The sequence below is a fragment of the Petromyzon marinus genome, chromosome 5 (genome assembly GCF_048934315.1).
Source record: "Petromyzon marinus isolate PM22_M1 ecotype Great Lakes invasive population chromosome 5, UKy_Petmar_22M1.pri1.0, whole genome shotgun sequence".
Classification (NCBI taxonomy): Eukaryota; Metazoa; Chordata; class Hyperoartia; order Petromyzontiformes; family Petromyzontidae; genus Petromyzon; species Petromyzon marinus.
The window spans coordinates 18,432,538-18,499,202 of NC_133671.1; the positions used below are offsets into that span (position 1 = coordinate 18,432,538).

General features: G+C 50.5%; 1 protein-coding gene across 1 annotated transcript; it reads left to right on the top strand.

The window, feature by feature from the left end:
• The first annotated feature begins 4,090 nt into the window (after positions 1-4,090).
• Positions 4,091-60,631, top strand: SLC2A11 (solute carrier family 2 member 11). Its single transcript, XM_032947229.2, has 12 exons — positions 4,091-4,931; positions 33,327-33,425; positions 35,810-35,970; positions 39,739-39,863; positions 40,910-41,039; positions 42,133-42,281; positions 45,381-45,568; positions 47,416-47,526; positions 48,064-48,165; positions 49,173-49,248; positions 50,594-50,721; positions 51,868-60,631. The coding sequence occupies exons 1-12, from the start codon at positions 4,830-4,832 to the stop codon at positions 52,054-52,056; spliced, it is 1,560 nt and encodes a 519-aa protein (XP_032803120.1). The 5' UTR covers positions 4,091-4,829; the 3' UTR covers positions 52,057-60,631.
• The last annotated feature ends 6,034 nt before the right edge of the window (positions 60,632-66,665 follow it).

A 66,665-nucleotide genomic window follows, 5' to 3' on the forward strand; every position in this document is an offset into this window, starting at 1 on the left:
CTACTGGGTGTTTAAGGTTAGCGATTTGTTGTGTTATATGGCTATATAGCAAATTAAAAAATACAATTACTTTACTATGCTAGTTAAAAATGTGTTTTTTATATTTGTGTTTTTTTTTATGTAGGGCCCTTTGATAACATATTCTACAGGCCCCGCACTAGCTTAATCCGGCACTGCCAATAAGGGGCATAACGGTGTAAGCCAATTACTTTTTCAGAGCGTTAACTGCCCTTCGCACATCGATTGCGTGCAACGTAATAGATCACAGCACAGTTTCGGTATGCACTTAGGCCTATTTAAACTTGCGCTGTACAATACTAATGTTTCGATTTAAAGCTTTCGTGACTGCAAGGATTCATCTTCTTTGGTTCTTTCGGTAAAGTCACGTAGAATGAGAATAAAATAATAAATTGATCAAATAAAATAACACAATAAAATTATCACGACGTTTCGGCCACAACACAAGAGGCCTTCATCAGGTGAAGGGACGAGACTGTCTGGAGGACAGCGCTGGAGCGAAAACAGCCAAGCTCAGACCGCGACCTTTAAGCTGTGTGAGAAGAAACAGAGTGCCTTGACAAAGGAATTAGCATATAATTTAGCATTGAAATAGCTGAGTGATTAGCTTGTGACTGGTCACAGAAATGGCTATGTTAAAGTCACAGCATACACATCCACAGAGGCACCCCTTGACAAAGGAATTAGCATAGGTTAATGGTATGGTTTACAACATGGAGTATAACAGCGCATCGCAGCTGTCTCTCTCCCCCTCCTCCGGTCCGACCATGGATGAACTCGTCCGTTTGAACGGGGCTCGTAGCTATCCGTGGTGGTAAAGTTGAGGGTAAGAATCCACCCATTTTTTCGCCATATAGCATTGTGATATATAACGACTTATTGTTGGTAGTTTAACTGATTGGAGAATATATAGAGTTTATTGATAACATTGAGGTAATTTATATTTTAGTTTTTTATTGGTTTACTATATAGTATTCATTATATAGTGTAGTGTATACCCAGTTACTGTTAATAGCTCAGATGTGTAGGCTTTGACTTTAACATAGCCATTTCTGTGACCAGTCACAAGCTAATCACTCAGCTATTTCAATGCTAAATTCTCCTGTTTGATTTGTACTAGGTGCCTCTGTAGATGTGTAGGCTTTGACTTTAACATAACTATTTCTATAACCAGTCACAAGCTAATCCCTCAGTTATTTCAATGCTAAATTCTCCTGTTTGATTTATACTAGGTGCCTCTGTGGATGTGTATGCTTTGACTTTAACATAGCCATTTCTGTGACCAGTCACAAGCTAATCACTCAGCTATTTCAATGCTACATTCTATGCTAATTCCTTTGTCAAGGGGTGCCTCTGTGGATGTGTATGCTTTGACTTTAACATAGCCATTTCTGTGACCAGTCACAAGCTAATCACTCAGCTATTTCAATGCTAAATTCTATGCTAATTCTTTTTTCAAGGCGCTCTGTTTCTTCTCACACAGCTTAAAGATCGCGGTCTGAGCTTGACTGTTTTCGCTCCAGCGCTGTCCTCCAGACAGTCTCGTCCCTTCACCTGATGAAGGCCGCTTGTGTTGTGGCCGAAACGTCGTGAGAATTTAATTGTGTTATTTTATCAATTTATTATTTTATTCTCATTCTACGTAACTTTACCGAAAGAACCAAAGAAAATACTAATGTTGGCATTTCTAACTTAATCTTTCCTGTATAATCCACGTATTTAAATGAACAAGACTTCGAGCCCTTTGTCAATCCAATGCTGGATGAAGGCTTCCCCACGCCACGTGTTGGCTCGTGTGGGATTTTGTCTGACCATACTTCACCACGCCGGTCAGTGCGGGAGGGCGAAGGTGGGGGAACAGGGAGTATTCACGGCATTTGAATGCGATACACTTCTGCACGATGAGCCACTTCGTTGAGCTATAATTTGTGTGATTTGCACTCCGATCGTGTGTTTGCATTGTTATTGTGACGTTTTGACCCGCCCTTACTTAGATATCTGTAAAAAAAAAAGAGCTTCATTGCTTATTGGATACCCCCAGTATACCTACTATAATCACCCAGGAATGTCCTTAACGCTCGTGACGTCACTCCACGTCCACCAACCCCCCTGATTAATATTCATGAGCAGGTGACGTCCTCCACATGGACCCCCCCTCCATTAATAATCATGGACAGGTGACGTCACTCCACATGGAGCGTCCCTCCCCCCTCATTAATAAACATGAGCAGGTGACGTTGCTCAATATGGAGTATTCCCCCCCCCTCACTAATAATCATGCGCAAGTGACGTCACTCCACATCGAACAGCCCCTCACATTAATAAGCATTATTAGATGACGTCCCCTAAATGGACACCCCCCCCATTCATAATAATTAGCATCTGACGTCACTCCACATGGTGGGGGGGGGGACGAGGCGCCTCCTCCCCCCTCCTCGGCGTCAACTGACAACCCTCACTACAAAGGCAGAACCCTCACGTCACGTGATCTCCGTGACGCTATTGTTGAGACATCAAAGTAAAAAGGATGTGATGAACAATGGATTATAATCTTCAAATGGCATAGGTCTGTGTCACCGCGCCCTTACAAATTGCACACGAATTAATGCTGTGAATATCACGTCGCGGTCTGTGCTTTTCGCTTGCAAGTTTCAGATTTACCGCAATACACCCGTCCTTGGACGGCCAAAAAGGCTAGTAAATAAATATTCAGATTCTGAGACATCATTTGCCACTGATGTGAGCCGTGGCGGGGATCGATTGACAGCTCAGCGCGCCGCACCGCTGCACCACCGCTCCCCACGCCTTGCAGAAATATATTTTTTAAAAACACTTGAGTGTATATCATCATCATCATGAATCATGATCAATCCACTGCTGGATGAAGGCCTCTCCCAAACCGCCGCCGCCACCTGTTACGGTTCCAGCGATGTAACGATCCATGCAATCACCGGATCTCTCGCTGATCGCTCCCTCCGCCTCGGCGGTGCACGTTCTATCACCGGGCGCCTCTCTCTCCGTGTGCCATGTCGGGGTGTTCTGCATTTACACCGCGTAACAATCACAAGCTCATTCCGCGCACGCACCTCCAGTGCCACGCCTGCACCAACATCTTCCCTCTCGATTTAAAGCTTTCGTGACTGCAGGGGTTCATCTTCTTGCTTCTTTCGGTAAAGTCACCACGTAGAAGGGAAACAATGAAAAATAAAACATTTATTTTTTATTTTATTATGTTTTATTTTTATTATTTTATTTCCATTCTACGTGACTTTACCGAAAGAGCCAAGAAGATCTTCCCTCTCTTCTCCGCGTCCTTCTCTCGGTTGCGCAGACTAAGCAGCCCACCGGGACTGCATTCAAATCACACAAACTCCCAAATTGCTTCGGGAACCGAGTTTGGGGCCGTCCATAAATGACGTCACGCACCTGGGGGTGGGGGGGGGTCAGACATTTGTGACGATGTGATGACGAGGGGGGAGGGTTTGAGAAATGTGACGTCACATCAAAATGCGCAACTTTAAATAAATATAGACAACACGTTCTACTTAATGATATAGACTTTTCAATGTTTTCTCCTACAACATCAGAGTGCAGCGCCACATTAAATACGCACTACAATGACAATAATTTAAAGCGATTTGAAGCATGTTTTATTTTCAAAATGGAAATATGGTTTTGGGGGGGGGAGGGCAGAGTTTTGTGACGTCATATTTGAGGGGGGGGTCTTTTTGTGACGCCGTGTGACGAGGGGGGGGGGGTCAAAAATCGTCCAAAATCGCGTGACGTCATTTATGGACGGGCCCTTTCTTTTTTCTTCGTCTTCAAAGTGTGGGGCTTTTTCTTGACTTAAAGCTTTCGTGACTGCAGGAATTCATATTCTTTGGATCTTTCGGTAAAGTCACGTGGATTTGATGGGGTTTTTTTGTTAATTTTGAACCGATCTCCGTGACTTTACCGAAAGACCCAAAGAATATGGGGCTTTTTCCATCCTCCCTTCCTCATCCCTCCCTCCCCTCCCTCTTTACTCCTCCCCCGCAAACACCGCCTCCCAACACCCGCACCGCCACGCTCCCTCCCCCTTCGTTTTGGGGGCGGAGGCAAGCCGACACAATGGAGTCAACAACAAGGGGGGGGAGGCGGAGTGACATACAATGCACACGCGCGCGCGGACGACGGAGAGGCAGACGCACGCAGGCAGATAGACGCGCGCATACACACGGACAAACTCACGTAGACAGTGTATGTGTGCGCGTATATATTCACACGCGCGCGCGCGCATGGTAGGGGTGACACGTGTACACAGGCGGACAGCGACACGGACCACGGCTGTTCCGCAACACACACGGCAGGCACATGGTGGTCTCGTGCTGCCTGGAGAGGGCCCAGCAGCAAACGATGCCGGAACGCACGCGAGTAGTGCCGACCGCTGCCACTTGCGCCACGTGAACGCAGCGACGCCACCAGCACCAGCAGCAGCAACAACAGCAGCAGCAGCCACTGTTACAACAGCCAGCAAAGCAACAGCAGCCACAACCACCACCAACTACAGCTAGCGTCAGCAAGCAGCGCCCTCCGTCCCGTGCCGCCGCCGCCGCCGCAGTCTCCAACTCGCCACATGTGCAGCGAAAGTGCTGCGGGCAATGAGCCAGCCAGCCGCAACAGTTTTATTACGGCCTTTTAGCGAGCGTGCATAAGTTGTGCGTGGCGACTGCTCACAAATAACAACAATTCACAATTGACGACGGCGGCGGCGGCAGGCGACGAGCGTGACATTAGCGCGCGCTATTAAAGCCCCTTTCGTCTTGCTCGTCATGGAACAGGAGAAGAGGGCAACGCCACTGGAGCAAGACGGCCAGGTCGCAGCCAAGGAACGAGGTGGCGGCGGCGGCGCTCCAGCGCACGTGGCGACCGCGGTAAGAGGCGGCGCGAACGTCCTCCACGTGGCGCCGAAGACTCATTTGTACACGCGGTGGAGATGCGCAAATTGAATCGGCCACAAATTGTATCGGCCACATTGTATCATTGTCGGCCAAAAATTGTATCGGCCACAAATTGTATCGGCCACAAATCGTATCGGCCGCATCGTGCACTTTTACGCGTAAATGTGTTGGCCGTGTGTGAATTTGTTTGGCCGCGTCTTGGTTAACGCCTTGGTTGCCTTGTTAATGACCCGCGTTAATGACACGGGTGTGTAACAGTGTTGCTCCTCTGCAGGTGTGTGACAGTGGTGGCCCCTTTCCACAGTTGTGGCTGTGTAGTGCACACAGGTTGTACCGCGGTGTGGTCTTACACAGGTGTATAGTAGCGTGGTTCACACACCAACGTGGCCATGCACAGGTGTACAACAGCAATTCTCACACAGGTGTATAACAACGTTCTTGCACGTGCACGACAGCGTTTTCACACCGGTGTATGACAGCGTGGTCTTACACACTTACGCAGGTGCTCGACAGCCTGCTTGGCTCGCGTTGCACAATACAATTTATTCTGTAACGAGAGTGACAGCTGTCACCACTCGATTCGAGAAGCGATTATTTGTCTTTTTAGTCTCCCCCCCCCACGCCAATCTATTTTGTATTTTCTACTTTCGTTCCACCGATTTCCAGACCGTTTTTAGATCTTAGTTTACGAAAATATTACACGTGGCGTTGATATATCGGCATGCTTGGGTGTATGTATTGGTGCTTTTGTTTCCTTAGTTACACGCGCCGCACTGCTTTGTTTGCTGGTGAATGTCCCTCTCGAATTGTGGTTAATGACACCGTTGCGCTTCGATGTGGCCAGGAGATGACAGCATATTGCGATGATTTATTGAATTTAAGCAGAGTTTATTGTTTTGTGGTGTTTTTCCTCCGGGGTATTCGGGTTTCCTTCCACAAGCCACTCATGAGTGGAGCTGATCAAACATCCCCATGTAGCAGGAGCCTCGTAAAAAAAAACAGTGCCCTTAAACAAAAAAAACTCACACACTAGGCGGTAACACTCAAAAAGCTCCACACAGATAGATTCTATAATCCGTGGCTCTTACTGCCATCCCGTGGTTGTGTTTACGTTCATGTACCGATCACTAGATTTCCATACTTGTAGTGTCAGACGCCTGTAAAGTATCTATACAACTTGCGGGTAGGTACGGTATATAATTAGAACGCTTGCATGCGCGTTCTATTTTAAACCCGACGTGTAATGTGTCTGGTCCCAAGCGAGAGAGTGTTTTGAGCATATGGTTCGGTTATGGATTGGCTCTCGGAAGCCGAGTTCAAGGAAGCGGAGTTAAAGAGTTGAGGCTTTTGGGCTCAAGGTTGTTGTTCTTGTTAAAGCGATGACCAAATTGCCCTGGATGCATCCGATCTCGACAGCATTTTTTTTGCAAGCTAAGCAGGAAGTTTCAGTGTAGTGGCCGTTGGTTTGCGATACTGCTCCTTGTGGGATTGCCCTGCAATGTGGCCAAGAGATCCATTCGTGAATTCAGCAACGGATTCCTGAATCGGTCTGCGTGGAGATTTGAGTGCGCGTGGAGTTTAATTTCGAAGTGCTCCAAAGATTCCATTTTAGGATACTTTGGGGAAAATACGAGATCTTCAAACTCGGCAACTCTCTCCTTGGCTAAATAAATAAATAAATTTCGCTCATACACGTAATACAATATTTTAACGTGGGTGTGTGTTCGACATTGCATGGTCAAACTTTAGCATAGATTTGTGAAAAGCAATGTCTGTGTTGGGGGGCGGGGGGGGGGGGGCAAGGGTTGGTGACAAACGCATTCGGCCGCGTGGGTTTCAGGAACTGAACTTCAATTTCAGAAGAGAAAAAAACTTTGACTTGCGGTCGAGTAGAAAGGTGCACAGTGAAAATCGCGTTGGATCATAGAGTTTTCACCGCCAAGTCAATTCCACATGGCGGTAAGAATTGTTCTCAACGCGTATACTGTAGTAGCCTTAAGGCTAAGAACGGGACAAACCGATCTCTTATTTCCACCGTTAAAAAAAATAATTTGTGACTGCGTTTGGCAGGAGTGCGCAGGCTTAAATAATAAATAACGAAATGCTTTTTTTCATAAATCGCCCCTTAGGTGAAATATATGTGTATATAAATGGGCGATGTTTCAGCCAAATGGCCCTTCTTCATAGCAGTGCTGTCTGCTATGAAAAAAAAATATTTCCTGAAACTTTGAAATAACAAAAAAAACATCCATCAAATAACACACGCTGCCATTTAACAGGAGACATTTTGGTCAGTGACCCATAAAACCCCGCAATGAAAAAAGGGACATTGCGCGGAACGTCGCCTATTAAACATTTTCCATTTTAAGGGTGATGTTATTGACGAATATAAAAAAATATATATAGTAGCTTTAAGATTCCAAAAACCCCTTTTTTTACTGCCAAAGGTGTTAGCGTCATGTTGCATTTTTCATAGCCACGTGAGTGTTTCCGTATTAACTGGGTGTGTTTTTTACCGTGTGTGATTTCAGACGGTTGCCAAAACTATTTATAGGTGGCATGTACCTCCATATGCAAAAGACAAAGATCCCCTGTATGGCCGATTAACAGACTTGGGGCAAGTGCTGTTAGCGAGCACCTATGAAGCCGACACTGCACACGAGAGGGTGGGTGGTCAGCACCACACCCGGCCGCCTTTGTCTCCCTAGTGGCGATGTGTACACATTGCATCAGGTACTCATTTGAGGCCGAGTCAACCTAGGGGAGGCTCAGTGCGCTAACCACTGCGTCACTGCACCCACTCGCGCGCACACACACACCTTCCGGAAAAGGGTAGAATAAATAAGGCCCTGTTTTGCCTGGCAAATCAAATACTGTGAGGAAATGGTCGCAGGGAAACTTTTTTTACTCGTGTGAAGAAAAAAAACTCTATTTTATCATTGCAGCCACGTCGGCAGCACAATCAGTGTAATTCTCTTTGAGAAGATCTTATCAATCGGCTTACAGCTTGCACACTCGAATGGTGCGTACGAGATATTGGTAAACGTCATCAAATAAAACCTCAGGGCAGGCAACGTGTGGTGTAAGCGTTATGCAGACAACGCGGCAAATACCGCCGCAATATTTTACAGCCCCTTTGTCAAGCCACACGGCGTCCGTCACGGAGGTGGTTTGTCCATACTTCACCACGCTGGCCCGGTGAGGGTCCGTGAAGGAGAGCAGTGGTGCCCAGGACTCGTTCAGACTTCCCTCGCCGCCATAACTAGCACTTGCCAGGGATTGAACCCAGGTCACCGGTTTCACAGCGCCCCGCTGCCCTTTGCATTCCAAGGTTGAGCGACAGGTGCCCGGTGCTGGTGGCGATGCCGCACACCCGCAGTGCAGCTCTCTGTCGGCGAGCGTTGCTGGATCCGCCTCCCTACCTGTGGGCGACGAGGTCACCATCTCTGGCTTGCCAGAATCTGGATGTACAGAAAGTTAATTCCATTCTGTCCTTTTCCATCTGTACAGGGAGGGGGGGAATCGAGTGTTGCCCCCTCGCATGTGTGGGCTTTTTCTCTCCGTGTCTCCGGTTTCCTCCCAACATGCATAAACACTCTCATTAATAGAGTTGGACAAACATCCCAATATAGGACCGCAGATCTTTGGGGAAATTGTTGGCGCCGGTTCTGGCTCCCTTCCCGCTTGTTTGCGGTTTTCCCGTGCCTCCTAATCGTTCTCCCCCCCCCTCCCTCTCTGAGAGCACACGATCGCATCACAGATTCTAAGATGTCAATGCCACTTGTGACCACTCGTACTTTAAAACGGCCGGAACAGCTGACAAAAGCCTCAACCGCTCTCTGTAGAAACCCCATGATAGTGGTTTACTTTTAAGCAGCAGCAGCAACAACCACAACGAACATTCTAAACCTCTTGTTCCCTTTTGTAAACGTCCCCTTCCTTGACACTCATTCATCGCACGGTATACACTAGAGGTTTTTACATACACCTGCGAAAAAAACGTAGAATTGCAGTGGGGGAAAACGTAAGAAACATGGAAAAATATTATCCTCTTCACGAAAATTATTGCACACCTGCTGGGTATGTCTGAAGGGGGCAATGCCCCCCATTGTTTAGTTTGTTTTAACAACTCCCCCCCCCCGCCACGATTTATCTGCTGCTGGATGAAGGCCTCTCCCCGAGTCCGTCGCCATCCCTCGCATCTCTCGCGATGCGGCAATCCATCCGGCGTTGCCCTCCCATTGTCCGCTGAATGTATCCAAATCTCGCGGTTATTTGCTGCGCGGCCAGCTGTGTCCCTCGCTAATCCCGGCCGCATGCGGAAGTTCATCCCACGATTCCTTCGCCCCCGACACTCGGAAGAAGGGACGTACAAACGTCTCTCACGTCTACACCCACCCGGCGTTGTGGGCCAACCCCCCCCCCCCCCCCCCCCGGAGACTACTGTCGTCGAGAGGAGTTTCAAGAACGTCCCCCGTGCCCGGATTGAAGTCCCCCCGTGGCCCCGTTTTTAAATCGAGCGCGAACCATCAAAGCGCATCCCCCCCCACCCTCGATCAATGCAGAACAAACCAGGCACGAGGCCACAACGTTCCGATCAAGCGCTTAATTTATCGCCAACCCCCCTCCCACCCTTCCTCCCGCCAGCACAGAAGGATCTCCTCCGTTTTTTAAATTCGCCCCGAAAATCACGGCTCGTGCCGAATCGCTTTCCTCAGAACATCGCACGGTGGATACGGCCATCCGTTACCCCATCCGTTACCCCGTCCGTTACCCAGGTAAGGCCCCCTGAGCCATATATATAGCTCTTTTTCAGAAGTGACCCGGTCACAAATTATAGCTCAACAAAGCGGCTGATGGTGTGAAAATTTCTTAAGCCAAATACTTTCAAACGCACGATGTTGATTCTAAATGTGGAGCGGAAAAAAACGGGAGGACCTGGAGAAAAATCCACGTGGCCACGGGGAGAGAGACGCGCAAACTCCAAACATACAGCAGGCGTCAGGGTCGGGATCTAACCCACGACTTCCTGCATACCAGGCGAGGGAGTTAACATCTCTCCACCGTGCCACCCTTCGAGTTTATCATCTGCCCCCCCCCCGCCCGGGTTGATCGTTTTTGGTGTTGTATCGCTTTACTTCGAGCGCTAAGCGGTCTCGCGCAGTGAAGCCACAAAAACACCCGTCTCTATATGGGCAGCGTGACCGACATCGCAAGGACTGAACAAAAAGGCCGCTGCGAGAGAGAATCCGTGTCGAGTTTTGACTCCGCTTCGGCACAAATTTGACCCAGTAAGGCACCTTCCGAGAGATGGTGATCTTGAGCGTGCCCATTAACTCGTGATTTATGTCTGGACCTATTTCGTTTGAATTATTAAAAAAAAAGCCTTGTGGATATTTTTGTGCAGTCAAATGTATCTTGTGTTGAAGGCACTCGCCCACCCACACACGGTGCGCGTCTGCGTACACACCTAGATAGATGCCGCATGTATGCGTGTGGTTAGGCACCTAATTGTGATTAGAACTCTTTGTAAATCCACTGCTGGATGAAGGCCTCCCAAACGCTTTGCAGATCGTGGGGTGTTGTTTGACCATGCTTGCAGCCGCGATAACACCTCTGTCCTTATACATTCTTACTCCGGCTTATCTTCTGAGATTCAACAAGGTCGTTGTACGCATTCTTGATGGGTTTGTCATTGGAACTATATATGGATAATATGTACCTTGTGCATCGACCACACCAAGGACAAAGACGAGACAAAGAACCCCCCCCCCCCAATTGCCCTGTCAGATTGTTGGGGCAAGCGCTGTTAGCGAGCATCTATGAAGGCCGGGACCGTACACGAGGGGGTGGGTGGCCAACATCACACCAGGCCGTCTCTGCCTCCCCAGTGGCGATGTTTATGCACCGCACCAGGTACTCATTTGAGGCTGAGTTGACCTAGGGGGGGGGCCCAGGACCGGTTCAGATAATCGTCACCGGTGTTGACCGTGAGTGGGGATCAAAACTCGGGCCACCGGGTTCGTAATGCAGCGTGCTAACCGCTATGCCACCACTCCACACACACTCACTGAAACATCACACAGGTGCGGTGCATGCATGGCACATACTGTAGCAGAAGCAGAAATATTTCCTTATGGATATCCCCCTTGTCCACGGTGCTTGTTAATGCGGACGGAACTCTGAACAGGTGCAGGCACAGCGAGGGCACGTGCAGCCTGACGGCTTACCGCCTACCGCCACAAGTGGTGGGAGTGGTGGGAGTTGTGGTGGTGTAACTTGGAAGTAGCCCCGAGGCTCAGACGTTGCCCAGGCCCTCCGATACTCGCAGCCCAAGGGCCAGGTGGCACAACCCCCACTCTGGAATTCAGGGGTGCCCCCTAACCAACGAATGAATCTCAGCTCAGTTCTGCTGAGCTGAGATTCATTTAAATCTACGCTACTCCCGGCTACTGCTGCCCGAGCACGGAGCCTGCTGTTTTGTGCTCTGCTGCCTCCTTCAAAGGTTCGCGTCGTCTGCATGTGTCTCGCCTTGCTGAAGGGAGCCGAACCGATACTCGACAACAATAAAAACAAATGCCACGGTTTGTGTACAAGATGTTGCTGCGTGTGTCTCCCGTGTCTCTTGGCCGAGTCGAAATGTAATTTGGGTGCCCCGTGTACCCACGCCACCCACATTGGCTGTGCGCCCAGTTCCACCGAAGTCGTAACCAGAATTCACTGCAGAAATTGTTCTTCCTCGCACCTCGTCCGAGTCAATCTTTCTCTTCAAGAGCAACGGATTATTGTGCAGCTTGTTACAAGTGGAACTTATTATTATTACGATTAAGAAGTTGTTACTGGCTTATGATAGAGCAGGAGGAAATGTCAGCAGCTACTGAATAAAAGTGAAGATCTGAACATACTTAGGTCATGCACTCCGCATGGCAAATTAAAGATTAAAAAACGGGCTTTGCCAGAAACCAAGTGGTTTGCGCAAGAGATTTCCGCCTCAAGAGACATTTCATCATTTCATAACATCACACACCCAAGTGAAGACTAACGACCTTTTGATGCCAAAAACACTTTTCCCAGGATATCATCATCATCATCATTGGCCACTGTTAATCCACCGCTGGATAAAGGCCCCTCCCCGATCCAAAGCCCATTTCGAACCCGCGATGTCACAATCCATCCAGCACTCAAGCGATTTGCGTCGCTCCGTTTGAGCTCGCAGGCCTTGCCTGCCACCCTGTCACTCTTCTAGACCGTCGGCCGTCATTCCTTCCGGCGACACATCCTGCCCCCAAGCCCCCCCGTGCACTTTTTCCGACTCCGCACTTCTGTCCTTAACCCTGCAAAAATTGTTCTCTGATTCCACGTGCTGTGTTCTTCCTTGTCTCTCAGTGTAGTTCCAAGCGTGCATCTATCGCTCCATGCTATTTTTGTGCACTGTTTTCAATTGTTGATCCATTGGTCATGTTTATAAAACGACATGTCGTAGAACGTGAGCCACATGCCCAGGATAGGTCGAGGCGATGGTCGATGAAGACTCTAAATCAGGAGGCCTGGAGAGAGGCAGAATGGGAGTGGTGTAGAATTCCAAGATTTCACAGAGCCTCTGATCCAAGAGGACCTCGATGAGAACCAAGAAAAACCTCATCTGGCTTCTTAATCCTTGGTCTTCAAACAAAACCTTTCAAATAATTTGTATATTCTTGGTTCTTTCGGTAAAGTCACGTGGAAGGGAAACAATGAAATAATACAAATATGAAACAATAAATTTCTCACGACGTTTCGACTGCAACACAAGCAATCATCATCAGGTGTGAAAACCACAGCAAGAAAATTGTATTGTTTAATATTTTTATTATTTCATTGTTTCCCTTCTACGTGACTTTACCGAAAGAACCAAGAATATGAATCCCTGCAGTCACGAAAGCTTGAAATAAAAAAAAATTTGGATCTTCTGCATTTCCCTGCTACTCCCTTAAACCCTCTGCCCCCCACCCCCCATCTCTCAATCTCGCTTGGATGATCGTAAAATGTAGCCTTGGCCAAGCCACCACTGAGCAAACATCGGCGTAAGCATTGGCGACAAGAGTGGCCACGTCGTCAGTGTATTTTATGTTTGGCCTTTCGTCAGGCTTCTCACATTTGAGTTCCACCGTCACTGTGAGTTGGCCGTGTAAGCACTTCATGGCTCACGGTCTCATAAAATACACATCCATTTGGCAGCGTGGTGCATTTTCTAGCTCGAATACCCCCCCCCCCTGCTCTCGCATTCAAAATGACGAAAAAACACGGTGGGAAATTACTCCTGTCCATACGAAGGCTCGGATAAAACGCTTCCAGGAAACCAATTATGGACCGCCCTTATTGGAGCAATATGCTCGCCGAATGGGATGAGAATTCACACCCCGTCTGGATTTGATCACCCTTATTCACATGAAGGTGCGAATAACAGGATAGATTTTTCTGCCACTTCAGGGCCTCAGTCTTCTTATCCGTGCGAAGGCTTGGATAAGATAAATTTATCAGAGGCCACTCCGAGTGACTAATATGTGCCAAAGGTTCTGATAATAAGATTAATGTCACCTGCACCTCTGGGTCAGTCCACGGCATGGCGCCATGATGGCGAGATGTTAACTACCTCGCCGGAGGTCGTGGGTTCAATCTCAACCCTGATGGCTGTATATTTGGAGTTTGCCTGTTCTCCCCGTGGGTCGTGTAGCTTTTTCTCCGTGTCCTTTCGGTTTTTCCCTCCGCATTGAGAATCAACATCACGCGTTTAGAGTATTTGGCTGCTATAGATTTCCACATGATCAGCTACTTTGTTGAGCTATCATTTGTGGCATCTGTAAAAGAGATATTAGTTTGTTCAGTGGGCCTTGCCTGGTTAAAATATAAATAGCAGTGGTAATATTAGTATAATGGGAATTATCATTGCGTGGATAATTAGGATAAGAAATGAATGAATTCAGAGGCACAGTGAAGGGATTCCGGATAGGAATAGGGATAAGAGAGAGATGCGTTTTGACTGTACAGCTCTCGTCTGGAGACTGACCATTAGTTACACCATCAAAACATCACTCTAATCAGCGGGGTGTTTACGTTGTGAGGAAACCTACTGCTGGGACTGACTTCAGAGCGAGTGGCTTTTTAAGACCCTTTTAATGATGTGTGCAAGTCAACATACAATACACTCCAAGCCTGCTCTCATTATGCCAGGGCTCTCTGCTACCAGAACGTAAACACTCCGAATTACATTGTCATGCGTGTTATGAGACGGAGAATGCGCACCCATTTAAAAAGCAGAAATTTTGTAGCAGGGAAATAAGAATAATATCGTGACCACCACCATCATCATCATCATCCTTGCTCTATACACTGTTGGATGAACGCCCCCCCCGCCCCCCAAGCCATCGCCGCCATCCGCCATCCTTAACCCTCTCGCGATGCAGCGATCCGCGTGTCTCCTGCGAATCTCATCGCTCCGTCTCCTCGGCGGGCGTCTCTCCGTTGGCCGCCACGTGAATCTCAGTCTCGTCCGCCGTCCTCCCTGCCCAGCGCCTGTGTCCTGCCAAATGTAACTTTTTCTGCAAAGGCAAGCTCTCCAAATTTGTATTCACACCCCGTGTGTGTTGGTTTTGCTCTCCCCCTCGCGGTGCGTTTCTCGTCCGCGCTTCTTCTCGTTGCCCGCTTCCTTGGCTTTTCCTTTTCTTGGCATATCGTAGCGGACGTTTCGCACAGATTTTAAAGCTTGCCCCTCATGGCACATTGCCGCGCGGCTTTTCATTAGCACGCTCAGTTTATATTCTTGGTTCTTTCGGTAAAGTCACGTAGAAGGGAAACAATAAAATAATAAAAATATAAAACAATAACATTTTTGACGACGTTTCGACTGCAACACAAGCAATCGTCATCAGGTGTGAAAACCACAGCAAGACATTTTGAAAAAGTGGCTTTTTTTTGCTGTGGTTTATATTGTTGGTTCTTTCGGTAAAGTCACGTAGAAGGGAAACAAAAGAATAAAAATATCAAACAATAAAATTCTTACGACGTTTCGACTGCAACACAAGCAGCCATCATCAGGTGTGAAAACCACAGAAAAAAACCGCCACTTTGTCAAAATGTTCTTGCTGTGGTTTTCACACCTGATGACGATTGCTTGTGTTGCAGTCGAAACGTCGTGAGAATTTAATTGTTTTATATGTTTATTATTTTATTGTTTCCCTTCTACGTGGTGACTTTACCGAAAGAACCAAGAATATGAATCCCTGCAGTCACGAAAGCTTTAAATCAACGTTCAGTTTAGTTTATTTTTTTTTCTAAAAGCACTGCAACCGTTTCATAACTGACGCGAGCACATGCTGTCAGACAAACAACAACAGCAGCAGACCTCGACGAACAATCTTGGAGCCGGTGCGTGGGGGGGGGGGATCGTCAGCTGTTCGCAGCCACTCCAGTCAACTGCATGCCGAGTGACGCTTGTGTAACGTGGCCTCGCATTCTTTAGGCAAATATCAAACATTTAGCGACGTGTCGCCAACGTGTTTTCCCCTGCCGCTGCGAAAATCTACATTGGCGCGCAAAACTCCCGGGGGGGGGGGGGGGCACACACACACAGAGCGCTTTGAATAAATCTTTCACAAGCTCGCTAGACGTGGGCGCGTGCGATGCGAGCAAAGTTGTGAACGTCGATTGTTTAAGCGCCTGGCCAAGCAGGGCACAGGGGGGTGGTCCAGATGCCTGTAAAAACAAAAAAGCACTTCATAGCTCATCAGATTCCTCCACTCTCAATATTCCGATCCTGAGATGTCTTGCGGACCCCCGTTTAATTCTCTCGAACTTAATCTTTCCTTTAGTGTACCAACGGGTGTGAACACATTAATGGATAAGCAAAGGAACGAAAATGCTCGGTTAATGAAGTGGGGGGTGGTGGGGGGGGGGGGTCACAAGACACCTGGACCGCCCTGTACGGCGAGTGTTCTTACCCAGAGGATTTAAACGTGCCTCGTATAAATTACATTATTGGTGGTGCGTACGTCTCGATATTAATACGGTCTTATGTCGTATGGCATGGTGCAATGTTATACGTGTACAGTAAGCGCCCCCGTTGTACTTGGCGTCTGGAATGCTACTCGACTGCATCGAGAGACAGAAAGTGATGAGATGAAGTGGTGAGAGAGATGGAGAAGGGAAAAGCTTTAGGAAGCATCTGCGGACGATGCGCGTACGATATTTCTTGGGCCATTATCATCATCATCATCCTTGAGATTTGCTCTTCGCGAGCATCTCCGGAACATTTTTCTCACGAATAACGAGCTAATACTGTACAAACTTGAAATCGAGAAGAGAGAATATCGACATATAACAGGGGCTCCGCATAGAGACGTTGTGCTCGTCGTATGGCATAAGCACTCGTTAATTGGCTGAAAACATAGAAGACTGCAGAAGTTTGGCAATTGTTAATGCCGGCTCACTGCCTGGCGGCTTGCCTGTAGTTCCTAAACGATTGTGAGATTGTATAAGGATGCTTTACATTGTATAAAGATGCTTTATTGTATACAATGTAATTTATTCTTGTTTTTTTTTCGTGGTCATTTTTTTATTTCTTTGTCATTTTGGTGACCCCCCTCCGCGTCACTCTTTCAAATGAGTCTCATGCCGAGTCTCGTGTTTTCGCCTGGTCAAACAAAATAAACTTGAAATTTGATCAAACTATGGACGATTACAAAGAGCTGTGGCTGATACTAGTGGAAGATTGTCAGAGTGTTTTTTTAAGATAAGTTAAGTTTATGTTTACGAACTTGGAAGGTGGCCCACGAGTGGGTTGCCAAGTCATTTATGGTCGGAATTTCATCATTTTGATTAAAGAGTCAACACCCAAGCCCTGTGAGTGGGGTTATGTCACAGTAACATTTAAAATAACCCACCGCTTTATTGTGACCCTAAACAAGCGGCATGCATAGACCACGGGACATGGCACCAGTGGTCGTAATCGCAAAGTATACTGTTCGTGGTGATCATACTCTAAAAAACCCATTTGCAGTATGTATGTAAGTTGAACTTCTATCGCACCGTACGTATATACCCAGGAGAGCATCGCTCAGTCTCGGGCCTCATCTTCAGGAGAACCCTGCATTCGGACAGTAGGGTGAATGAAGCGCCGCGTTGCCCCGATATTGGCTCCGTCTCTAAAGCGCGCTTTATTTTTAACTGACACCCGGGCGGCATTTTAGCGCACACGTGGGCGGGTGTTCGAGTCTGCCCACGCGCCTAAATAATAGTAAGCAAACGAAACGTATGTATGTTGAGCTTGTTTCACGCCGTACATAGCCACACGTGAGACCAGTCTTAAAAACGCAAAACTGTTATTTTATCAGGTAAGGCCCACTGAGCTATATAGCTCTTTTTCAGACGCAACCTGGCCACAAACAATAGCTCAACGAAGCAGCTTATCGCGTGGAAATATGTAGCAGCCAAATGCTCTTAAACTCACGTTGATTCTAAATGTGGAGGGAAAAACCGGAGGACTACGGGTAAAAAAAAAATCCACGCGACTCACGGAAGGAGAGACGCGCACGCTCCAAATATACAGCTGGCGTCGGGTTCGGGATCGAACACACGACCTCCTGTATACTAGGCGAGGCAGTTAACATCTCGCCACCATGCAAACTCCAAATTTACATCAGGCGTCAGGGTCGGGATGGAACCCACGACCTCCTGTACAGCAGGCAAGGTAGTTAACATCTCCTAGCCACCGCGGCACCTGCTCACTCCTGGGTCAGCTCGTCACGAGGTAACGGTCAAGGAGGCAGCCCTGCAATGTGCTTGCTCGTTGCCACTGCCAGCGGAAGGCCCTCCCCCAGAGGGGAGCTCGAGTAAGAGAGACCCCTCTGGAGGATATTTCGGTCTCAGCGCATGGTCCACCCTAAACCCCATCCACTGCACAAACCATGGCAGTAGACGCAGATACCTGATGCACAAATGGAACATTTTAAACTCCTCCAGTAGTGTGCGGTTGTGGTCACCGAGAACTCGTCCGGACAAACAAACGAAAACGACGCAATGTCCGATACACAAATACGAAGGAGGCATCGCGTCGATAAGCTCCACTGCCCCTGACGCGGTTATCTCGCCCAACCACCTGAATGTGAAATTGTTAGTTGTTGCTTCGAATCTACATCAGCAACCGTACGAAAGAAGAATAGAAAAAGGAAGAGGAGGAAGAGCTCCTCTTAAACCCTGGGCAGATGTTTTTTTGGAAGAGTTGCAAGGTGTTTCCAGAATGTTGGACACCAGGAAAAGGATCTGCTCTCTCTGGTGACCTCTGTCCCAATGCTGTCAAAAAAACCCCCACTGTTGACTGTACAATACTACACTTCAGGTCGCCACCTCTTGAGGTACAAAATGCCGGGAACGATTCGTCGGAAGAGCAACACCCGAAAACGCAGGAAGACGGGAGAGGAGCCTTTAGTGTTGTTGTTCTTTTTACTATTCAGCTGACAAAGCCATGGCTCTTGTGAGCCTTCGTGTGAAGACTCGCAGCTATCCCAGGGCGGCTACCTGACAAAGAGGACAACCTGCAGGTAGAAGCAGCGGAGGTGGCAACCGTAACGTCGCCCGCTCTCTCCCCAGCCCTCCGTCCACTGGCAAGGTGGATCGGTGTAAACACAACGGCCGCGTGGCAGCGTGGCGCTTCGAGTTCTTCTCGTGTCAGTTGCGGTTCGTTAGACAACGGGCGATTACCCCACGAACAAACACCTGCTCGACGCAGCGTTAACCTTCGACCCTCCCTAAGATGACAGGGCAGCCCCCCGGGGTTGCCACACCTGTCCAGGTTTTAACCGGGACTCTTCCGGGAATTGCCGTCTGCACGCGGGTGGCGGGAATCGGTTTGTACCGATGCCGGCGGCGTGATGCTGAACTTTATTGCAGGATCGCTGCGCACGGTTTTGACGGAGACACCTCGGCTGACTGAGAAAATACGTCTGGATTTGATCTGCAGTAGGGGAGGGGGAAAAAAAAAACCTCATGAGCCTCTTGAGGGGAGAGAGAAGAGGGAGTTTAGGCTACGGTTTACTCTTCTGGGGCAACACGCGCAGGCACAAGTCCGTGTGTGTGTGCGTTGTGAACTTCTTTCGCAACGTACGTAGCCAACCACGCTTAAATCGGAGGTGCCAAACAATTGTTCCCTGACCGGGGGTGGAACCCCGGGCCGCGGCGGTGAGAGCGCCGAAATCCTAGCCACTCGACCGACAAGTGTCCATCAGTAATCACGCGTCCGGATGATGGCTTCTGCAAAAAAGAAAAAAAACGGGCGCTTCCTCCCTGGCCAAGGGTGTGGGCCACATTTAGAATTTACAGAAACGTTATAAAGCACATGGAGAGACGGAAAGAGGGAGGGCAATGATTTCGAGGAACGTAACGTCTTGTTTGTCGCCCCCGCGCGCGCGCTTTGCCGCACCTCCGATTAGCACGGTTGGCCGCGTGCGGTGCGAACGAAGTTCAACAAGCACACACACATTGCGCCGTACTTGAAAGTCATCTGCCCTGGCAAATGGGTGTTTGGGATCACGACGTCAGATCGCGCAAGAAGCTATTCTGGGGGACACCAATATGAACCTCGAATTGTAAATGTTGCGGTGGGTTTACTCTCCCGCACGCCGGAGTGCTGCACTAGTAACGAATTGGCACGTTTTGTTTACGTGACAAAGCCCTTACTAATTGGCCGTTTCGGGTGGTGGCGAGTTTAACGACGCATTTTTATTCGCGCGATCTAAGCCAAAAAAAAAACCTCTACTATGAAATTTGAATTGTCGATAGTAATAGTGTCCAGAAATGACCCGGTGTGCCGAGCTCAATTCCCAACCGCAGCTACAAACGTCCGTGCCGTATGATCTCCGAGCCGGTTCTGAGCCACCTCTTCGCCAACGCCGCACTGACCAGCGTGGTGAAGTATGGTGGTCAGGTGACCCCAATGAAATCACGGTACGGCCGGTGGGGGGGTAGGGGGGCTTCATCCAGCAGCGGATTGACGAAGGGCTGTAGTCTACATGTCTGGTGCGGGCCTTTCGTCGCAGTTTGAGCTTGAAACGCGGGGAGACGGCGTGTGTGCGGGGCTACGGATGGCTGCGATGGCCTTGGGGGTGGTGGTGTGAGCTTAGGCCCAGATTACAGCCAGCTGCTGCGTACCAGCTACTGGCAAGGACTCAGTCTCCACGGGGGGTATTCATCGATGCCCGTTGAACGCTGGGGGGGGGGGGGGGGGGAGGGGTATTTGTTATTTATTTATCGCATTGCCGAGTTGGCGTTTCAACGTCGCATTTATGCATGCGACGGTGAACTTCTTTCGCGCACCGTACGTTGCCAACCATGCTCATCGGAGGGGGATGAAATTGCTGAGGCGTTGTTTTAGTTTCACCCACTGTTGCAAAAAGTCGATCGGATTTCTTTTCTTCCTCTTCGCTCCTCCTCCTTGTTTCTCCTCCTCCTAAGCTTGTTGGCAATCTGAATGTTGGCCCCGCAAATGTCATGCTGCGGTATTTCGACGTGCGTGCGTGTGTGTGTGTGTACGGGCGCCGCAAAGATTGGCAGAAAAGCTCAGGCGCAAGTGAAAGTGGCGACCAGATGCAGATCACCGTCGCGCGTGAGTGTCGGGCCATGGTGTCGTGCTTCGAAGTGCCGCTGGTAAATTGAATTATAATAATTAGAATAATGATAATTAATTATTGTCATTCTTTTTTTTTTTACAATCTCTTTGTCAATCTGCTGTGGGATGAGAGCCCTCTCCCCCCCACCCCCCCCCCCCCCCCTGCAGTGTCCGTCTGAGGTGGTTCTCTGACTTCTTTGACCACACCACGGGTTAGCGATGTTTGGTGAAGCCAGGAGACGGACAGAACCAGCTCCGATTTATAAATTATCGCTTGCCACTGACGTTTGCCATCTTTGGGAATCTGAACTCAACGCGCCTCCCCACATGTTATATTTTTAAGGGCTCTGTAGTTTATATAGTTTATTTCGGAAAGGCTATAGAAATTATCGTTTAAGAAAAAAACTTCAACCGCCTTGTGTTTCTAAAAGTCGTGATATGGTGCCCTTGATTCGTACTGTTAAGTATTCTGCATGCGTGCATGCTCTGACTCCACAGTGGGTGAGTAGATGGAGCCAGGTAGGTAGGAAGATGGATGATGAGGTTGAGTGGGTGGGTAGATCGGTTGGGTGGGTCGGTAGTTTCTCGTATAACCAAGGTGAAAGCACAACGAGGCTATCACTTCACTTGTTTCGAGTTGAGGGAAAGCGACGGTATTCAACCAAGGTATCGTTTTGTCCAGACAGATCGTGCGTGCACAAATATTGCGCGCCACTTCATTAAAAATCAAATACCTCGGTATCCTCGCGCGTCCATTAACACGCAAAAAAGCCACATCGACAGATTGTTACTTCTGCACCGTCAAGATCGCGTGCGGCGCAAGCGAGAGTGTCACACGCTCGTCAGCCACGGAGAAGCCCAGCCTCGTGGCGTGTGGCGGTACTGGGACGTGACGATTGCAGAGCCTAGCCCCCGCTAATCCGTCGGGTCATTGAGAGAGTGTGCAGGTGATGCGACTGCACCGATGTTCAGGTGTTGCCGGCCTATGAAAGTGGACGTGGTGGGTAGAGGGGGGGGGCATTTAATTCCTCGCACCAGTGGCCCTGCCAGCCACGCAACGCCACCACTGCTTCACATCCTTTAGCTTACCCCCCCCCCCCAACACTGTCGGGTTTTTTTTTTTACTATATATACATATACACAACGTGATTCGTCACTTTATAGTGGTAAATTGCATGATTCTGGTCTTCTCGTCAAAGTTCCAAAGACAAGACCGTGATGTTCTGTGGGAGACGGAGCCTTTTCTGCGGCCAGGCTTTCTGCAATTGTCGAATATCCCCTTCCTCGGCCCATTTGGGATTGTGTGTGTGTCCCTGTATCACTTTTTAAATCGTGTCTTCAAACTCGCCTATTTGTACTGCAGGCTATGTCCCTCTAACTTAATATTTAAAGACCAATTGCGTTGTCTGATTACTCTGCAATTATTATTCACTTTTATCATAGTTTTTAAACTTTATTGGAATTTCAAGAGGTGTCATTGATATCATTATTTTCAGCTTTCTATTTCGCTTCGATTTTATCTGTATTTGTGAGTGTATTTTTTTTTCAACGTACAGCACTTTGAGATACTTCAATATGAAAGGCGCTTATAAATTAGAGGTTATTATTATTTTGATTTTCGTTTCATCACATGACTGTTCTGCTACAGAACCTTGGTTTATTTTATTATTCTGACATTGCAATAGCCCTGGTTGACGCTGTTCATTTGAGTGCCTCTTTAAGTAGCACAACTTGGTAGCAGCCGACACGCGTTTTTTTTTTTTAATATCCCCAAACATTCTGTTTTTGAAACCTTCAAATCTGCTCCTTCAAACGAATTTGAAAGGGCTTCCAAGCGTTCAGAAGAATAACCCAGGATCCGTCAAGCCCGTCTTCCCGGCCGGGATATTACATCCGCCGGTTCAAAGCGGCCAAGCAAGAGAGGGGGAAACGCGCCCGGGAGAGAGAGACCACGTGCTCTAAACGAGATGCAGCCGATGAAAGCCGCCTGTGTGCAGGTGCTTTGGTGCATTACTTCATCTTCCAGTCGCCTCGGTCAGTCAACCCAGGGCACACCGGGTCTGTCCCGTGACCTCCTGCCAGCGGAGAGCCTTCGACCCTTCACGCGGCCTCAGAGCGCACCGAGCCTGGCACAAGCGCCGTGGTGACGTCGCCCCCACTTAGTGGCAAATGACGGGTTGTTGTTTGTTGTTGTTGTTGTTCATGACATCGCGGAAATCGTGGAAAATGGTGACGGCTACAGCTCGAGGGGCGAGGCATTCATCCAGCAGTGGATTGATCCCGGCTGATGACGATGATGACGATGGTGGCGGTGATGAGTTTAAAGCGCCGGCTTTTTGTCGCTCGAAGGCCACGCTTAGTCGCTCGCGCCAGCGACCACCACCCCCTCCACGCCTGTGAACCACACGTGATATTTGTTTATTCCGTGCATCTCATGATCACCACACACCCCTTGAATGTAATCGCGCTCATTACCGTCGATCAGCATTTTTAAGGGAACGTGGCTAAGTCAGCGTTAAAACGGGCACACTGGGTGAAACGAGCCGGGCGGTAAACACTTTATATATTTTTTTTTAATGATTATTTATCACCGTTTCCAAAACGTGCGACGCGCTTTGACTCCGGCGATGTTGGGGGTTCCTTATTGGCGCATTGATGCGCGCAGGTTGCACCTCCGTCTGTTCCCACCGTGTAGCGCATTCTGCGATCTCAATGCACGGGATCTCGGTTCACGTTACTATCGATCGTTAATCTCACGATCAGAGTCATCATCGTTCAATGGTCCATCCACTGCTGGATGAAGGCCTCCCCAAGCCATCTGCATCTCTCACGGTCTTGTGATGCAACAAGTCCGTTCGTTGTTCCATATCTGTGATGGATTTACTCTCAACTTTGTTCACGCCTTTAGCTGCCGATCCCTCTTTAGTCTCGACCACCAGATATATCATCCCTTCAAGGAATGTGTCCGACCCAAACCACAGTCCTTGAGTCAAGGTGATGTCTCGTAGGTTAATCCCATTGAGTTGCTTCAAATCGCTTGTGTAATCATTCATCAATGTGCGTATGTGGTGTATGTAATGGGTTCATGTAATCACTACCAGCCACTCGAGACCAATACATTCCCCAAAATATCAAAATAATATTTGACCCTTGCATCGAATGCAGCCCTGAATCCTGAGGGGGGTGAATAACGTCACCCTTTATGATCATGCGATGCCCTGCATGTCTTCATGTAAAGCAGTAGTGTAGAGATTAGCACACTGCGCCACAGATCCAAACACGCGAGTTCAATTCCAGCTCACGGCCAACATCAGTGGCGAATATCCGTGCAGGTACGAGGCCTGCCGGGTCCTCCTGGGGCCTCTACGAGGTCGACCCTAAATAAGTAATTGTGTAAATATCAGTACTGGGAAGACAAAGGCGGCCGGGCGGGATCCTGAACGCGGCACCACCTCGTGCACCGCACGGCGCTTCATAGATGCTCGCTATAACAGCACTTGCTCCAGATGTCTGTATGTTGTCTTTGCGTGCGCGTGTGTGTGTGTTTATGCGCAGGATGTGTACGTGTGTGCTGGTGTATTTGAGACCCGAATGGCAGGATATTAAAATCTACGCACAGACTTTTATTGCTTGATATTTTTGTATTGCCTCATAATATATTACAATAAAAAACCTTCTGTCAGTTGTATAATTTAGTACATTAATATTATTCTTCAGTATTAACCTCTGGATGATTTTTTTTATACAATTTATTTTTTTCATATCTGCAGACCTTGCTGACTGTGCCTTCCTTTATGTGTACTTTATTCACATATATTCTTTGGCCACAGTGTGATGTGTAAACATTTGTTGAATTTTATTTTGATCTATATTCCATCGGCATCTGCCGCAGCTGCTCCTGACATTTCTCTGGATATGAAACGCAAACCAAAACAAAAATTCGCGGCGGTCGTGAAACACAGCAACAGATGATGCCCCCTCCCCAGCACCACCATGTCCACTCTTTTTTTTCTAATCTTGTGCAGGTCAAAGGTCACGTTGCGCTATCACGGCAAAAACACGAATGCCTTTCTCGGTGCGTCAGCGTGGGCCGTGGTGGCGGAGGGCACGTGGGGGAGGGTACGTGGGGGGCACGTGGGGGGGGGCACGCGGGGTGGGGGGGGCGCGTGGGGCGGGGGGGCACGCGGGGTGGGAGGGGCACGCGGGGTGAGGGGGGGCACATGGGGTGGGGGGGCGCGGGTGGGGGCACGGAAGGGGGTGGGGAGGGCACACGCAAGGGGACTCCAGGATCGGGAGGCACAAAGTCCACACCCCGGGTTTTCCAATCTCGGCTCGTCACCAGGGCAGGTTGAACTCATTAATAATTGGAACGCGAAGGTAACGTGTCGGTGGAAGTGTGGTGGGAGTGGAACAACCGTTGCTGGACTCCCACCAGACCAGTTCGACTTGGAGCTGAATGGGCTGCGGTGCACCTATATATTACACATTTTACTATATGGGTCTCTACGTGAGTCTATGGGGTCTGTTCGTTTTGGTCTGCGGTGCATATGTAATTTTATGCGTCTCTATGTAAATCTATGGGTGGAGGGGGGGGTGTATGGGTCTATCGTTGCGATAAAGCACTGATTATGAAGCAACTGCCAGCGCATTCCAGTGGCCCTTGTGAATCCACCTGAATGCGTTATCGCCTCCGACGGAAAAAAACCCCGCGGGTGGACTTTGTGGCTTCCTCAACCTTCAACCCGCAAACTGTCACAGGAAACCGCAGCGAATGGGACTGCCCCCGTCAACGGCACATCAATTTGGGATGCTCATTAGCGGAGGCACATATCCTCGTCGGTTATTAATAAATGAATCGGACGAGGCGTCTCTAACCGCATGAAATCAATGTGTTTTAGTAGGCCTGACAGCAGCAGAGTCGAGCCTTTAAAATAAATAAAGCTAACAAAATAAATTTAAAAATTAGCTGTCTAAACGAATACATAAAATACATCAGAAAAACTGGTCTGGTAGATTTCCTGCTGCAAACAAATAACCGCTGATGAAAACATTGAAACCACAAGTCCGAAAAGGCCCAGACGGAGCGAAATATTCGTCATTAACCGAGTGGGCAAATCCACTGGTGTGGCGGAAAGCCCCTCCCGAAGCCACCCCTTCGCCAACCCTCGCGATGATGCGACAGCAATCGTCCACCGAGCACAGGGGTCAAGTTTCATTTATTAGGTATAGCCCTGTGAGCCATGCGGCTCTGAAGTCGGGTGCAACCGCAACAAACAAAATTTGAACACAGAACATCTTAAAACGACAACGCGTAACAGAAACTTACTGGAATAAACCAGCAAATATTCCACACAAAAAAAGTATTAAAACGCTGTGTGCAAAAATCAATGTGGTGCAAGCCAACGACAACAACCATGAGACAATTTAGATTAACCATGTTTTCGAATCACCAAAATAAAGCTATAAAAACAATGTAACAACAGTAATCATAGGAACTGTCATTTTAAATTTTACAATGAACGATATACATAACACGTACGACAAAAAAACTGCAGCCATAGCTGGCAGCACGACACTCCCAGTGTATGATGTGTGAGTGAGTCAGCAGCAGCGTGAGTGAGTGTATGATGTGTGAGTGAGGCAGCAGCGTGAGTGAGTGTATGATGTGTGAGTCATCGCATGATGAGTGAGTCAGTGTATGATGTGTGAGTGAGTCAGCAGCAGCGTGAGTCAGTGTATGATGTGCGAGTCAGCGTATGATGTGCGAGTCAGCGCATGATGAGTGAGTCAGCGCATGATGAGTGAGCAAGTCAAGTGTATGATGTGCGAGTGAGCCAGCACACGATGAGTGAACCTGTGTATGATGAGTGAATGGGTCAGTCGTTGTGCGAGTGTATGATGTGTGATTAAGCGCATGATGAGCGAGTCAGTGCATGATGTGAGTGAGTCAGTGCATGGTGTGAGTGAGTCGGTGTATGATGTGTGAGTGAGTCGGTGTATGATGTGTGAGTGAGTCAGTGCATGATGAGCGAGTCAGTACATGGTGTGAGTGAGTCAGTGCATGGTGTGAGTGAGTCAGTGCATGGTGTGAGTGAGTCGGTGTATGATGTGTGAGTGAGTCAGTGTATGATGTGTGAGTGAGTCAGTGTATGATGTGTGAGTGAGTCAGTGTATGATGTGTGAGTGAGTCGGTGTATGATGTGTGAGTGAGTCGGTGCATGATGTGTGAGTGAGTCAGTGCATGATGTGTGAGTGAGTCAGTGCATGGTGTGAGTGAGTCGGTGCATGATGAGCGAGTCGGTGCATGATGAGCGAGTCAGTGCATGGTGTGTGAGTGAGTCAGTGCATGGTGTGATCCAGTGTGAGATGTGTGAGTGAGTCACTGTTGGCTCCCTCTGCTCGCGCCGTCGCCCCCCCCCAGCTCCGTCGCCCCCCCTGGCTCCGTCGCCAGCAACCTGCGGCATGCGGAGCCTCATGCAGCTCTTCAAGGACCGCTTAGTGACGTTGTTGAGGACCACCGTCCAGTATCCCCACATTTCATTGCGGGCTCTTGAAATATTGAGAGGGGTTTTATTTTTTTTTACGGAATTCGAAAAAAATCGCTCTTGTCATTTCAGTTGCCGAGCCATGAGCGAGAACCTGCAACAAACAGCACGAGCTGGACAGATGTGCTCGCGGATTTTAGTTTCAGGGAAAAAAAAGGCAGAGAGTCGTGTTTGTAGGTTTCATTATTTCTGTGTTATGGCCTGCGTAAGCACGTGTGGAGAAACGGCTGTGTATGTTTGACCAGCACTATATGAAAACACCCTATAACTCCTGGGAATTCCCCCCTGGTGATGTCACCGCCATATCACAGGATTTTGATTTAAAGCTTTCGTGACTGCAGTAATTCATATTCTTAGCTCTTTCGGTAAAGTCACGTTGAAGGGAAACAATAAAACAATAAAATATATATAAAACAATAAAAATTCTCACGACGTTTCGACCATAACGCAAACGGTCATCAGGTGATGACGGTCATCAGGTGATGATGACCGTTTGTGTTATGGTCGAAACGTCGTGAGAATTTTTATTGTTTTATATATATTTTATTATTTTATTGTTTCCTTTCAACGTGACTTTACCGAAAGAGCTAAGAATACGTCACAGGATTGTTTGTCGTGTATCAGTTGGCACCCGGTGAACCATTTTTTGCATGCGAACAGAAGTGGCCCCTCGGGTTCCACACTGTCCTTGCATGTGCGATGGCAATCATCTCAGGAGCTCTGAATGTCAATGTCGAGCTCTTCGGGGTGAGACTTCGCGTAGTATTGCTGCTGTCCCTTCCCACTTTGCAGGAGCGCCAGGCCACTGTGGATTACAATACGGTCAAGTCCACGGTTCGGGTCGCGTGGCAAACGATCGTACGACAGCGGCTTGCCTTTTAAACCGTCCCGTTCATGGAGGAGACGTGTACGGGATGGCCTGTTGATATTTTCCTGATGCTGTTCAATGGTCCGGTTGCATCAGTGCCTCCCGAGGAATGCCAAAGCCAGGAGGTGTAACGTTTTGCGTCCCGAATGAGGTGAAGCACCTCGATAGATAACAAACGCATTGTCTTGTCGAACTCGGCGCGGCCTCGGAATGCACACTGAGCCTTGCACAAGCGTCTCCCCGCGCCTGCGATTAGCACGGTTGGCTACGTACGGTGCGAAAGAAGTTGAGCGCGTGTGTTTGTCGTCGTACGCCGTGCTCGGTGATTGCTCGTGTTGCACGATACAGTCAACATTCATATGGAGTCGACATGCACCCGAATCTACAGGCCCCTTCACGGGGGAGAGGGCTGAGCGGGGGGGGGGCAGTTACAGTCTCAACTTTATGGAGTTGGAAGGGGAAGAGAATTCCAGACCGCAGGAGCAGAAGCCGAGAAGGGGAGTTTGCCTGTAGGCTTTGCAAGGAGGCCTTTATTGTGCTTGAGCGAGAGACAACGTGCCGGAGGGTAAAGCGAGATGAGAGAGGAGAGATTGGCGGAGGGGCCAAGAGCTAAAAAAATGTTCAAAAAAATGGAATCTGAGACTTGACTCGTCGTTTGTCGTAGTGCTGTGGGGGTGGCCGTGCAAATAGGCTGCTGCGTTTTCGCAGCTACCTTGCCTGCCCGCGCCTCCGCAGTCGACCACAGGAATGTATCAGCCGCCACCTCTTGAGCCTTTTTCCACGCACCGTCCCCGCCGCTCAATGATAAAGTAGTTGGTGGGAGGTCGCAGGGTTAAAGGTTATCCATCGGCCCAGTTCCACATATTTCGGACTGTTTATCACACCGCTGCCTCCCCCTTACCTTATCCACCCACGGCCTCCTCCCCCGCCCGCCCGCCCGCCCCCTCATCGCCTTCTTAAACAAATATGCGGTAAACGACTGCCGGTTGCGGTAAGACATTGCCAAAGCGCCCCCGAGTTCCTTGAAGGGAGATTATAATGCATGCCCTTCCCCTTTTTGAACTTGTGGTGTATCAGTGCTTTGTGTAAATCGTCTGAGAAGCCTTCAGCTTCGGACGTCTCTTTTTGCCACGGGCAGGTCAAGTCGCGAAGCCCAAATAGCGTTGAACTTCTTTCGCGCCATACGTACGAAAGCCAAACCGTGCAAATCGGAGGTGCCCGAACACAACGGGGCTCTAAAGATGCCTACGCCGCACGTGTAAGCATGCGGCTAAGGCGTCAACAAACGGTTAGGGCAAGTGCTGTTTTGCGAGCCAACCTATGAAGGTTTGCTTTGCACACGAGGGGGTAGATCGACAAAATCCCGCCCGGCCGCCTTTGTCTCCCCAGTGGTGATGTTTAAACGCTGCACCACGTACTCATTTTATGCCAAGTCGACCTAGGGTAGGCCCTGGAACGGGTTCAAACAATCCTCACTGACGTTGACCGCGAGCGGGAATCGAACTCGGATCCGCAGGGTTTGTAGCGCACAACCACCCACCACCACCCACCGTCACCTCCCACCACCACCGTCACCTCCCGCACTGGCCAGCGATTTTTGTTTTTGTTACCGTATTTTTTGCAGCGTGAACATGCTTTTGATTGTCCGTCTGGAACGCAAAGCGGATGAGGGGGGGGGGAGAGGACGTGTTTTACCCCGAGGTACCAAATAATCCAATCTGGCCGAGGCAATTAAATATTTTATTTCTGGGACACTTTTTTTCCAGGGTTGTTACTTAACTCCGCGACTGGGGTACCAATCAATCCGAAATCGGTGCTACTCCGCGATGTCGACACGCGGCGAGGACGATTGCGCTGTGCATCGTGTACAGCTCGTCGAGACAACCATAAACAGACTAAAAATGACTGCATCACAAACATTATGCGAGAGCCGGGGTACTATGGTACCCCGGGGTACCGCCATAAGGTTCAAATCCCCCCCCAAAAAAATTGGCTTCATTAAATAATGAACTGCTACTGCATATGGATGAGCCCGTAATGGGGCTGCAATGCGCACCTGTTGCCGTGAAGGCCTCTCCCTCGAGTAAATATAATAATGAAGCTTCCCCTCTACCTCCACACTCCCTTGTTGCCACTGAGAAGCCTCCAAGTAGCACAGTTGGCTACGTACGGTGCGGAAGAAGTTCAACGTACGTACATACAAGAGGGCGCCTCGTCGTGTCTGGCAAGCCGCATGCTTTTTTTTATCCTTCGAAGCGAGAGAAGGAAATTTCGCACGAGGTCGGCACTTTCTCAACGCCCGTTTTTTTTTTACGACTTCACTACTGTGACGCGCGCCAGCGTCGCTTGGGTTGTCGTGATAATCTGCGGAGGGCGGCGTGAGCCGCGTGCCGCTGAAGGGCACTTGGCGAGGAGGGTGGAAAGTAAAGTATGAAACTATTTTTTTATTTTACCAGATGAGACCACACTGAGCTATGTAGCTCTTTTTGAGAAGCGACCTGGCCACAGATGATAGCTCAACAGAGTGGCTTATCATCGTCACGTGGAAATTTATAGCAGATAAATACTCTAAACGCGTGATGTTGATTCTAAATGTGGAGGGAAAAACCGGAGGGACCCGGAGAAAAATCCACGCGACCACGGGGAGAGAGACACGCAGACTCCAAATATACAGCAGGCGTCTGGGTCGGGATCGAACCCACGACCTCCTGCAAACCAGGCGAGGCTGTTAACATCTCGTCACCGCGGCGCTGCCAAAAGCCAGGATTACCGTCGTGATCTGCGTGCGCGGTCGCGGTTAAAGGAGGGGCTGCGTGGAGTTCCATTAAAGCGAGTGGGCATTGTCGTTTCTTAGTTTTTGTAAAACCTCGTTTGGCTTTGTTCGTGGCACGTAGCGTGCCCCCCTACAAGCCCGCGATGATATTTTGATGATGAGGATGGCGATGACCCCGTAACCCCCACACTAAAGAACGTGATCCCCCTCGAGCGTGAGCTCATATTGAACGTGTTCATTACAGCTCGAGGGTTGTATAATTAGCGTCTGTTAATATATCCAAGAATTCGCGTAATTTAAATGAATCATTACTCTGCTCCAATCTGACCCTTGATGTAAGTCATGGGATTTGAGCAGAATTTGATCATTTGGACCGACGAACTTTTTTCCCCTGCTTGGCATTGGTGAATCATTTTTCGTACGCATTCTATTTCATTCCAAACCCACACATTGCCCCCTTTCCTTAAAAGATAGGGGGAAAAAATGTGATTTAATTTGTATTGCCATCATTTGAAATTGAGCCAGCAGCGTTGTTGTGCGTGAGTAGAGAGCATCTTGTTTATTCAAGGCTCCTCCGGGTGCCGCAGGTCTACAGCCAACAGCGTCTGGCCGATTGCATAACAAAATTGGTGCTCCCATCGTGCCAACACTTCAAATATGCTTGCACAACAGGAGCTGTTGATTCACCCGGAGGTGTTCTACCAGAAGCCTTAATTTCATTACAATCATCGTCATAGTCCACGACAAATGCACTGCTAATTGAAGGCCTCGTCAGACCGTCGCCGTCCTAGCGCCTGCGCACAAGGCGATGTTTCATCGCTCCGTCTGCGCGGTGGACTTCCTCTGGGGTGCGGTGCCCCTCCCTCGGCTGATGATGCAATTATCCGTCCACGTGGCGTCACATCGCCGGCTGCGCTCAAGCGTCGCGCCTTCCACTGCGGCTGGTCCCTGATGTCGTCTCCCCACCCCCACCACCCCCACCACCCCCCGCCCCGACCATCACGGGCACCAAGCTGGCGCAAGTTCCCAGTGGCTCTCCCGAGGTTGTACGTGCGGTTGTTGAGTCAAACCTGTGCGCATTAGCGCCCCGATGGTGCAAAGCTGCAGTGCCCATCTGAAGCGCAGGCGCCATCTGGCCCAAGCCACGTCTTCTGCCCGAGGCATCGGCGCCCCTCCCAGACCACGCGGTGTCCAGATGTGCCATTCGACCCGGAATAACCCTACCCACTTAAAGCGTGCGCGAAGCGCCTGTGTCTTTTGTTATGGGGAGCGATGGGGGGGGGGAGCGATTAGTGCACTGCTATAGGAATAGGTTTTACCCTTTTAACTGGCACAAAAACTGACACCTTTATTCAAGGCATCATGTTTGCAATAACCACAACACAAGCAGTCAAAATGCAAACAAAAAAGACAACTCTGATAATAATATGCACTGTCCTTGAATTTGATTGGTCCACACCCGAGACAGCTTTTCATAGAGCCTTGTCTCCATTGGTGTCGGACCAGAAGACGCCAAAAGGCGTACAACTCAAAAACAGCGCACTATCAGAGTATTGAGGGCTCGGGGTGAGCATTTACATTATGAGACTTCCTTTGCCAGTAACAAGATGTAGGAATAGGTTTTACCCTTTTAACTGGCATAAGTGCGCGCTATCGGCACTTTCCTCACAAACAGTCCACTCAGGTTCTCATGGTAATCTGCGACATTCGCCTTTGTTCTTTGTTCAGGGATGGAATGTCCCTTGACACACACTCACACACATTTGTATATTTCTTGACCTCCTGATTTTTGCACGTGGTGCGGTTTGTCATCTCGTGGTGTCCTCGTAGTCCTCGTAGCGTTGCACATTTATCGAATTCCGCAGACATTTGTGTTCCGGCGGGAGCAAACAAAAGCCACCTCGTGGCTGCTTTCAATCAGAACGCTCTGTGCGGCAAACGCTGACGAATTAACGGGGCGATTTTCTGTTTTTCACAGTTAGCTCTTGCGGGACGAAAAAAAAACGCCTTTTGTGCTGGGATTTGAAAAGCGTGCTTTCTCCCACCCACGAGAAGGAGCACCAGCAGATAGGGTTCGTTATTGGGATTAGTTATTAAATTTGCACTTGAAAAGTGGAAATTTCACGAATATCCCAACAACGTTGGGGTGTTAAAATATTGTTTTTGTGAAAGGAAAAAAAAAACGTGCTATTGTCCATTTTCTAGTGGTGCACAATGAACAAAAAGTTAACACTTTCGTCAATAACACTGTGGCCCTAAATAGGGTAAATAAATACATATAATATGCAACAATAACAATTCTGCCCAGAAAGCACTGTGGTGTAGTCAACATTCTTGGCTTCCATTGGCCGGTTATCATCATCAAGGCATTAGTTGTTTCGCTATTTTGAAACCTTGAAATGCCACTGCAGCTCGTGCCGTCGCAGTCGATTCTACCGTTGCCCACGGAAGCCTCGGCTGAGTTCCCGAAGGAAATTCACCGCGGCTCTCGGCCGTCGTGGCCACGGCGCTCCCGCCGCCGGCCTTGTGCCTGCTGTGCCCGCAGGTTCCCGTGCTGCGCCTGTGCGTGCTGGTGGCCGCCACGGGCATTGGGGGCAGCTTCCAGTACGGCTTCAACATCTCCGTCATCAGCGCCCCCACGACCGTGAGTGCTCCCCCCCCCCCCCCCCACCCTCCGCACCCACCTCCACCATCATCCTTGCCTACTTGGTGATTTATTTCATTCACTCGATCTAGAGACCCTTTGGGTTTCCCGAGCAACATGCAAATGCTGTCAAAGCGACCGGCGGTGAGAAATTCTCCAGACTGTCTGGCACGAGGACGTTACGGGAGAAGGTTGCACAGGTACGAGAGCGATTCCGGGTGGCCATTGAGAAGCCTCCGAAAATTTGCTCGTTGTGTAATTACTTGCTAAATTGTGTAGCCACTTTCTGAGGTTTGTTTGGCGACTTTCCAGTGTAAAAAAAATCAGCGACGCTGCTCTCCCGGGCCCCCCCCTCCCCCCACTGCGCACATCCCCGCACTCCGCTGGGGTAACAAGTGTGTGGCACGCACCCACAATGCCGTGCACGCATCCACAATGCCGTGCGTGTTCGCCTCTCTGAAAGCGCATTCGTTAAAAGCCCCATACCTGCTGGGGAAGCCCTCGTCCCGCAACGGATTCGCAAAAAAGCCTTCCGTGGAAACGTCTTCTATCTCGTGACGTAACACCGACAGTCAACTGGGAATATAATATGGGGCAATGGAAAACGTTCTACAAAAGGAAAAGATGCTTCTACAACGTGTATGTATGTAGCCAACTACGCTAATCGGAGGTGCGAATCGGACTGTGCCCTGAACCTTTCAAGCGGCAATGGGGTGTCACCGGCAGCAGAACATTTCTAAAACAGGATTTGCCAAGTCAAGCGGGAGTAAATATATCCTAGAGAGCGTTCCGTTAGACGCCATTAAAATTTCCATGAAAATAACCCGGCGAGCCTCGCTTTGTTCACGTTAAAAATCATGAATCCCGGCGGATTCCCTTTGTCCTCCGGGGTGGGGGGCCTGGGCCTCATGCCGCGTGTTTGTCTGGTTTTGGGCCGAGGTTGGCCGACGAGAGCTGTTTTCGAAACATTTCTTGGCAGGGCCTCACACAAAACTGCAGCGTGGAACGGCGCGCCGATCAACCGGCTCCCCCACCCCCCGCCGCCTTCCGCCGCTGTGCCAATTACGACCGCGGGGGAGCCGCCGCTTTGTTCGACGAATTACAAAAGCGCGCAATCAAAAGTTGGAATTCCCAAATTGGCCCGAAACCGGCACTTTGTGAGCGCGCACCGGAAGGACGGGTCAGAAGCGCTGAGACGTCAAGAAGGAAATCCTGTTGAAAACCTCGCCGAATCTTTTTAAAAAGGGATAATCATTTTTTTTGGCCTTGTGGGGTTTGGCTTCCAGAGAGGGGAAGGCATTTTAGGATGAATTTGGGGCTGTGGCCAAGTTCTGAGAGTTGTGCAAATCTAGGTTTTTCAGACCTCGGTGACCTCCGCTGTGTTACTCCGTTGATTCTGCGCGAATTAATGGATGTGTGTGTATGTGTGTGTTAAATGAATGGAGGCCTGTCCCAAGTGTGAATGAAGGAGAGTGGTACTTTTTGGTATTTGTCTCAATTGTATCCAGACTGTGCATTCGGTGTCTGGTCATGATCCAAGATATCCGTTTCGGATCTCTCCATAGTGCAGTTGACTCCCTTTCGTGTTCGAGAATAGCCCACAGAACTGGATACTGTCGAGCCGCCTCCAAAATCGCTTCAAGTGACTTCTGTTCAACGTAGTATAGAAGGGGCAGCACCTCCCCACCCGCCCAGCCACAGGGAGTAATGTTCGTCGCATAACAGTTAAACCAAAATGTATCATTCTTAAGAGCTGGACGTTAGTAAAAACAGAGCGCAGGACGAAATAAAATGTTTTTGGTTATTTTGTGATTTTGATTGGTGTGGCCAGGCTGTGACCATCAACTCGCTACACTTGAGAGCACCACCATAACCCGCGCAGCTTGGGGGTAATGGCCTTCATCCATCCATCCATCAGTGGATTGACAAACGGCTGTCAATTATCATGGATTTCAAACAGGATTTACAAACAACGGTGCCAGCTCGGGAGTTGTTTGACCTCCGATGCATCTTTCCACTGCACAACCGAGCTGTACCGGAGCCACGCGAGCGAGCCAGCCTGGCGTGGCTCGGGAAGCACCGGCTTCTTTTTCCCACACTTCAAAATCCCGAACGGTGCCGCGTGGCGCCGCACACGACGCGCGCGTCACGAGGCCCCGCCGCTTGGCCCTGCTTGGCTTCGAGCCAGGATCCACGTGTCTCGTCTCGTCTTGTGAAGCCAGCGTGTCCTATCACGGCTTCGGTTTTGGTCCCGGCTATGATGCGCCAGTCGTCAAAGGTGTGCCGCTCCGACCGACTCAAGGAGACCTAACGTTTTGTAACGTCACCTCTTATTTTGTTGTTTTATTTCCTTTCTCCCGCTCGCACGCCCGACGACGGAGCAGCACATCCAGCGCTTCATCAACACGACGTGCGAGCAGCGCTACGGCGCGGGGCTCGACCAGCACGTGCTCACGCTGCTCTGGTCGACCGTCGTCTCCGTGTTCACGCTCGGCGGGTGCCTCGGCGCTCTGCTCGCGGGGCCCCTCGCCATCCGCCTGGGCAGGTGCGTTAAGTCGTAATAGCCCGCATCTATTATTTCGCCCGAATCCGCAAACAAAACGTCAGACTGCCACAGTTGGGCGACGGCAATCGGTAGTTGTGTCGCTGCGGTTCTCTGCGGCGAGTAGTGCAACGTCTTGAAAAGCAAAGGCGCTTCTACACCTCTCTAAAATAAAAATGAACGCTGACCGGCTCGCGCGTTCCGAGATTAATCGGTGGGCAGGACCCACCCTGGAACTTGCACATGTCTCGGAATGGGAAAGGGTTAAATAACTAATCGGGTTAGAGCCAAGCGCTGCACATGAGTAGCCAATGCAGGCAGCTGACAGATGCGCAGAGGCTGCTGTCTTGTTTGCCGTATTTCCCAATCGGCAGACTGCACGACTGCTGTCTTTTTTTCTCTCCCCCCCCCCCCTCGCTCTGCCCCCCCACCCTTTTTTAATTAAGTAGAGAATGCAATACATTTAAGTAAGTGGTTAATAAGTGCGTGGAAGGATTAACGAGTTAATAAATAAAGCGGCAAGGTAATTGCGTTGTTCGCGAAAATCCTGAGCTGCCCTCTGCCCGTTTAATTCTTTAATTAAAAAAATGTAATCCCCCCCCCCCCCCCCAAAGAGTTCAAAGGGTCGTGCGACTCAGCACGGCGGTGATTTGTAGCGCGCGACGTGAGGCCACGTGATTCGGCTCCTCGCCCGCCACCAGCGGAAGCGCCCCAGACGTCCCCGACGTCGGGGGGCTCGAGCCCCCGGCCGTGGCCACTGCGGCGGCCACTTGCGCCAACGCGAGCGCGCGCCGCCCTCTTCGGCATCGTCGGGCCATTATCGGTCCGCCGCTGGACGAAGGTCTCGTCCCCCGAGCCTCTTGTCGCCCCGGCTCTTACGGTCCCGCCCTTCAACATTCCACCTGAGCACCTGCGCGTGAGCGCATTTCGTCTCTCTCTCTCTGCAGTGGACGGTACTCGCAGACGCGTTCCTTCCCTTGGCTGCCACTCGATTGTACGTCTGGGCCCTCGTGCCGTCATCCCGTCCCTTCCGGCGACGCGTCCTGCCCGAGCCAGCTTACTCTTCTTAAGAGTTAGAACAATGCGTTTTTAAAACCTGCGCATGTTCTCCGATCCATGCGTTCCTCCGTCTCCCTCCCTCTTTCTCGCGCCATGCGACTGATCCCCACTCCTTGGCGTCGTCGCGCTCCGCCGACGACACGCAGCGATCGCGGCCTCCATCGCGCCGGCTCCACAACCACCGCGGCAACCACGGTGAAACTCGCCACGGCGGAGTGTGTGAGGTGTCGCGCGGCGCCCGCTCGAGCCCCCCCCCCGCTAAAAACGGTGCCCAAAGGTCAGCGCGGCAGCAGCTGTCGGCGTGGGGCCGTCTGCGTCTCGCCGAGTTCGTTAATCCGGCGGGGTGGCCCCGGCGAGAGGCGTGGCAGGGCCCGACCAAACCCTTGCTCTCCGCCTCGGCGGCCACTTCTTCCGACGCCGATCCCCGCCGACAGCTGGGAGTAGCAGACTCTGTGTCCGCCCCCCCCCCGCCCTCTCCCTCACAGCTCTCATTGGTTTGTGACGCAGCCTCCGTGTCTCATTTGATTGGAGTACACCGGCGGCGGGGTCCCCTAATCGAGGCCGGCGTTGCCCCCCCCCCCCCCCCCCGATGTGCGTGGGGCTGTGATGGACGTTCGAGGGCGAGCTCGGGTGGTGTTTCTTGCCTCTTGGCGCGGAAGCTCAACGGAGGTTCATGAGTCCGAGAGGTGGCAGGGCCCGGCCGTGCCGCGCTACGGGGGTGGTAACCCGGGGCTCGGATGAGCCGTCCAGCCGTGCAGAGCTGCAAGCGACTTCTTCTTGTTCTTGTGCAAGGCCTGACCTTTATGGCATCCGCCCCAGCAAGTGGGCTTATTGTTCGTTGGCCAGGAAAAGGGGGCACGGCGTGGCGGGGCAGAGGTGCGGCTGAGCATCCGCGCCACTTGGCCAGCGGACGAGAATGCACAGTCCGCAGAGGTCCCTCGCCAATTGGGCCAAATGGAAGGGGTTAGCTGGAGGTCGGTGTCGAAACGCACGATTCAAGCGAGGCGTGTGTGCGTGTGTGCGTGTGTGCGCGTATCCCGGCCTTCATAGGTGCTGCTCGCTAACAGCACATGCCCCAACAGTCTGTTGAAGGCTGCACGGGGGTCTCTTTATCTTGTTATTGTCCCGGATTGCCCTTAATTGATTCCAGCAATGGTTTTTAATTCTCACTCGCATCTTTGAGACCCACTTTGTCACATCGCTGAATAATCCGCTTGGAATTACAAGTGTAAGCCTATTCTCCTGCTATTGGAATTCAGTTAAGTACATTGGATTAAATAAATAAAATATATCTTCACTTGAGATTAGGGGAGGATTAAATCATGAATGGAACAAACGATGTATAACTTATTTCCCTTCATGTCATTCGTTTCATGTGTATATGCAGAGGGGTGGAGCGTTTATGCAGTGGTTAGTTCACTGCGCTATGAACCCAGTGACACGTATTCATTGCCCAGCCGTAGTGTCATCAGGGGTGAGTGATATCTGAACCAGCCCTGCAACAACCCCACTACACCACTACCCCAAGCCTTGCTGACCGGTGGGGTGAAGTATGGTCAAAACAGCCTGTGACCACCAAGGCATGTTCAAGACCAGCAGTGTTTAGACAAAGTGCTGTACAATGTTGTACGTTAATTTCGGAGGCCCTGCTTTAAATAACTTCTCCGTGCCTGCTCTGTGCGATACAAATGCTCGGTTGAATACGCCTTTTTTGTTTTCAATCCATCACTGAAGCATTTTTGTTGCGTTAGTCCAGCCGTTTGCATCCAAAATACGATTTTAAAGCAAACATTATTCCGACAAGTTAAGCTTTTTTTTATCGAAACCAGCGGTAGACTCCCCACATGTGAAAAAAATGTTAAACTCCACATGGAAACACTCTGGGCTTTTAGCGCCGTTTACCAACCCTCGTGTTACAGGCTCAGCGGTACAAGCAGCGCATCTGGCCCCTGAGCAGCGCACTCGGCCGCACACGCTGGCGACATCACCCCATCGCCCTAGCGAGGCTTGCAGAGCACCATGGGAAACTTTTCCCACGATGCCTTGCTGCCCGCACACACAAAGACAAAGAATCCTCCGGGATAGCCTTAACAGATCTTTGGGGCAAGTGCTGTTAGCGAGTAGCACCGACGAAGGCCGGAACCGCACACGAGAGGGGTGGGTGGCCAGCTCCATCCCCAGCCGCCTTTGTCTTCCTAGTGGCAAATTGTTACACACCGCACCGGGTATTCATTTGAGGCCGAGTCGACCTCGGGAAAGCTCACTACCGGTTCAGATAATCGTCACCGGTGTTGGCCGTGACCGGCAATCGAACTCTGGTCACCGGGTTCCAGAGCACAGGACGCTATACTACCGCTCCCCACACACACCCACACAAAGACAAAGATCCCCGTATAGCCTTAGACTGTTGGGGTAAGTGCTGTTAGGCCAGAATGGCAGACGGAGGGGGTGGATGGCCGCCACCACGCCCGGCCGCCTTTGTCTCCCTAGTGGCGATGTTTGCTGCACAGCGCGCCAGGTACTCAATTGAGTCAACACACAGACACACGCACACACACACCGACACCTTTCGCTCGCCCACCCTATGGCCGCAGAGCGACACAGGCGAACCGTGGTGGTGGTGGCGGCGGTGGTTGGGGGTGGAGACGGCGTCTGGTTGATGAACTCGGTCACTGCTAACCGCGTCTCGCTGCGCGCGCCCTCGCTTCGCAGGAAGGGTGCCCTGCTGTTCAACAATGGCTTTGCGGTGCTGGCCGCGGTGCTGATGGGCGTGAGCCGTCCCGCGACCTCCTTTGAGCTCATAATCATCGGCAGGCTCCTCATCGGCATCAACTGCGGTGAGCTGGGGCCCCCCGGGGTCCGTCCCGCCCCCCCCCCCCGCCACCTCCCCCCGTACAGAGAGGCTTAGGTGGTGGGTGGCCAGCGCAAGGAGGATTGGAGGATTGAGCCTCCCCCTTCAGACTTTGCGGTTAATATGCACGGTGGGGGGGGGGGGGAAGGCAGGTGGCTACGTTCGGTGTAGCGGTCGGATTTTCTCTTTTTTTTAAATGCCAGAAGGTCTTTGTTTGATTACAAAGCACGTTCGTGGAAGGTCACGTGTCGTGCCCCCCGTAATAAACATGAGCTCAGATTCTCTTTCCATTTCACGTTGCATTATTTTCTTTTTCCCCAGCAGAGGCTATACTCGCCAAGTTATCATTTGCTTTTAGATCTTGTCGAGTGGTCGCCCGTACACCCCGCTCCTGTTGCACGGGCTCCGTGTGTCCGTACGCATGCGCATTTATACTCAGAAGTTAATACACAGTGTGTCTTGCATGATTGGGCTTTGATGAAATATGAGTGACTCCAACCGTAACACGGTCTGGGCGCCCGCCGCACACTTCACCGAGCAGCAATTTCACCAACTCGTATATTTTATCATCGCTCATTTGCTGTGGTATAACGACATACATTTATATATACACATTGACACACACGCGTACAGCGGTCCATCCCTGCCTTGTTATTCAATACATTTTCAGAAATTCGCGGTCACGAGTCGATGCAAGTGTCCCAAACTGTAGTTTTTTTGCCCACTTTGTGGCAAACGTAGCGGCCTCTTCGTGGCTGTATGGGGTCACGTGAACCCATTAACGTGCAACCTTTGCGAAATTTTCAAAACGTCGATTATGCGTGTCGCGAGCTCAAGAATCGACGTGGATGACGACGACCGATGGAAGCTCATCGCCGCTGAACCCCCCCGACCCATTTTGCCGTCGCCAGCGAACTTTGCCGTTTGCGAGCGTAACGCATTTCTGCACGTGTCGTCCAACCAACCGACCAATCACGTATGCCGTTTGTCGCGTGCGTGCGTGAATGCGTGCGTGCCTGCCCCCACTCACAGGAGTGGGCCTGAGCCTGCAGCCCATGTTCCTGGGGGAGTCGGCCCCCCAGCACCTGCGTGGGATAATGGCGATGGGTGGCATCCTCTTCCTGCCCTTCGGCATCGTCAGCGGACAGATCATGGGGCTACGGTGATGATTGCCGATGATCACTGTTGACTCCGTCAGACACTGACCAGATCTCGACTGCTGACTTGCTTAAAACTACTTTTTTTATTTTACCAGGTAAGGCCCACTGAGCTATGTAGCTCTTTTTCAGAAGCGACCTGGCCACAAAGGACAGCTCAACGAAGTTGCTTATTGTGTGGAAATTTATAGCAACCAAATACTCTCTCAACGCGTGTTTCTCAAAGTGGAAGGAAAAATCCACTCGACCACAGGGAGAGAGACACGCAAACTCCAAATATACAGCAGCAGGTGTCAGGGTCGAGATCGAACCCACGACCTCCTGCATACCAGGCGAGGTAGTTAACATCTCACTTTGTTGGAACCACCTGAGATGGCATAGCGATGGCGATTCCCATTTGTTTATGTGGCTCATAAGAGTTAATTACGTGATAACTATTTTAACTGAGTGAGTAATAAAATAATTAACCTTTGTTAGCCGTATAAATCTATATATCGCGACTAATAAAGTTGAGCTACTTTAGGTGGCACCAGTATCTGCTCTGGCCCATGGGCTACACGAGACAGGACACTTTCTTGCAAAAGGATTCGTAAGCTTTTCTATGCCAATCCTTTTACTGATCCGCTAATCGACATGACGAACCAGACGAGCCGTAGAAAAGAGACGTTAGGACGGGGAGCCTCGCACAACATGCGGGCGCTGACATTGAAGTCCGCTCGGCAGCCACTCCTCGCCGAGCTGCTGGAGCCAGGACGCAGACCCCGGGGGCGCCGGCGTTCGATCGTGCGTGTGCGTGCGTACGTGACGCCAACCACAGTGACGATGATCTGAGCCGGTCCTGGGTCTCCCCTAGGTCGACTCAGCCTCAAATGAGTAACCTGGTGCGGTGCGTAGTAAACATCGCCGCTGGGGAGACGAAGGCGGCCGGGACGTGGTGCTGGCCACCCACCCCCCTCGTGTGCCGGCCTTCGTAGCTGCTCGCTAACAGCACTTGCCCCAACAGTCTGTTAAGGCTACATGGGGGGTGGGATCTTTGTCTTTGCGTGACGTTGCTCCCTCCCCCGGGGACTGCCGTGTTTCCCCCGCCCACCGTTGCAGGGAGCTGATGGGTGAGGAGGAGATGTGGCCGTTCCTGCTGGCACTAACGGTGGTGCCGGCGCTGGTGCAGCTCGCCGTGCTGCCCCTGCTCCCCGAGAGCCCTCGCTTCCTGCTCATCGACCGCGACGACCGCAAGCGCTGCCTCAAAGGTAGCCGAGCGCAAACGGCGCTCTCTTATACGCAAACAGCACATGGGCACACATGGGAACACATGGGAACACATGGGAACACATCACATGGGAACACATCACATGGGAACACATCACATGGGAACACATGGGAACACATGGGCATGGGCACACATGGGAACACATGGGAACACATGGGCACACATGGGAACACATGGGCACACATGGGAACACATGGGCACACATGGGCACACATGGGAACACATGGGCACACATGGGCACACATGGGAACACTTGGGCACACATGGGAACACATGGGAACACATGGGCACACATGGGAACACATGGGCACACATGGGAACACATGGGAACACATGGGCACACATGGGAACACTTGGGCACACATGGGCACACATGGGAACACATGGGCACACATGGGAACACTTGGGCACACATGGGCACACATGGGAACACATGGGCACACATGGGCACACATGGGCACACATGGGAACACATGGGAACACATGGGCACACATGGGAACACATCACATGGGAACACATGGGAACACATCACATGGGAACACATGGGAACACATGGGAACACATCACATGGGAACACATGGGAACACATGGGAACACATGGGAACACATGGGCACACATGAGCACACATGGTACAAACGGTACAAATGGACAACATAGCACGCACGGTGCCAAGTTATATCGGCATGTAACGATGTATTGACTTTAATCGCTCTCCGATACGTTTTCGGGTTGTGCCCCGCGTTGTTCGGCGTTGAGGTCCAACGTTTCGGTTTTGTGGCGGATGATGACGACGACGACGAACGGTGGTGATCGTCATCAGGCTTTGCTCAATCCATCATCTCCCGTGATCCGGCGAGCGCGATGCACCGCCTGGCACCTTCTTGCGCGCGAGCCGACGCCGTCGCTTGCCATTGCACCGGGACACAATGTCGATTTTTAAATGAGAAAACGGGGAGCGCCCGTCGGTAGGGTCCGCCCGCGTGCTTCACGCGGGCGTTGGTCGAGGCTGCTCGTCGCGCCACCGGCGGACGGGAGCGGAGACTGCCGTGACGTCAACGCCATCGGGCCCATCGGGACAAATTTGCAGCCCAGGGTGCATCATTTTGACTTTGGAAGTGGTGGTGGGGGGGGGGGGGGGAAGGGCCTGTGTCCCTTGCCCAAGGTAAATTCATTTTTGGGGGGCCTTCCTGAGTTTTGGGACCCCCGTGCAATTGTATACCCCCTTGCTCCTCGCTCCCCCCCGCCCCCCCCCCCCGCCCATATTGTGTTGTTAGACCTGCATCACGTACAGGTATAGGGATGGCCACCTGCTCCTGGTTTTAACCAGGAACATCCTCTCTTTGAGGTCGCTTTCCAGGGACCATCTGCAAGCCTTTCAAAGGCCTGGCCTTTACAAGTTGCGTAACAGTAATGACGGTAATAATAAAACAAAAATCTCCCGTCTCTGTGATTTGTGTCTCAGAGGTGGCAACCCAAAACCGGGTTATTCACCTTGATGGGGATGGGGGGGGGTAGTGGAGGGCGCACGATCACCGCCTAAGGAATTTGGCAACGGCACCTGGCACAGCCGGGGGGCCCTGGCACGAACAGCGTGCCACGCCACGGCGCTCGCTACCAGGGCACGGGAGGCCCCCCACCCCCCCCTCCCCCCCCGTATTTCGGAGCTATCTGGCGTGTGCAGCGCAGCACACGGGCGGCGCGATGGCTGCACGGCTGTACCTTAGTGCCACCACTGCCGGTGATTGCACCCGCCCAGAATTCCCCCCACCCCAACTCGCCCCCGCCATCGAGGTGAATGGCCGAGGAATCGGGTGGTGGGCCACCTTCGGGGCCACAAGCGAACGCGAGGGACGGAGGAGAGACCCTGCAAGGGCACAAGCCATGTCGTGTCGTTAATGTTCATGCCGTTGTGCACGATGGGCTGTGTATCCTGAAGGTCGTGGTGACTTCATCCGTGACGCTCATGACGATGTGAATCCTCCGCGATTAAAAGTGTAACGGAGGGTTTTTTTTAGGGTTAGATCGCGTAAATGTATAAATGTTGTGTCGTTAAACCCCGCCACCACCCGCCACAGCCAACTAGTAAGGGTTGTCACGTAAACAGAACGTGCCAATTCGTCACTGGTACAGCACTAACCGGTGTGTTGGAAGCCACTCTCCAACACTGCTGTACTAGTGACAAATTGGAATGTTCTGTTTACGTGACAACCCTTACTATACTCTTTAGTTCTTTCGGTAAAGTCACGTAGGTAGAAAAAATAATATTAGATCACGACGTTTCGATCCTCGCACAAGCAACCGTCTGCGTCGGGTGGTGGCGGGTTTAACGACACATTTATATATTTACGCGATCCAACCCCACAACAAACCTCTCATGGATGACTTTGGTCGCGAAAGCCTACGTGTTAAACTCATTACAAGTGTATTTTTGGTTTTTTTATTTTAGTTTTTTTACCAGATTAAAAAATAGTGGAAGCAATTCGCATCCTCTCGCGAACATCCTCTCTCTCTCTCGAGGCGGCCACAGGAATTGGAAAAAAAACATCGGCCCACGCAGAAATTGGTGGCGATTGCGATGGCAACTCCGTGGACCGAGACCCACGCGGTTTTGTTTCGTTATCTTCAAAGGGGCAGTCGATTCCTCGTGGTGCAATTAATGCCTCGGCAGTTGGTGGCATTTCCGTGGTGGCGGAGTAACCGTTGCGAGCTCACGCGCATGTAGCAAGGGGGCCGGCCATAGTGCTGCAGGTGGTTAGCACCTCTGCACTGCATCGCCAACTCGGCCACCCGAGTTGGATTCCCGCTCGTGGCCAAAATGGAGGATGAATATCTTAACTCGAGACCTGGGCCCTCCCCCTGGGGTCGACTCAATTTTAATTGAGTAAAATATGGCAGTGTATGAAATATCAGTCCTGGTGAGACAACGGCGGACGGGGAGGCCCTCTGGTGCTGGACACCCGCCCCCTCGTGTCCCCGTGCCAGCCTTCACAGGTACTGCTCGCTAACAGCGCTTGCCCCTGAACAGTCTGTTAAGGTTACACAGGGGACATATGTATTGTTTTTTTTTTATTCCACAGCCCTGCAGTGGCTGCGCGGGGCGGGCGACGTCACGGACGAGATGGCGGAGATGAGGGCCGAGCACGCGAAGCTGCAGGGCCAGAAGAAGAAGATGCCGCTTGACCTGCTGCGCGACCCCTCGCAACGGTGGCAGCTCATCACCGTCGTGGTCATGGGTGCCGGGCAGCAGCTGTGCGGACTCGACGTGGTGAGCACCTCCCCTGCCACCACCACCCCCCACCCCCCCCCCACCACGATTGCATGACTTGTAAAAGGCAATGGTACAGGTGCAGCCCTGCAGTTGCTCGCTCACGCCACCGCTGGTGAAGAGGGCCACGACTACAAAGCGGAAGCTCCGGAGGGTCCCCTCCCAAGAGGAGGAGGGGGGTTGTGGGTATTTTGTCCAACTCGTCCACGCTGGCTGGATGTTACCGCACACAACCTACCAATCAACGGACTGTGGGTACACACATTTACACTGCTGGTTGGACAGAGGTGGTTGGGTGGGGGGGGCGATTTAATAAACTTGTGCCGTTGCTTCAATTTCTGCGCCGGGAGATCGAAGTGGTGACCTGTGGATTGGTTGTCCAGTGTGGTTGACCACTGGCACCACCGCCTCTTCCTACGCGGGTTAATTACATTTTAGCCGAGCGTTAGGGCTCAACGATGAATTGATTTAAAATAGAAATCGCAATTTGAAAAAACGCTATTAGCAAATCGCAAAGGCTGAGATTTTTTGCGATTTGAAAAAGTCCTATTGCTTTCTTATTGGAATAGTTTTATTTATTATTATTATTATAAGTTTATTTATTTAACGTAATCGTTCTATGCTTGATTGTTCTATTTCAGTTAAAACATTTTAATAAATACATGTTGGAAGCAATCCATATATTTTAAGTTCTCATCCTTGCATTAGAATATATAGAGCAGTTCATATGTTGATGGTATCACGTGGTAATGCTCCATCACATGTTTGAAATCTATTACACATTGAATATTGAACTGAAGCTTGACTTAACAAAAATAAAATCGGCAAATCAAAATGCAATATCTGTCAGAAAAATCGCAATTAGATGTTTTCCCCAAATCGTTCAGCGCTACCGAGTGTGCACGTGGCGCAGTTTGAATCGGTGAGATGAATACCCCATGAAGTCCCCCTGCCAATGACCAAATCTCCCGGAAGGTACCGGATCGCATCGCCCACTGCATTAAAGAATGGTCCGCAGACGGAGACTTCGCAGAACTGCTTCTGATATCTTTTCAATTGACCGCTTATCTACCGCTAGAGGACACTGCAATTTCCCAACCCATTCTGCTGCAGAGGGTAAAGTTCGCCTCTTGACTGTCAAAACTTATATTCATCATTCCCAGCGCTGGAAGTTGGCCAATCCGAAATTTAATACGACGGGGAGTTTTTTTTTTTGCGCACAATCGTCCGTGCTTGTACACATTTCTGACTGTTGTTGGAAACGTTCTAGATTACCACGTACAACATCCTGCAAGCGGAGGGGGGGGGGGGCTCCACTTGACACAAGTCCGGCTGCCGTGACCCTGCGAGATACGCCCCGGCTGGGTCATTGCGAAATTTGCTTTTGATACGCAAATAAACATTCACGCAGCCGGATTCCCGCTGCCCCCACAACGCGACAATACTTGTACGGTGGCCGGCCGTCCCCCCCCCCCCCTTGCTTTTCTGCACAGCGTCATTTATTTCGGTTCCATCTCTCGGAACCGAAATAAGGCGCGCGTGTCCTCACTTGCGCCTACGCCCGGGGAGGTTTTGCGCCTACGCGTGAACCTGCGTGCCGGGGCAAGCGCCGATCGCCAAAGGGGACGGCCCCCCCCCCCCTCCCCCGATATTTGGGGCGCCACTGGTGGCGAGATGTTAGCGACCTCGCCAGGTGTGCAAGGAGGTCATGGGTTAAATCTCGACTCATGACGCCTGTAGCTTAGTGGGCCTTAACTGGTCGTGAAAAAAAGTTTTTAGTTTTAACGTTTTTGTTTTCTCTGTGCGCGGTGTTTCGTTGCTGTTCTCGGTGTGTGTTGGGCGCGCAGATCTACTCCTACTCCACGTACATTTTCGAAGCGTCAGGCGTTTCCCACGACAAGATCACCTACGTCACCATCGGCACGGGCGTGTGCGAGATGTTCACGGTGTTCGTCAGCGTAAGTTTGGGTTGCACGGCCCCCCCCCCCCCCCCCCCGTGCAGTGCGATGACGATCGTGGTCGTTAGGAGTTTTGAGGTGGCGTTACACCCTGTGTTTGTGGGGGGGGGGGTTTATGTAGTTGAGCCTGTCCGCACGAAAACGCAACGGATGTGATGTGTTCGACGTTTCGCTCCGCGTGCTTCTTCGGGAAATCGGAACTGTCACCTAAAGCAGAATCGTCTCGTCATCGGATTCCTCCAGTAAAAATAAATATTCTTATTCTGAAATGGCAGGCATCTATTCCCAAACGACACACGGTAACAACGGAACAGCACATTCGAGAGCAATGTGGTTTCTTTTTTGCAGTTGTGAAGGAGGGATGTAGCATAGAAACGTGCGGCTCCTGCCTCTGCAGGGGGGGGACCCCTGTGTGAAGGTGCACGCCATGAGAACTGTCCCAGTGAATGACAAATACATCCTGAGCGTCGGCAATTGCGGTCGATTGCGGCCGATGATGGAAGCCGGCTTCCATTGCGGGCACGCGTGTGTCCCCAGGGCTACTTCATCGAGCGCGCTGGAAGGCGACCGCTGCTGATCGGCGGCTACATGATGATGTCGGTGGTGTGCGTCGTGATGACCGTGTCCCTGCACCTCCAGGTAAACCCAAGTCCAGCTGCGCGTTCACGGCCGGCCAGATTGCGTTACGACGGGAGGCCCCGGGGGAGCCCGTGCCCGATGGGCCTGGCTATCTGAAGTTCGGTGTACAAATTGTACATCGCAATTCGAAGTTTAAAATTAGTAACACTTTCAATTTTTAAACCATAACATAACACGTGATGAGCCACTTGGTTGAGCTATCATCCGTGGCCCGGTCGCTTCTGAGTTAGAGCTCTAAAGCTCAGTGGGCCTTACCTGGTAAACAATTTAAAAATTTGTTGAGTTTTTGTTTATTTTACATGACGACGATATCACCATTGGGATACAATTGGAGAAAGACGAAAATTAATTTTGGAGAGAGAGAAAAAAAAGCCGCCTTAGTTACTTCTGCAAATCTGGGTACGGATCCGACAGCCTGTGTCACGCGTGTGTGTGTGTGCGTGTGTGTGTGTCGCATGTGGGGAGCGATAGTGTAGCGGTTAGCGCGCTGCGGTATGAACCCGGCGACACGGGTTCGATTCCCGCTCACGGCCAACACCAGTGACGATTATCTTAACCGGTCCCGGGCCTCCCCTAGGTCGACTCAGCCTCAAATGAGTAACTGGTGCAGTGTGTAAACATTGCCACTAGAGAGACAAAGGCGGTCGGGCGTGGTGCTGGCCACCCACCCCCTCGTGTACCGTTACCGGCCTTCATAGGTGATCGCTAACAGCACTTGCCCCTACAGTCTGTTAAGGCTATATGGGGGACCTTTGTCTTTGTGTCACGTTTGTGTGTGTGTGTGCGTGCGTGCGTGCGGGCGCGTGTGTGTGTGTGTCAACTCAGCCTCAAATGAGTACCTGGTGCGGTGTGTAAACATTGCTGCTGGGGAGACAAAGCTGGCCAGGAGTGGTGCTGGCCACCCACCCCCTCGTGTGCCGTGCCTGCCTTCATATGTGCCCGCTAACAGCACTTGCCCCAACAGCCTGTTAAAGCTATACGGGTGGGATCTTTGTCTTTGTACCCAGGACTCCGTGGAGTGGATGCCGTACCTCAGCGCCACATGCGTGTTCGGCTACATCCTCAGCTTTGGCATCGGCCCAGGTAAACTCACGATCCTCGCGATCCCTCGCGATGCTAGCGATCCCTCGCAATCCTCGCGATGCTCACGATCCTAGCAATGCTCGCGATCCTCGCACCAGCGTGAGATTCCCGGCGTCCGCCTCCCAATTCCGCCCCTCGCCCCTCATTCTGGGCCAGAACTTTAAGGCAATGGAAATCTCCGTAATGTTGAAGCATCGCTAGTGACACGGAGACTCGTGCAAACTCTCCAATCCTCTTCTCTCCATGTCTTCGTTTAGTCCTGTGTCCCTCCATCGTCTTTACGGTTTCCCGTGCTTTATACTCCTGCATGTGACTCTTCATCCAGTGAAGGCAGGGAGCATAGGCATAGGGGCATAGAAGTCGGGTACAACAATTGTTGTTGCTGCACTGCCCACTACTGCCCACCAGAGGTCTGCAGCCTCATAACAGCTATCCAGTACTTCTGATTTTTTTCACATCTGCGCACTAACCAGGCTCTCAACCCTGCTCAACTAATCCGGTGATCTGACAAAAAGTGAGCGCATTCGAGGGGCGGGGGGGGGGGGTTTCATCAGGGTGCACATTAACCAATATCTCGTGTAATTCAAGAGTTGATTTATTGGTCACGGGTGGCCGTGGGTCGCCATTGTAAAAATAAAGAGAGCTGTTGAGCTGGATGGGGCCATCCAGGCATTTGGCTACTTTCCACGTCCACATGATCAGCCATGTCGTTGAGCGATCATTTGTGGCCAGGTCGCTTCTGAAAAAGAGGTGTGTGTGTGTGTGTATATATAGACAGTAGCTCAGTGGGCCTTAGCCGGTAAAATTAAAATAAAAAGTAGCAATAAGTAGTTTAGTTTAACACGTAGGCTTTCGCGACCAATATCATCCATTATAGAGGGGTTTTTTTTGGGTTAGATTGCATTCGTTCACTCACGTGTTTCTCGTCAATATTCTTGTTGCCGCTAGCTGCATCTGCTCCTGTGTGTGTGTTTGTGTGTCTTAGTGGGGAGCGGTAGTGTAGCGGGTTAGCGCGCTGCGCTACAAACCTGGTGACCCGACTTTCATTCCCGCTCAAGGCCAACACCGTCGGTGACGATTATCTGAACCGGTCCTGGTGGACCTTCCTTAGTTCGACTCGGCCTCAAACGAGTACCTGGTGCGGTGTGTAGTAAACATCGCCACTGGGGAGACAAAGGCGACCGGGCGTGGTGCTGGCCACCCACCCCCTCGTGTGCCGTGCCGGCCTTGATAGGTGCTACTCGCTAACAGCACTTGCCCCTACAGCCTGTTAAAGCTACACGGTGTGGGGGGGGTCTTTGTCTTTGTGCGTGCGTGTGTCGCGCGTCACGCGATCGTAACGCAGGTGGCGTGACGGGAATGATGGCGGCGGAGTTGTTCACGCAGGAAGCGCGCCCGGCAGCCTACATGATCAACGGCTCCTGCAACTGGATCTTCCTCTTCTCCATCGGCATGGTGTTCCCCTTCATGGTGGTGCGAGCCCCCATCCCTCGCGGGTTTGGCATCGGTGGCGTTCCCATGCACAGTTGGCGGCGTGGCAGGCAGTTTTGACGACTGAGGGGGGATGCTCACAGGTTGGGGAACCATCGTCCGGTGCAGGGGTGATCCTGGTCGTACTTCGAAATACCGAAACTGTAATAATAATCACGGCATTTGCAGGGGTGATTCCAAAAGAAACGAACAAGAACGTTCGTGGGATTATTAATTTTACTGGCTTGCGGTTGCCAAAAAAAAAATGAGAACTTAAGAGAGAACCAGGATTGTCTTCTTTGCAAGAGTGACCTGGGGCAGCAGTCTGCCAGTCGGGGGCAATGATAACTACGTACAATCCCAAGTGAGTAACTTCTGATGGAACATTTCGAATTTGTCACATTTTGGGGCCCTGGCGCCAACACGCACAATGTGGAATTCTTCAACGTCCACCGTGAAGCAGATGGCGTAGGATCATTGCCATTGTTACACCGGCAGTAATAACCAGGGCGGCCGCTGGATTCGAACCGTGATCCTTTGCAGCGAGTGGCGAACGCCCTACCGCCGGGCCGCCGCACAGCCCCTGTCACACTGCAGAAGGCCCTGTGGCACTGGGGACTTCTCGTGCGCAACGTTCGTCTATCTGCGGCGGCACACTGCTGCCCCCTTCTGTATGAAGCGCGTGGCGTACACGCTGTGTGGGCTTGGAGGTTGTGACTTGGTTTAACGCGGAGTAGGCTGTCGCGACAAATGTTATCCAGAATAAAGGGAGGGTTTTTTTTGTTTGTTAAATCGCGTAAATCTAAATGTGTCGTTGACCCACCACCTCCCGACGCAGCCAATTGGTAAGGTTTGTCACGTGAACAAAACGTGCCAGTGAGTTAAAAGTTCAGCACACCGGTGTGTTTACCCTGTAAACTCGGCGACCTCTGTGTTTTTTTTCCTGGCCACGGTGGTGAGTGACATCTGGCCTGGTCCTGGGTCCCCCACCCCTCACTGGCCAGTGTGGTGAAGTATAGTCGAACAACCGGAAATGGCAAATGGCCTTGGGATGCCCTCATCTAGCAGCAGATTCGCAAAAAAAAGGGGGCCGCGTATCCACGAGTGCCTGTGGGTGGTGTTGTTTGTGCCGCTCGTCCCCGTCGACAGAAAGAGCTGGGCTCCTTCTGCTTCCTCGTGTTCCTGGTGGACTGCGTGTGCTGCGCCCTCTACATTTACTTCATCCTCCCGGAGACGCGCAACAAGTCCTTCCTGGAGATCGCGCAAGAATTCGAGAAACGCAACGGTACGGCCGCCACCACCAAGCCTCCGCCGAGCATCGAGCTCCTCGCGATATGAGGCCTTCGTCCACGCCACGGCAGCAGCACCGCCCCCGGTGCTGCCCTGCCCACGACCAGTCCTGCCCACCACCATCAACTACCACCACTACAGTCCTGCCACCACCAACACAGTCCTGCCACCACTACATCGCCCACCAGGGCACCACCACCACGGCACCACCTCCACAGCATCGTCGACGTGGCAATGCCTCCACAGCTGCTTCCTTCTTTTGTCATCCCCAACTTCGCCGCCATCTGTCGACGGGATTGTAAAGGTCGCGCAAGGGGGGGGGCACCCCCTGCATCCAGAACCTTTCAACCCCGGTCCGCTTGAATATTGCGGATACATTTCATGCTGCACGAATCTTTGTTGAACCAGGTGAACGACTTCGCGTATGTCGAACAGATAGATGCAGAGAAGCTGCATTTGGACGAACGTTCGGTCAATGAGAACCCTGGTCATAGGCAACACTCTCTGCTTTTTTCCTCCAGTACAGAGCGATCAATCCAAGCAGGCACGCTCTTGTTTTAACACACGCTCTGTGTGTTGACTTTCATGAAAGCTCTTAAATGGTTTTTTTAAAAGCCCTTTTTTTCCCTGTTTAGCTAATGTTTACTTCGGTAGACCAAGTGTTTTTTTTTCCTTCCCCCCCCCACCCGCCTCTCATTCACACATTGTTTGTTTGAAATAATTAATTTTTGCTCGTCCCTTAGTTTTTACTCGCTCTTAAGCGGACTTAAATCCACGGGCGCGCCACGGGCAGCGGGCGCCCGCCGCTAACGTTTCCGTCCGTTCGGGGCACGCGCAATTTTTAACGAAGGCGATACGGCACCGATTATAATCCATTACAACAACAACAAAAAAATCCCGCGTCGGCTCAAGTGACGGCCCGCTACCTCATCGTCGACCGTTGAAATCGGCGCGAAAAAAATGATCAGGAAGTAATCTCCTTGCCGGGTCGCCGAGCGCCGTGCGGGGGGGGGGGGGGGAGCGCCGGTTGCGCGGTCAGAGTTGCCCTACCGAGCCTTGGACCGCCACCGTGGCCACGGTTGATTATTTTCGGCTGCCGTGCGGGAATGTTTGTGTTTTGTTTTGCGCTCTCCGTGGCTTGGATGGGATTCGGAGAAAGAGTTCTCTTGATTTGAGACGTCAAAAAAATACACAAAGGCACCAGTTTGCACACAGCCTTCTAACAAAGAAACTGGCAGTTACACACACACACACTTATATATATGATGCAGCAAACCAGCTGAACACTACACGTGGTCTCCTGTACGTTCACACCTGTGTACACTTGCGTGCAAAAAGCACACGGTCTCAAGGTGGTGCACCGTTCCTCATTTTAACTTTTCCCGCTTGCGAAGAAAGTCATCTCGATTCCACGATCGACCGATTCCGCAAAGAGGATCGTTTTCTCGAGAGAAGAAAAAAAATGGAAACCGCATTCTGCTGCGCCTCACTCCCACAAGGTGAAGGAGCCCCCCCCCCCCCCCCAGGATTGTGACGGAGAACCTTCTGCGATTTTATTTAATTTTGTCCATCACGACTCGGGCCTCGGCATCGCGGCATGAGGCACTTGGAGGATTCGCTCGCCGGTTTTCCCCGCGCGAGGGCCCCTGACACCGTCCGGCACGCGCGCGCGTTCGGAAACTGGTGTGCCGCGAAAATAGAAAAATTCCCAAAGTTCCTGGCTGGCCGGTGTGGGGGCCCCCCTCTCTCGTGCGAACAGAGTGCTGATGATGCTGATAACGATGATGATGATCATCATTTTTGCGATGCTCATGGTAATGATGGTAATATTATGGTGATCATTATGATGATTTTAATAATGGTGAAGATAATCATATTGATGATTATGATAGGGCATAGTTATTTGAATAACAGCGATTATGGTAATTTTAATGATGATCGCGATATGTTGAACGTACATATAATGTAGTTTGTGCGCGCGTGCGTATATGTATGCGCGTGACGTTAGGTTCGCACTCTACAATACTGGCGATCTAGCTTGGATATCATGCGCACAAGTGGCAAGTGGTATCTGAACCTGTCCCGTGCCTTCACTAGGTCGAATTAGCCCTGAACGAGTAACTGGGTGCCGTGTGTCTATACATGGGCACCGGAGAGACAAAGGCGGCCAGGTGCGATGCCTCCCTCTAAGTGTTACCTACGAGCACTTGCCGGCACTGCCCGTAAAGCTATGTGGGGGATCTTTACGTGCAGGGGAGATCGGTGTAACAATTGTAGGATCGATCAGAATGAAGCCATGGCATGGTGTGGTGACATCGGGCTGCGTTGACCTGTAAATTGATTTAAGCTCTTGTCGTTGAACCTCAAAATAATGTAAAGTAAAGAAACTGTAGGCTTGGGTTCGCACGTGTGAGAGACGAGGAGATTGTGGGTGTCTCCGAGGCCCTCCATTGGTTGCAAGTAGAGACGAGAGTAACACTGATTCATCAATCAATACCGATTCATAAGTTCACGATACACGCATAGAATCGCCCGTGTAAGAACGCCTTTTGTGAGTTGCTTCGGTCTTATCCTGTGCGTCCATGAGTTCAGGTGACCACTGCAGCTTGCAAGAAAAGGCTTGCTACATTACAGCAGTGTTCTTGATTATTTTTAATCGAATTGCGATGGGGAATCTTGAAAATCGCTGAATCGCGAGGGGGTTGGGTGGAGGGTCATTATTTCACCCATGTACTGGGTGCTTCAAAAAAATGTTAACACTTTCTGAGAATTTGCAACAATACCTCAAATGTGCTGCCTCAGGGCTTTGGAGATCATCTGGAGAAGATTCTAGGCAATGCATTGGCAACGATCGCGAACAAGTGGAGACTGAACTTTTTGAAGCTAGTAACATACATTCGTTATCAAGTTACAGTGTAGTATTTTCCTTCGTTTTTTTCCCCCACTTAAAAACGATAGTTCCATATAAGTGTTAAAATATTTTTGAACCACCCTGTGTATTTATCCAGCGCTCTGCGCGCTGCGTCCAACTGTGGCTGTGATGGGTCTGCAGCGGGCAAGACCGACAGATCGTGGCGCGCACGTGGTGTCAGACGGCTCGGAGCCCGATTGGACGGCTCTGTTCCATTGGGCTGGGGGTGGGAGGGGGCTTGCCTCGTGACGTCACATCACCCGCGGTGCAATTGTGCTTTTGCTCCTCCTCTCGCTCGTGATTGGCTGAGCCCCCCCCCCATCCCCACTAAAATTGTTTTGGCTGCAACAACAATTTCCCCCAGTGGTAAAAAAAAAAAACGATCCGAGACTGGGGCCTGAACATCGTCAAACAACGCATGAGAATGGCAGGTTATACGTGCGCCGTACGCCATCGGTGGTGCTTATGCGGGCGCGTGCGAAAGAAATTGCCATATCTGGGTAAGAAATGTCGCTACAAAGCGCCTGTTTGCCAACAGGGAGAGCCAACCTCACCACTTGGGGGGGGCGGTGTGTTCATCTGCCTGAATTGTAATGGGACAAAACTTTGAACAGTGTTCTATATACTTTTTGGGTCTTTCGGTAAAGTCACGTAGATTGAATAAAAATAATAAGTGTTCTATATTTTTATTTAAAGCTTTCGTGACTGCAGGGATTCATATTCTTGGTTCTTTCGGTAAGTCACGTAGAAGGGAAACATCCATTATTTTCGTCTCCCCCCTCTTCTTTTCCGAACATAGATGGACTCTCCATCTGAATAACTGCCAAATCGCTCTCGGTGATGCTAACGTTAAAAAAAAACCGCCAATTTTTTCAAATTTTCTTGCTGTGGTTTTCACACCTGATGATGATTGCTTGTGTTGCAGTCGAAACATCGTGAGAATTGTATGTTTTATATTTTTATTATATTGTTTCCCTTCTACGTGACTTTACCGAAAGAACCAAGAATATGAATCCCTGCAGTCACGAAAGCTTTAAATCAAAATTTAACTGCCTCTACAGGGAGAGTTTCCACATATCTTTGAGATCCTTCAACAAACTCCGGGATAAGAAGGCTCAGCTGATCGAGTCTCTCACCTTTCTGAAGAAATGCCGCGACTCTGGGGTAATACCAATCGCATTTACACTGACCTCTGCTGCTGTAACTTCCTCTAATGCAAAACGAATTATTTCCAGAACTAGCTTAGCTCTTAACTCCGAGAAAATCAGACTTATACGCACCGAACTAGATCAGTTAGACAAGACACTCTACAAATCACACTTATCATTGACAGCAACAATGTTCACATAGGATTGGGAACATGTAGACAATATGACTGCTTCTTCAGCTGCCACTATGTCGACCAAATGTAAGGACAACCTGATTTCCAAATCTAACCTCTCCAACAAAAGACCGGACCCACACACCAAAAAGCTAGACGTTAACAAAGTCGTAATTAATCGCAATAACAGTTCTATTTCCGATGGTCTGAAATCCGTTTTAGCTAAAGGTCTAAACTTTGCAGTCACACCTAAACACATACCAGTTAATGATATCATTGCCCAAGTAGACGTGGCTCTCAAGGGCCTGGGTCACATCGCTGCAGACATAGCAAGATCTGAAATCGCTGCGACCCTCAAAAACGCCAAGATGCCAGCTCGCAACCTCAGCAAAGATGAGCGTTTTGAATTATATAAATTAAAAAGGAGGGATGACATTGTCATCCTCTCAGCCGACAAGGGCAATGCCACTGTCATCATGGACAAAATAGAATATAACAACAAAATTCAAGAATTACTCAACGATGGCAGCTATACAAAAATAAAAAGAGATCCCACCAACAGCCTCGTCAAACAAACCAACAAAATCATTTTTGATTCAAATGCATTAATTGATCAAACCAAACAGTTCTCGTTGAAACCTGCTGCTGCCAGGCCACCAAGATAATATGACTTACCAAAAATACATAAAGTAGATACACCCCTTCGTCCCATCGTCTCTACTATCAACTCCCCCACCTACAAACTGGCTCGTTTTCTGTCTGAAATCCTGCGGCCTTTCACTGGAAAAACCGCCTCTGCGGTACAAAATACTACTCACCTGGTATCGACAATCACGGGTATTTCCCTGTCCTCAGACGACCTGCTTGTCAGTTTTGATGTAGTTTGCTTATTCACCAAAGTTCCTGTACCTGACACCATCACAATCATTGAAGACTTGATTAATCAAGGACTAAACACTTAGGTACCCCCCCTGGTGAGACACTGCTTAACCAATACATACTTCACTTGGAATGGAACTTTCTACAAACTGAGGGCACCCCAATGGGCTCCCCCCTATCTCCAGTTGTAGCCAACATTTTCATGGATAAATTTGAGACTGACGCCATCCAGACTGCCACTGCGCCCAACCTTATGGAAGAGGTATGTGGATGACACTTTTGTCATCTGGCCACATGGCCGACCTGCTCTAGACCAATTCCTCGACCACATCAATTCCATACACCCAGCCATCAGATTTACCATGGAAGTCGAAAAAAATGGCAAGAGATGACAAGAGACTTGATGGTTCAATGAGCCACTCTGTCTACAGGAAAGCTACCCATACGAATGCTTATCTGAAACCGGATTCCCACCACCATCCATCACAGAAGAATTCTCTCATCAAGACTCTGTACCATAGAGCCCAATGCATATCCGACCAGGAACACATAGGCAGTGAACTCAAGCACGTACACCAAGCTCTTAAGGCTAATGGTTACTCCGACTATACAATCCGCAAAGCTATCACTCAAACCATGAAGAAGGACCCTCTTGAGGAGCCTTTCAAAACCATCACTTTACCCTACATTGCGGGGGTCACAAAAAAGATCTCCAAAATCTTGAATAAACACAAGATCCAGGTCCGTTTCAACACATTACATAAAATCCGTGATCTGGTTCCGTCTGTAAAAGATGTGATTCCGGACATACAGTTAACTGGCGTCTACAAACTAAGTTGCCTCTGTGGTAGTAGTTACATTGGAGAAACCAAACGACATGTCTCGGACCGCATCCGTGAACACAAAGCAGACCTAAAACACGGTAAGACCAACACCTCGGCCGTGGCAGATCACTGTTATAATTCAGTAGGCTCACATGACATTGACTTCTCCAAGACAGAGGTTCTCTGCAAGCCATCTATCTACCATGAGAGATTCGTTCATGAGGCTATCCACATATACAAACAGACAATTTCAACCGAGAAGATGGATTCTGGCTTAGCAATCATTGGAAGTATTTGATAAACCATTTCGGGGCTTAATTGAGTGTTCATGCTTACGGTGGCTTTCAGACCGCATCCATTATTTTCGTCTCCCCCCTCCTCTTTTCCGAACATAGATAGACTCGTCCATCCGAACAAACTGCCAAATCGCTCTCCGTGGTACTAACGTTAAAAAAACGCCGCTTTTTTAACTTTTTTGCTGTGGTTTTAACACCTGATGATGATTGCTTGTGTTGCAGTCGAAACGTGAGAATTTTATTCTTTTATATTTTTATTATTTTATTGTTTCCCTTCTACGTGATTTTACCGAAAGAACCAAGAATAAGTGTTCTATATATTTCGAGGCGTCGAGTGCGGGGGGAGGGGGTGACTGGAGGGATGTTTTTGCTGACCCCCAACCCCCTGACTTTACCTCGGGTGACCTCGGAAGAGCCAAAAAAACGCGAACGTATTGCAACGGGTTTAAACTCTCGGCGTTGCTTGCTTACAGCAGTTGCTAAAGAGAGTTGATACAAGCAGTGTTGTCTCCCGTGCGAGTGTATTTTTTTAACTATTTAGATCTTCATATTTATCCGTGGCCAAAGTTGTGCAGTTGGTAAAGAGGACAGGGCTGACGTGCGTTCAGCTCCCAACTTCAAGTCTTGTTTATGGGTCAACTGAACCCTGGGTACATCATTATCATCATTCACGAATCGGTCGTCTATTAGCATCAATAAATCATCCTTATTATCATCATCCATTAACCATTATCATCATCATCATCCATAATGATCAATTATTTTACAGAATCACCATCAATCGATACTTCTTATTGTCATCACGATCCATGGGCAGATAGCCCGTAGGTGTCCACTGTACATTTAGTCATTCGTTTCCACTTTCCTCTCGGTCTTGTGCCACTCTTCTCAAGTAGTGGCCACATCTTTCTGGCACCAATCTCGGAACGTCAAGCCGTTCTCTGTTGCGTCTTCCTCTCTACTCGGTGTCGTCCATTGACAGCTCTCGTAATCCCATCAATCGTCACCATCGACAGCAATCGTCACCATCAGCCATCACCGGTCAAACATCGTCCGTCCGTTCATGGTCATCGATCATTCCTCCAGGGCGTGCACAGCGAGTACCGACTGAAAATGCTGCTGCGCTTCGCGAGGTCCCGTGCTCTTGTGGACCCCCCACTGGTTCCACACCAGCGCAGGAGGCCGAGGGAGGATGGAGGAGAAAGGAGAGCATCGCTGTGACGACGACGCTCTCTTCTGACTTTCCCTGCTCATTCTGCCACCGAATTCCCCCGTCGCCGCCGCAGGGTGTCGTGTGACGATCTCGCCCCTTGCGCCGATGAGACGTCAAAGCGGCGGCTCCATCGGGCAGAGAGGGGACCTCGTATTGGCCAGTCGATCAATCGGCGGTTATCATTCACAATCGTGGGATGGGTCCAGCTCAAATTATTTAATCCTTGCACTCGTTTTAAATTTACAAGGGCAAATGAAGTACAGCATATATAATATACAAAAATGAACGTATTTACTGGGTGTGATAACTGTTTAACATTTCAGTGTTGCACAACCAGTCGGTGAAAAGCGTCACTTGCAGTATGTTCATCTTCTGTAACGGTTCGTGTGGTTGTTTTTTTAGTATTGTGCGTTTTGTGTGCGCGTGTGTGTGTACACATGTACTGTATAATGCAATCGCACGGGTGTGTTGAGTGCTAACGTTTAAACGTTTGCGAACGTACCGGACTCCTACAAATACACAAGATAATATATTAACTCGACTGTCGTCTTGTGGACGTTTTTTTTCCCCCGGTAAAAAAAAAAATACGCATCGGTGTGAAAAAAAAACAAAGCACACGAGCTACGTGACCGCATGACGTTGGACGCGCGTCTCCACGTGCCTCGGCGCTCCATCCTCCGTGCTCCCCACGGATCGAACCCACCACGTGCAGCGGCGTGGTGCTGCCAAGATGTTCTGCATCACGGCCGCGATCCTCTCTCTCTGTCTGTGTGTGCGGGCGGGCGGGCGGGCGTCGTCTGCAGCGACAAACCCGGTCAAATCGGGACGCCGCAATTGAGCCCCCCAATTCTTTGATTGCATTGAGCGGGATGAGTGAAACCCAGCGCTTTGAGCAAGGGTTGGCATTGGTGTGCCCCCCCCCCCTTATGTAAGGAATGTAATGTGGAGGGGGTTTGGGGGACCTCATGTCTAATTCTGCCCCCCCCCCCAGTTCTCGTCATAGCCATGGCGACTGGGCCCCGATGCAGTTGCACCGCCTGCAAGCCTGGTGTTGTTGTTGTTATTGTTGTTGTGTTTGTTTTTTCCCCCGACCGCACGGTGTTGTTGTTGCCTTACGCACTCCGCGAGTGTTCGCGAGAGACGAGTGGTGGCGTTTATAAATTTTAAATTGTGATCCTATCCTGTTATTTCGGGAGTTTTTTTTCTTAATGAACGTCACCCCTCCCTCCCTCCTCCACCCCACTTCACACACACCCACTGAACACACCTCACGTTTGTGTTATTTTTTTTGTAACGACGAAGGAAACTGCGTACGGTGTTGCCTCGTCCGTGGCCCCTTCTTCGTAGCGATGGAATGGTGCATTTCCACCTAAAAACCTCGCCTGTTTAAATGTAAAGTTTTCCCTCTTTAACGGGGTTTGCTCATTATTATTTGTGCTCGTGTGCCGCTGCCGAAACGCGGTTTCGCGAGTTAAAAAAACAAACCCCCCACCCACACACACACGTTGTGGTTTTCCGATGGTGAACGGCGGTCAATATTGCACCTACCGAAAATTGCAGGCCCCCGCCGTGCCCTCGCAGCAGTAACGGATTGGTAAAACAAAAGTAGCACGCTGCTTGAAAGGCACAATTATCGATGTTTAAAAACATACACAGTATATCGTGATGAATTGTGCAGCCAAGAGAAGGAAAATGAACGCGCGGAGACGGTGGTGTATGGGGGGGGGAAGTACCCCAAAGTCTAAAGTCAGAACGGTGAAATTGAGTCGCTCAGTTTGTGAGCTTGCGTCGTGGGTGGGCGTCTGTCAAAGTCTTTTTCTTTTGTTCCCCCCTTCCCCCCCTACAAAACGATGGCTTCGTCCTACTGTGGATCGAGACTCTGGCTTCTTTAATCCACCGGACGGAAGGAACCAATGGCGCAAGAGGGGGGGGGAGCTGTTGTTGTTGTTGACCTCTTGTTGACCTGTTGTTGACCTGTTGTTGACCTCTTGTTGACCTCTTGCTGACCTCTTGTTGACCTCTTGTTTACCTCTTGTTGACCTGTTGTTTACCTCTTGTTTACCTGTTGTTGACCTCTTGTTGACCTCTTGCTGACCTCTTGCTGACCTCTTGTTGACCTCTTGTTTACCTGTTGTTGACCTCTTGTTGACCTGTTCTTTACCTGTTTACCTGTTGTTGACCTGTTGTTGACCTCTTGTTGACCTCTTGTTGACCTCTTGTTTACCTGTTGTTTACCTCTTGTTGACCTCTTGTTGACCTCTTGTTGACCTCTTGTTTACCTGTTGTTGACCTGTTGTTTACCTCTTGTTGACCTGTTGTTTACCTGTTGTTTACCTGTTGTTGACCTCTTGTTTACCTCTTGTTGACCTCTTGTTTACCTGTTGTTGACCTGTTGTTTACCTGTTGACCTGTTGTTGACCTGTTGTTGACCTGTTGTTTACCTCTTGTTTTCCTGTTGTTTACCTCTTGTTGACCTGTTTACCTGTTGTTTACCTCTTGTTTACCTGTTGTTTACCTGTTGTTTACCTGTTGATGACCTGTTGTTGACCTCTTGTTGACCTCTTGTTGACCTCTTGTTTACCTGTTGTTTACCTGTTGTTGACCTCTTGTTTACCTGTTGTTTACCTCTTGTTTACCTGCTCGTGGACCATTTGTCCCCCCCCCCTCTCCATCTTGCTTGAGCCGTTTTCCCTTCTGCGCCCAATTGCTATTCTGCCACAGAACCGATTCGTGTGATATGCATGACCACCTGGGCAATATGTTTTAAATTAAATGCTTCGGGGGGGGAGGGGTGCGCGTGTGTGTGTGTGTGCTCATTGAGGTGTGTCCACTTTATTGGCAAAGCCGTCGGCTTTACAAAGCTGTCTGCTCGTCGCAGTGAGAGAGTCTGCCCGTTTAGCCCAGGGAGGGAATATTTGGGCCGTCGAGACGAATTTGTTCTCAGACCCAGAGATGTGTGTTGTTGTGCAGCGGTGAACGCGCACTGCGTTTCACACCAAGTGACCGGAGATTCGGTTCGTGGGATGAGATTGATCAGACCCCAACTTCCCTCGCCCCGTCACCAGGTTACACTGACCAACTTGGTGAAGCATGCCCAAACAATTCCCACGGCCTATAATGGTGTGGGGAGGCCTTCATCCTACGGTGGATTGACAAAGGACCATGATCACATGTTTACACGTAAGACAGTGGGCGCCAAAATGGTGAGATATTAACTACCTCGCCCGGTATGCAGGAGGTCGTGGGGTCGATCCAGAGCCTACGCCTGCTGCTGTATATTTGGAGTTTACGGTGTCTCTCGCTCTCATCATCATCACGGTGGCTAGGACATGTTAACTACCTTGCCTGGTATACAGGAGGTCGTGGGTTCGATCCAGACCCTGATGCCTGCTGCTGTATATTTGGAGTGTCTCTCCCCGTGGTCGCGTGGATTTTTCTCCGAGTCCTCCGGGTGTTTTTTCACCTCCACATTTAGAATCAACATCACGCGTTTAGAGCATTTTGGCTGCTATACATTGCCACACGACGATAAGCCACTTCGTTGAGCTATCATTTGTGATGGCCAGGTCGCTTATTTAAAAGGAAAAGCAATACAGCTCTGGGCCTTACCTGGTAAAATAATATATATATAAATAAAGATATGCCTGTGTGGTGTGTAGGGAATGGTGGTGTAGCGGTTAGTGCACAGCGCTACGAACCTGGCGACCCGAGTTCGATCCCCACTCGCGACCAACACCGGTGACAATTATCTGAACCGGTCCTGGGACACCCCTAGGCCGACTCAGCCTCACATGAGTACCCGGTGCGGTGTGTAAACATCTCCACTGGGGAGACAAAGGCGGCCGGGCGTGATGCTGGCCACCCACCCCCTCGTGTGCCGTGCCGGCCTTCATAGGTGCTCGCTAACAACACTCGCCCCAACAGTTTGTTAAGGCTACACGGGGTAGGTGGGAGGGAACCTTTGTCTTTGTTTGGCTTGTGTTTGGCTTGTGAGCGCCGCGGGATTGACGGAGCGGTTTGGATGCCGTGGCTCGCGCAGGGCCGCGGGGCGGGCGCGGTGCCACGGCGCGACTCGCCACCACCGCCACCACCGCCACCGCCGCCGCTGACCGTGGCCCAGAGCCGCAAGCTCTGCCGAGTTGGAGCGCGGGTCGCCGGGCGTGGTGACGACGCCACCCCGAGTCTTGACTGCCTGGGGGGCTGCACGCGACTACCGCCCCCCCACCCACCACCAGCCCCCCCCCCCACCCACCACCAGCCCCCCCCCCCTCCATCGGCCCTGCACGCACAATGAGACTGGGAATTCCTTCAATTTTTTTCATCAAAAAAATAATTCTGCATTAAAAACGCAAACCCGCGTGTTGACAATAATGTGCACGAGTACGGCGTTTTATTGACACCCTCTGTCGCAGCAATAGTACCTGGTCGGTTTTATCTTGCGTTCCTGGAGGAGGAATAATAATCCTGCCATCTATCTCTGTTATTGTCTCTGAGTGTCTTCACGAGACATTCACGCTCGGCGAGCGGCGGACGTTCCTGCATTCGATGGGTCGATGCAGAGGACTGCGCCCCCCACAATCCCCCCCCCCCCCACACACTTCTTTCGTTCAAGTTTACATCAAAACCTCGCACCATCGCGGCTTTTCCCATCGCGGATTTGACCATTCACGCCAGATCTATCGGGGTGTGCAGTTCGCCGATCACGCCCCCCCCCCCCCCTTGCGGCTCGACCATTCTCGGTTGACCACGAGATTCCTGTACATAAATACGTCCCTGTACTGGATGCACTTTACTTTACACACTGCTCACGATGCTGCTGCTGCCAAGGAAGAATTCCGTCTCGTTTGCATCGCGTCTCCCACGCAGGCCGAACGGTCCCAGGTTGCGCGTTTTTTTTTCCCAGCAAGGTTCAGCCGCCCGGAGGAATGTTCTTTCCACATTCTCTCTCTCTTTCTTTTTTTCACCTCCCCCATTCTTGTACATTTACCGCACAAGTTCTGTTTTAACACTGTCGAAAAAATATTAATGATATTTTACGTGAGAAAAACTTCCCTTTTCATGTTTGGGATTCGTGTAAAGGTAACGTAAAACAAAAGGAGGCGCGTGAACCGAGAACCATACTTTAGTTTTGAGTTTGCGGGTCACGGATTTGTTAATTCCGGATATTTTTCAAGAACTTTACCCCACGCGATGGGCAAGGGTTTGGTGTGGGTTTTTTTTTTACTATTTATTTGAACCATGTGGTAACTGAAGAGCCCAGGATGAATCTCGTTCGCGAGAGGGACGTGTCAACAGTTATTCATAGTATGTACGTATGTTGAACTTCTTTAGCGCCGTACGTACCCAAACTGTGCTAATCGGAGGTGCGCGGGAAGTACAACAAACTAAACACAAAAAGCAGGTCTTAAAGATATCAGTTTTATCAATCTGCATGAGTTGAGAGATGCGAGGGTGGGAGAAATGGTTCAGTTGCTTCAGAGAGTGATGCTCAGATTTTGGGTTGCCATTTGGCGAAATCGATGCCTAATTTCGGAGGAGTTAAATTGGCCGCAGAGTCTTTTGTTTACGATTTGACCCCATGCCAATGAAGTGGGGGGCTTGTGTTTAAATGTGCGTTCAACCTGGATTACGAACTAATCCCAGATGAGAGTCGTCAAGCCAGCATGAGGGAACAGACGGCGAAGTGGCTGCCGGGTAGCTCAGAGGTCCGAGCGCTGAGCCGTTGATATCCCTGGCTGCAAATCCAGGCAACCATCTGAGGTGAAGCCGTTTTTTTTAAGTGTGGTGAGGTGATGGTCTCAACCCGGTCACCGTTGACTAAAGTCCCAACTCTGAGAATTTAAAGTATCAGCTTGACTGTCACGTGATGAGATTTCCTGCCGAGCGTGTGGGCAAATGCTACCCGCTACTTGTGTGGAGGGCCAGTGTGGAGGGCCAGTGTGGGGGGCCAGTGTGGAGGGCCAGTGTGGAGGGCCAGTGTGGAGGGCCAGTGTGGAGGGCCAGTGTGGAGGGCCAGTGTGGAGGGCCAGTGTGGAGGGCCAGTGTGGAGGGCCAGTGTGGAGGGCCAGTGTGGAGGGCCAGTGTGGAGGGCCAGTGTGGAGGGCCAGTGTGGAGGGCCAGTGGCCACCTGAAAGGGCATTTTAGGGGCCAGCTCCGTAATGTCCACTTCCTTGGGGCGTTGTCCAACATGAAGGGTTCCGCGTCTCCCGTGACGTGACACCGATGGCGCAATAGGGGACAGCATTCAGAGAAGGCACACACAAGAAAAGGATAACGCCCCAGGAGGGACATCGTAGAGCTCACGGAGATTCCGATCCGTCATCGGCACGTAACATCGTTGACGCGAATCTTGCAACAACAACAAAAATACATCGACGTTAAATCATTGCAAAATATGAAGAGGTTAGAGTTGGGGGCGGGGGGGGGCAGCAACATTTGGTTACTGAACATGGAGACGTAGGAGGTGCAGGTAGAGTTTTAAGAGGGGGGGGGCCGAGAGGGATATGTCGGAGGTGCTCGCGGGGTCGAAACGCGTCTCGCACTCCCTGCCCTGAAGCCTTCAACCTCCTCTGAGCTCCTCTCAAACTCATCACCCGAGCCCGCTGCCATGTGACCGCAAGTCTCGGATCCTAACTCGCACTCGTAAATTCAACTCGCATTCCCTTTTACTCGATACGTACTCCCACATTCCAAAGCGCAAACCACATGACCGACCTTTGACCCCCAACGCACACTTTCAACCCCAATTCACAACTCCTAATATTCCCATCTCTGATCTCAATGCGCACTCAAAACCCCCAAACCGCATGCCCCCTTCCTCTAGCTCCAACACACACTCCATCAACCAATCTCAGTTCCTGCCCCAGAACCCACTTATAGCCTCTCGGCCCACGGTCCGACTCACTCATAATCCCAACTCCCACGCTTATTGCCTCGTGTTACACTACCGCCATCAAAAACCACACTCTTACCCACCAACATGCACACAGTAGCAATTGACACTCCGCTACATCTCCAGACTATGAGATTGCATGAAGAATGACACTCAAACCAAAAGCCTTTCTGCGAGCGATGTTAATTTCTGCTTCCACCCCCCACCACTGCAAATGGTTTAATATAAAATGCATTGGAAATCACCCCCCCCCCCCTCCCAATGTGGGAGTGATGGAGCAGTGGGTTAAGTTGCAAGGTGCTATGAACCTGGCAAACCCGA

Bases quoted from the DNA above. Each gene is read 5' to 3' on its own strand.
- SLC2A11 (XM_032947229.2), top strand. From the start codon at position 4,830: ATGGAACAGGAGAAGAGGGCAACGCCACTGGAGCAAGACGGCCAGGTC. The intron at 33,426-35,809 runs GTGAGTGCTCCC...ACGACGGAGCAG, and splicing joins TCATCAGCGCCCCCACGACC to CACATCCAGCGCTTCATCAA. The intron at 49,249-50,593 runs GTAAACTCACGA...ATCGTAACGCAG, and splicing joins CAGCTTTGGCATCGGCCCAG to GTGGCGTGACGGGAATGATG.